This window comes from Salvelinus alpinus, chromosome 19, assembly GCF_045679555.1.
Source record: "Salvelinus alpinus chromosome 19, SLU_Salpinus.1, whole genome shotgun sequence".
In the NCBI taxonomy this organism is placed as follows: Eukaryota; Metazoa; Chordata; class Actinopteri; order Salmoniformes; family Salmonidae; genus Salvelinus; species Salvelinus alpinus.
The window spans coordinates 51,775,992-51,836,057 of NC_092104.1; the positions used below are offsets into that span (position 1 = coordinate 51,775,992).

The following is a 60,066-nucleotide window of genomic DNA, read 5'->3' on the forward strand; positions in this document are numbered from 1 at the left end:
GCACCAGGCTTACAGTGCGCCTCCAGGGTCCAGTACGCCCTGTTCCTGCTCCTCGCACTCGCCCTGAGGTGCGTATCCCCAGCCCGGTACCACCAGTTCCGGCACCACACACCAGGCCTAGTGTGCGCCTCGGCAGTCCAGAGCGTCCGGCGACAGTACCCAGTCCAGAGCGTCCGGCGACAGTACCCAGTCCAGAGCGTCCGACGACAGTACCCAGTCCAGAGCGTCCGGCGACAGTACCCAGTCCAGAGCGTCCAGCGACAGTACCCAGTCCAGAGCGGGCCACAGTCGGGCCACAGTCTGGAACCTCCAACGGCGGGCCACAGTCCGGAATCTCAGGCGACGGTCCCCAGTCCGGAGCCTCCGGCGACGGTCCCCAGTCCGGAGCCTCCGGCGACAGTCCCCAGTCCGGGGTCTCCGGCGACGGTCCCCAGTCCGGGGTCTCCGGCGATATAAGAAATCATAGCTTTCACCTGATCAGTCTGTCATGGAAAGAGAAGGTGTTAATATTTCATATACTCAGTGTGCAGACGCACAGAAACGTCAACGACATCACACCTGCACAGACCCACCTGTTCTCACCCCCATCTCCAGTGCTTGCACTACATTTAACATTTACATTTAAGTCATTTAGCAGACGCTCTTATCCAGAGCGACTTACAAATTGGAAAGTTCATACATATTCATCCTGGTCCCCCCGTGGGGAATGAACCCACAACCCTGGCGTTGCAAGCGCCATGCTCTACCAACTGAGCCACACGGGACACTACTCTCCAACCACGCCCTCAAATTGCACCATTTTGTTCCTCACCGTTGCCCATATTCTTTCAATATTTAGATAATGAAGCACAGGATTTCTCCATTGTCTTAACGATGGAGGATCGGTTGATTTCCAGTTAGGTATACATTTTCTCAAGATAATTGATGAGTATCATCCAACCCATCGGGTTTCTCTGCACACTCATATGACATGTCTTGAAATCTGCAGACAGACGATTAAAAAGTACATTTACATTACATTACATTACATTGTGATACTTCTGACAGCCAACTTCCTAACTCCGCCCATAACTTTGACTTTATAGCATTCCCAGAAGGCATAGATTATTGAGTTATTGTTAGTTTACACTTAAGACAAGACTGTCGTTATGCTGTAAAATGTGTGAACTTTGTCTCTTGTATAATAAATTCTATACATAGTTTTAACTGGATTAAATGTACATTATTTCAATAGTTATGTTCCAACATTCCCCCCATCTTGTGCCAATATCAGTTATTTTTCAAGTCTTGGTTCCAATAGTTTATATTTTTTTTCTAAGAGGTTGTCAGTTGGATAGCCTCTCTGCAAGGTTTTGTATATCTTACCTATCATATGAATATCATTTTCTGACTCAAATAGGATTCCCTCAAGATTGCGCTGATGTCCAAATGATTTCAAAATAAAATTGTGAAATGAAACTTATGAAAATGAAATGAAATGAAACTTTAAAAAAAATCTACATTGATCAGTCCAAAATTGCATTTGAATTCTGTCATGGAAATACATGTATTTACGGTTTCTATGTGGACCAATTTATCGGTGCATTCTGAAAAGCTTTCCAAGGATTGTTCCATAGGGTTGTGTTTTTGGGAGCAACATTAGTTATTGTAGAATCTGTTTCATTCTCTTTCATTTTCTTTAAAACAAATTTTTATTTCACCTTTATTTAAACAGGTTGAGAACACGTTCTCATTTACAACTGCGACCTGTCCAAGATAAAGCAAAGCAGTTACGACACAAACAACAACACAAAGTTACACATGGAATAAACAAACATACAGTCAATAATACAATAGCGAAAGTCTATATACAGTGTGTGCAAATGAGGTAGGATAAGGGGGGTGAGGCAATAAATAGGCCATAGTGGCGAAATTATTACAGTATGTCAAATTAAACACTGGGGTGATAGATGTGCAGAAGATGAGTGTGCAAGTAGCGGTACTGGGGTGCAAAGGAGCAAAATAAATAAAATAAATAACAATTTTGTGATGAGGTAGTTGGATGGGCTATTTACAGATTGGCTATGTACAGGTGCAGTGATCTGTGAGCTGCTCTGACAGCTGGTGCTTAAAGCTAGTGAGGGAGATATGAGTCTCCAGCTTCAGTGATTTTTGCAGTTCGTTCCAGTCATTGGCAGCAGAGAACTGGATGGAAAGGCGGCCGAAGGAGGAATTGGCTTTGGGGATGACCAGTGAGATATACCTGCTGGAGCGCGTGCTGCGGGTGGGTGCTGCTATGGTGACCAGTGAGCTGAGATAAGGCGGGGCTTTACCTAGCAACGACTTATAGATGACCTGGAGCCAGTGGGTTTGGCGACGGATATGAAGCGAGGGCATACAGTTCGCAGTGGTGGGTAGTATATGGGGCTTTGGTGACAAAACAGATGGCACTGTGAAAGACTGCATCCAATTTGCTGAGTAGAGTGTTGGAGGCTATTTTGTAAATGACATCGTCGAAGTCAAGGATCGGTAGGATAGTCAGTTTTACTAGGCTATGTTTGGCAGCATGAGTGAAGGATGCTTTGTTGCGGAATAGGAAGCCGATTCTAGATTTCATTTTGGGTTGGAGATGCTTAATGTGAGTCTGGAAGGAGAGTTTACAGTCTAACCAGACACCTAGGTATTTGAAGTTGTCCACATATTCTAAGTCAGAACCGTCCAGAGTAGTGATGCTGGACGGATGGGTAGGTGTACGATCGGTTGGTGTACCAAGGGAATACCCCAAGGCTCATTCCTAGGCCCCACGCTCTTCAATTTACATAATCAACATAGCTCAGGCTTTAGGAAGCTCTCTCATTCATTTATATGCAGATGTAAGTCTTATACTCAGCTGGCCCCTCCCCGGATTTTGTGTTAAACGCTCGACATCAAAGCTTTCTTAGTGTTCAACAAGCTTTCTCTGCCCTTAACTTGTTCTGAACACCACCAAAATAAAAGTAATGTGGTTTGGTAAGAAGAATGCCTCTCTCCCCACCGGTGTGATTACTACCTCCTGAGGGTTTAGAGCTTGAGGTAGTCACCTAATACAAGTACTTAGGAGTATGGCTAGACGGTACACTGTCCTTCTCTCAGCACATATCAAAGCTGCAGGCTAAAGTTAAATCTAGACTTGGTTTCCTCTATCGTAATCGCTCCTCTTTGACCCCAGCTGCCAAACTAACTCTGATTCAGATGACTTCGTAAGTATACATCTATGGAAGATGGAAACAAGTTCTTATGTGAGCACATGCAGATTTTCACTGACCTTCTTCAGCTCCATGGTTGGGGTATGCTTGGCATAGCAAGCGCACTCAGATATTATATACTGAATTCTATGTTAACATATTGTTTAATGGCTCAATCAGTGGAGGCTGCTCATAATGATGTCCAGAATAGAGTAAATGGAATGGTATCAAACACATGGTTTTCATGCGTTTGATACCATTCCATTCACTCCATTCCAGCCATTACACTCCATTCAAGACAGTATTGTGAGCCGTCCTCCTCTCAGCAGCCTCCACTGATCTCAATAAAAAGGTCAGCCATGCCATAGATGTTTTACACTGTAGCCTAGCCAGTACGCCTTAAATCAGGCGGAACTACCACCAATAGTCTATCCTATTCTGTGCTTTGCAGCACGGGAAGGAGACTCGGCTGCAACATGTATTTGAGGAGGATCTCATTCTGGGCAGTGATCGGACAGATGCTACTCAGGAAGCTCCCGCTACAGACACTGGTAGGATAAGGAAACATACACTACTATAACCTTCACTTTGCTCTTGTGTCCCATCTCATTCAGTGTAATAAACATGTCATTGTGTGTTTGTTTTTCACCTGCATCCTCCTGGCAGCCAGGCTTCTCTGCCTGCTTCTTCCTGGTAGTGGTAGAGTTTACCCAGACTGGCAGGTCCCTCCTGCATATGTGGCATCTGCAACTGGCAGCTCTCCCAATCATTATGGGTGTGTACCAACAACTACACTCAAGGATTAATTTATATCTTAAAGTGTTGTGTGCAAGTCAGCTAGCTTTAACTTGGCTACCAATTTTTGGGTCCCATCTGTTTTTGTGTGTCCTTACAGACGAGACCAGCGGTCCACCTGAGAGGGCAAATGTAACCTCATCAACTCTGAATTGCCCCTTTAACTTTGACATGTTCACTTCCCCTGCGGCCCAGAAGAACAAGCCTTGCACATCCAACTTGCAGTGCCTGCTGCCTCACCCTGACCACTCACAGGCTGTACAGTTAGGAGCTGGCTCTTCCAGACGATGTGAAAGTGATCAACATCACGCCTTCAGCAGGTAAGAGAGAGCACTGAACCACAGTCACACTGCCCTTCACTCCTGTATAACGGGGCAGTCCAGTTTGTTCCTCCATGGGAATGTAATCAACTACCAAGGCATTGGCTAATTCTATTGAACAGAACCAGTTACACTGAAATTGGATTAGTGTGGGGGGTGGTCTTAATTGCAAGGCTGGTGTTTTAACTGTATATTTCCGGGTTCATATAGCCCAAGTCAATTGTATTGAGTTTTTGTACGAGCTTACCCATGAAACGTGGCTAAACTAACTACCTAATTATTGTTCTTGTTTCAGGTCATCTGAGCGCATCCTCCCTGCAGCCGGCCGGTGGCGCTCCGTATCTCCTGGCCACGTTCTGTTCAGACGTGAAGGTGAGGTTCTGGAGATGCAGGGCGGCTGCAGTGGAGCCAGACGCCCAACACCTGGGATGAGTGGCCTCTGCTGGTGGAAGAGGGGCTGGGCAACAGCCGTGCCGTTACTGTGCTGGGCACACCAGTAGAGCTCAGCTGTTGTCACACCAGCCGCATCGCAGTGGCCTACCGACACAACCCTAGCCCTCACCTAACCCTAACCACCTAAGCCATAACCCTCAGCCGGGTGTCAGAGAACCACTGGTCCACGTAGGGATATTCCAGTGTGAGTCTACAGGAAGCTCCCACTGGGTGCTAGAGCAGACCCTCGTCCTGGATGCCACGACTCCCACAGACAACAACATGGAGAGTGGTACCAAGAAGCTGAATCTGCAGAATAATAATCTGGACATCTACCTGCCCAGCGATGACTGCCAGGGGACCGCTGGTAAGAGTCTGGTCCACCTGGACTGGGTCTCCAGGGAAGACGGCTCCCACATTCTCACTGCGGGTATTGGTTCCAAAATCTACATGTACGGCCTGCTCTCCGGTAAACCTCCCGAGCTGGGACTGTCTGAGGGCCACAGGGAGTAGAGCTCCTCCCATCTGGTCCCACTGCGCTCCGCGAACCTTGTCTCCTCCGTGGAGGGCTGCCTGCCCATCCCCGTCTCCCTGTCCTGGGTGAAGGACAGCATCCTGGTGGTGGGCATGGACTGCAAGATGCATGTGTACTCCCAGTGGCAGCCTCCTGCCCTGGCCAAGTCCACGGCTCCCAACACCACCACGACATAAATGGGCAGCGCCCATGACCAGCCTGGCCCAGAAACTGAGTGGTAAGAGGACAGCTTATGACCTGCCTGCAGAGATGGAGGACTAGGGCTGTTTGAGGCAGCGCACCACCTGTTCCCAACGCTGCCCCAATACCACCCGGTACAGCTGCTGGAGCTCATGGACCTGGAGAAGGTCCGGCGGGCCAAGGCCATCCTCTCCCACCTGGCCAAGTGCATCGCTGGAGAGATCGTGGCCCTCGAAGACGATGACACCAACCAGGAGAAGCGTCTCCGCTTCCGCACCATCAGCACCAGCGGCAGCACCACCAGGGACCCCAAGCCAGCAAGGGTGAGAGTTACTCAGAGATTGAGTCCATCACTCCACTGCCCTTGTATGCGCTGCTGGCGGCCGACGAGGACTGCTCTCCCAAGCCCAAAGACAAGGTGGCCAGCTTGAGTGGCCACGGGTCCAGTCAGAGGGACGCCTACGATGAACTTTTCCAGAGCAGCGGGGTGTGTGTGGAGGACCTGGAGCCCATGAACAGTGACCAGGAGGATGGCGGTGCTAAGGTCATAGACCAGTCATAGTACCACCTTCTTTGGGCCCGAGCATGCCCAGGTCCTATCCAGCCACCTGCTCCACTCCAGCCTGCCGGGTCTGACCCGCATGGAGCAGATGTCAAAGGCCTTGCCAACACCACCACAAGCACCGGCATCAGGGCGAGTGCACAAACTGCCCTCCACAGTCCTTCTCCAAATAAATGTTGTTTTATGGACTAATATAAACCATATCTCAAAGGGCTGTATTTGTTTTACTCTGGTAGAAGGCCTGTGAGGAGAAGTACTGTAGATGGTAATGTTCTTTTCATTGACTAGGTGGAGAAACTTTGGATGAGTGCGGTCGGAAGTTCCTGCTGACCACCCTGCTCATCGCGCCCAGCTGCTCCGACAAGGTAGGCAAGGCTGAACTCAACAGTATAGAATACAGCACAGTGGGTTTGATTCCTGCATGGGCCACCTATACTGATTTAGCCAATTTATTGTGGGGTTTCCCCTTGACATGGTCAAATATACTAAAAAGACTTTAAAAAAACCTTTTCATGAACCATGAGTCAGATTGACTCCAGATTTGGTATATAGACTCAATGAATTGGCCTCTAATTAATTTGAGAATGGTTAGATGCGGCATTCAAAGTCTGCCACGCTACACCACTAGATGGCACCGTATCACACCAGGGCTATAAGAACTGACCCGATGGACATGGGGCCATGAAGTTTGGTATGTAAACCTTATGTATAGCTCCTTAGAACATCGTTTCCCAAACTCTGCCCTGGGGAACCCAAGAGGTGCAGGTTTTGTTTTTTGCCCTTGCGCCAGTGGTGGAAAAAGTACCCAATTGTCATGCTTGAGTAAAAGTAAAGATACCTTAATCAAATCAAATTGTATTTGTCACATACACATGGTTAGCAGATGTTAATGCAAGTGTAGTGAAATGCTTGTGCTTCTACTTCCGACAATGCAGTAATAACCAACGAGTAATCTAACCTAACAATTCCACAACTACTACCTTATACACACAAGTGTAAAGGGATAAAGAATATGTACATAAAGATATATGAATGAGTGATGGTACAGAACGGCATAGGCAAGATGCAGTAGATGGTATCGAGTACAGTATATACATATGAGATGAGTAATGTAGGGTATGTAAACATAAAAGTGCATAGTTTAAAGTGGCTAGTGATACATGTATTACATAAAGATGGCAAGATGCAGTGGATGATATAGAGTACAGTATATACATATACATTATATTAAGTGGCATTGTTTAAAGTGGCTAGTGATACATTTTTGATCAATTTCCATTATTAAAGTGAGCTGGAGTTGAGTCAGTATGTTGGCAGCAGCCACTCGATGTTAGTGGTGGCTGTTTAACAGTCTGATGGCCTTGAGATAGAAGCTGTTTTTCAGTCTCTCGGTCCCTGTTTTGATGCACCTGTACTGACCTCGCCTTCTGGATGATAGCGGGGTGAACAGGCAGTGGCTCGGGTGGTTGTTGTCCTTGATGATCTTTATGGCCTTCCTGTGACATCGGGTGGTGTAGGTGTCCTGGAGGGCAGGTAGTTTGCCCCCAGTGATGCGTTGTGAAGACCTCACTACCCTCTGGAGAGCCTTACGGTTGTGGGCGGAGCAGTTGCCGTACCAGGCGGTGATACAGCCCGACAGGATGCTCTCGATTGTGTGTCTGTAGAAGTTTGTGAGTGCTTTTGGTGACAAGCCGAATTTCTTCAGCCTCCTGAGGTTGAAGAGGCACTGCTGCGCCTTCTTCACAACGCTGTCTGTGTGGGTGGACCAATTCAGTTTGTCCATGATGTGTACGCCGAGGAACTTAAAACTTACTACCCTCTGCACTACTGTCCCGTCGATATGGATAGGGGGGTGCTCTCTCTGCTGTTTCCTGAAGTCCACAATCATCTCCTTTGTTTTGTTGACGTTGAGTGTGATGTTATTTTCCTGACACCACACTCCGAGGGCCCTTAATAGAAAATGACTGAAGTGAGTCACCCAATAAAATACTACTTGAGTAAAAGTCTAAAAATATTTGGTTTTAAATATACTGGGTGGGACTTCCAACTTCATTGGAGTCATGTCCAACCGGGTCATCAGGAGGGATCAGCCAGTCAGTCGTGAGGAAGAAAATTGTCTACTTCAAAATGGAGATTGCTTCAAAGGTGCGGCCCATGCGCACGGACGCCACAATGGGATCTGTATAGGGATGCTTATTTTTATTTATTTGTATTAGCTGAAATCACTTTGGATAAATGACCATAATATTAGTATGAAATGTCTAAGAGCATGTTTTCAATTAGTCATTATGGGTGTGTGTGTGTGTGTGTGTGTGTGTGTGTGTGTGTGTGTGTGTGTGTGTGTGTGTGTGTGTGTGTGTGTGTGTGTGTGTGTGTGTGTGTGTGTGTGTGTGTGTGTGTGTGTGTGTGTGTGTGTGTGTGTGTGTGCGTGTGTGTATGTGTGTGTATGTGTGTGTGTGAGAGAAAAAAAATGAAATCCATTTTATTTATATATGTAATTATTGATTGAGTGTCCTACTTTTATATCTCAAAGAATAAGGCAAACTCCGGTTTTGCTGCACTACTGAATTCAGTATTGTAAATGAGCGTGTGTGTGGTATGACCTATATACTAATGTTTTTTTATACCTCTGTTATTCATCAGGTAGCAAAAGCATATTTTTAAAGGCAGAACGATCCTCTGGACGCCGCCATATTCTATCTCGCTATGTAAAAGAAAGCGGTGGTCTGGAGACTGTTCAGGTAATGTCTTTGAGAAGATCTTGAATATCATTCCCCAAAACTCCTGACAAGATTGGAACAATTCTTTCACATTATAGAAAGTCAGTCTAATGACAACTTGTGTTGTTCCGTCAAGGTCTAAGAAGAATGTCAAAATGACAGCTTTCTTCAGCAACAACTCAAGTGAGGACCGGTGGAGGAAGGTTGCTTTAAAGAACGCCTTCTCTCTGCTTTAAAGAACGCCTTCTCTCTGCTTTAAAGAACGCCTTCTCTCTGCTGGGGAAGCAGCGCTTCCAGTACTCTGCATCCTTCCTCCTACTGGCAGGCTCCCTCAAGGGTGCTGTGGAGGTAAACATGTCCTCATATCGCTGTAAGCAGATAGATAGTGTGCCACCTTTTTCATACAAAGATTTTCAGGAGAGAGATTACCTACTTTAATTTTGTACTTTTTTATCTTCTTAAATAATACATTATAAAGGTGTTTTTGAGCATTTTATGCAAATTATGTCTGGCCAGGCCAAGGGTAGAGGTGACCTTGTTGGATATTCCTGATATTCCTGGAGGTATTTTTCTGTTCTGCTACTGCAATTGCTTTCAACACTAATGCTGGGTGGGGGTTGGCTTGCCTTGTTCAGGTTTGCCTGGAAAAGATGCAGGACCTGCAGCTGGCCCTGGTGATCTCCCGGCTATACGAGTCTGAGTTTGAGACGTTCTCCACCTACAAGCACATCCTGCAGAAGCACATGCGAGGAGGCTGTTCTTTACGGCAGCCTACGCTCACATGCAGGCCGGCTGCCCTATGCTGGCCCTGGAGGTCCTCCAAAATGCCCAAAGTCCTCAAAAGATCCATGGGACAGCGACAAGGAGGAGAAGGACGATGATTATGAACCAAAGGGCTTGAACATGAAAAACACCAGCACTAATAACAGCAGCAGTGTCCTCCAGGACGCCGTCTCTCAGTTGACGGAGACACCACTAGAAGAGGACGACATACTCATGCCCTCAGGGGACATCCTGGCCACTCAACTCAAGTTCAGCGCCCGCCTGAAGATCCTGACCACAGAACTACGGACGCTGTCCACGGGGTACGAGCTGGACAGGGGAAAGCTGCGCTACCAGGTGTGCCAGTGGCTGAAGAGGGAGGTGGTTGCCCTGCAGAGGTGCTGCAGCTACAAGCCCTGCCTGCTGGAGCTGGCCCAGGGCATGGCAGGACCAGGGAGAGAGGAGGCCCAGGCCCAGCCTGGAGAGGTCCAACACGCAGATACTGGCTCCAGAGCAACCAGCCTCTCCTGCACATGTTCCTCAGCTACTGCAGCCTGCACGGCTCCCACGGGGAGGCTTGGCTTCTGTGCGCATGGAGCTCATCCTGCTACTGCAGGAGTCCCAACAGGTACAGCACACACAATGTATGTTGTAATTCTTACACATAGGCTACATGTTGTCAATCGTATCATAAATAGAAACAAATTGATGCCATATCTGCGTACTAGTATCTGCATATCTGAAAACCCTTCAAACAAAAAACTATGAACACAACTAAGAAAAAGGCTCTTGCATCTCGGTACTTGACAGCAAGTGTCAGAGGAGGGATTGGGAGGAAGCGTAACTAGACAAACACTAAAGCAAAGAACCATAACAAAACGAAAGTGTGTTGTTTAGTCTGAGGTTGGTGTTTGCCTTAAAGTAGCAAACCGTGGTTTCCAGCGGGTGACTGTGGTTTCATGTAGCTGATAGGTGCCATCAATGACATCTCCAGTGTGTGGCTGTGTGACAGGCGATGCAGATTCTGATTCTCAAATCTCTTCCCTTCTGAGAGGCCTCGTCCTACTTTTAGGGAGATTTGGAGAAATATGATTTGCGTCACAGACACCAGGAACACACACACCGCTCTCCTCTGAAGCCTTCGTAACATCAGATGCATGACAGGAACTCCCTCTGACTCGACTGTCTGAGATGACTTACTTTTTGTTTGACATCAAAGCACCAAGTCTCTGATCTGACGCGTGAACCGCAGTGTGGTAGCCAGCATGGAATTTATGCAATTTTTATTTCCAAGCTTAACTTGAGAGTTGTTTATGATGTTCATTCAGTTTATGTATTTTCTTTGTGTGTGTGTGTGTGTGTGTGTGTGTGTGTGTGTGTGTGTGTGTGTGTGTGTGTGTGTGTGTGTGTGTGTGTGTGTGTGTGTGTGTGTGTGTGTGTGTGTGTGTGTGTGTGTGTGTGTGTGTGTGTGTGTGTGTGCTGATGGTCTTCATTCAGTCACGCCACGCTACTCTATGTCCACAGGATGACCATGTCCAGAAGCCATAGCCTCCTACCTCCACCACTCCTGCTGGCCTGCACTGCCACCGCTAAAATGGTGGTGACCAACCCCATCGTCCATCTGACCAAACTCACCCACGATATCCTGCACACCATCAATGCACTGGACTCCCCACCACACCCAGATGTCATCAACAACGAGGTCAGACACATGCCTATACACCCGCCAAGGCTATCATGCACTTTATTGAACTACACACAAAGATCATGTTAATAAATTGGAGCAGTAATTGTGTCTTGTCCCTTTTGGTAGTAATGTGCTTTAAATATGAGAACAGGGGAGAACATTTTATGATGTGAAGATCAGTGATTGGTTGAGTTGGCTGATTGGAGGGAGTGTTCCACTGATCTTAATGTATCTGTATGAATTCCTCCTGCTCTTTCAGATCTACGTGATGCACACACTTGCAGCCTCACTGTCTACCTGCATATACCAGTGTCTCTGTGATGGCCACAACTACAGGTGAGTCTAGATCCTAACACCCACCTCTTTGCTCTGTGCACTTGATGTCTGTACTAGAACGGCACATAACCATGAGCATGCTGGGAAATGCACACTAGGCAACATTTCAGACATTTGAACTACACAGTGCATCTGATCTTGAGAATCTACCTGTCAGTGTATGTAATAATGATCATAAAAAAATATAGTTCTGTTATCTGATCCTAGAACAGCAGTTCTGCAACAAGGGAAAAAGTGTGTAAAGTTAGTGAAGATGCTTTTTTTCTTACTCGTCTCGTGGTTGGAATGACATTATTAAAATAGGACCCATGTTGTTTATTTATTTAACCTATATTTAGCTCGAGCCCATGTGACCAGGGCTCGAAACTAACTTTTTTCCTCACCGTCCTGAAGTGCGATTTTAACCACCCCAAATTAAAATACTTACTTTTTTTAATGATTTGATATGCCAACATGGGTCTACTTTAGGACCTAGGTTTAAAAGGATAATAAGAGTAGCCTACTACTGAAATAGATAAATGGGGCTGTCAACTGAGCCAGAAATTCGCATAAAAACATTTGCCTCTAAAAAGGCCAACATTGAAATCTATTGTGCATAAATGTACATAAATAAGGATGATTTTCTTATGAGCATGGCCTTGTTTCTATTACAGCATATTGGATGACAGTCATTCATATTCCATTCACCCAGCTCAATGTTACATCGATAGGTTTAGGCTACTACATGATACTCAAATTTTCCCAGTACCCATCATGAGGTTTCTACAACCTAGCCTATGAATGAACGTTTACAACATAGGTGTACAGGTCGAGAGAAATTTTAGTAATCAAGGTGACAGACATTGACACGTTCAATAACGCCTTGAACACTCTTGGCTGCATCTAGCTGATCTAGGGTGTAATCATTAGTCCAACAGTTGCAAACAAGAGTTTCTATTGGACAAATTCCGGTATGTTTCTCTTCGTTACGTTTGCTTCCGTTTAAGAACGTTTTTCATCAGAATCGGTGGAATGAATGAACCCTTGATCATACGCAAACACAGTTCACTTTAATAGCAGCCTCATGATACCTGATACCTTGGATCGTTGTATTCTTTCGCGCATATACACGCTTTCCTCTCACTTTTTCCCTCCACTTGTGGACTTCAGTGCACAACATATCAGCTTCCGGTGACCAGGCGAAAAAAAACGTGCATGCTAAACCATATCATAACCGCTAACCGCTACACACAACCTACATCTTTGTCACCATATTACTGTCATAGTTCTAGTAGCTATGTTGACTAACGTGTTAGTAAACCCCCTACAATCATTTTTATGCAGTACAGTGTAAAGTCAGCAGCAAGCAGTCTAGGAGTTACACTGGTGTGCCCCGGTGGCAATTAATTTATAAAACCAAAAACTTACCTTGACTTGGAAGAGTTCCAGTGTTGTATAGCCAGCTAGCTAACATAGCATCCCTGTCTGTTTGAGCTGGTTGTTTGAGTAGGCTAAACTAGCTAGCTGCATTTGCTAGCTAAGCATGTGAAAGTTTTAAAAGATTCCAGCTCTCTTGCTTCTCCATTTTTCTAATAAATGTATTTGTTCAAAACTTCTGTCTTTCTCTCTTGACTCAACTACTCACCATATTTTATGCACTTCAGTGCTAGCTAGATGTAGCTTATGCTTTCAGTACTAGATTAATTCTCTGATCCTTTGATTGGGTGGACAACATGTCAGTTCATGCTGCAAGAGCTCTGATAGGTTGGAGGTTGTCATAATTACTGTGTAAGTCTATGGAAGAGATGAGAACTATGAGCCTCCTAGGTTATGTAATGAAGTCAATGTACCCAGAGGAGGACAGAAACTAGCTGTCCTCCGGCTACACTATGATGCAACCCTACAGAGTGCTGTTGAGGCTGCTGTAGACCTTCAAAACGGTGTGTTCTAATCAATAATTTGGTGACGTGAATATATTTAGTATAATTTCCACTGCCTAGTTGACTTGCGTATTGGCTACAGCCTCATGTCCACACACACACACACACAAGGGATACGCCAGAAAATGTAGCCAAACTTGAATGAGACTTTTTTATTACATAAATATGTTAAACGCCAGTCATGTTTGACCAATATAATGCAGAATAATTAACATTAACGTCTAAAGGCTTGATTCTGTTCACATACTCACGGCACGTTTCATTCAGATCAAATGGTCACGAGTGGTGAGAAAGACAAGTGCCTATTGCCCACCTTGCAATCTGAGTGGAGGCAGTCAGCATTTTTAAACTACACTGAACAAAATATAAATGCAACATGTAAAGTGTTGGTCCCATGTTTCATAAGCTGAAAAAAAAGATCCCAGAAATGTTCCATATCCACAAAAAGCTTATTTCTCTCAAATTTTGTGCACAAATTTGTGTTACGTCCCTGTTAGTGAACATTTCTCCTTTGGCAAGATAATCAATCCACTTGACAGGTGTGGCATATCAAGAAGCTGTGCAGTTTGGTCACACAACACAATGCCACAGATGTCAAGTTTTGAGGGAGCGTGCAATTGGCATGTTGACTGCAGGTACTGTTTGTCCACCATAGCTGTTGCCAGAGAATGTTTTAGAGAACTTGGCGGTACGTCCAACCGGCCTCACAACTGCAGACCACGTACGTGTATGGCAATAAAATGTTTAAATTACCATCTTACCAATAAAATTACCATGTTTCAGCATGGTAATGCCCGGCCCCATGTCGCAACTCCTGGAGCATGTTTGGGATGCTCAGGATCAAAGTGTACGACAGCGTGTTCCTTTTTTCACCAATATCCAGCAACATCGCATAGCCATTGAAGAGGAGTGGGACAACATTCCACAGGCCACAATCAACAGCCTGATCAACTCAATGTGAAGGAGATGTCGCGCTGCATGAGGCAAATGATGGCCACACCAGATACTGACTGGTTTTCTGATCCACACCCCTATCTTTTTTATGTATCTGTGACCAAAAGATGCATATCTGTATTCTCAGTCATGTGAAATCCATAGACTAGGTGCCTAATACATTTTATTTTATTTGACTGATTTCTCTATATGAACTGTAACTCAGTCAAATCTTAGAAATTGTTGCATGTTGCGTTTATTTTTGTTCAGTGTGTGTGTGTGTATGTATATATATATACAGTGGGGCAAAAAAGTATTTAGTCAGCCACCAATTGTGCAAGTTCTCCCACTTAAAGATGAGAGAGGCCTGTAATTTTCATCATAGGTACACTTCAACTATGACAGACAAAATGAGAAAAAAAATCCAGAAAATCACATTGTAGGATTTTTAATGAATTTATTTGCAAATTATGGTGGAAAATAAGTATTTGGTCACCTACAAACAAGCAAGATTTCTGGCTCTCACAGACCTGTAACTTCTTCTTTAAGAGGCTCCTCTGTCCTCCACTTGTTACCTGTATTAATGGCACCTGTTTGAACTTATCAGTATAAAAGACACCTGTCCACAACCTCAAACAGTCACACTCCAAACTCCACTATGGCCAAGACCAAAGAGCTGTCAAAGGACACCAGAAACAAAATTGTAGACCTACACCAGGCTGGGAAGACTGAATCTGCAACAGGTAAGCAGCTTGGTTTGAAGAAATCAACTGTGGGAGCAATTATTAGGAAATGGAAGACATACAAGACCACTGATAATCTCCCTCGATCTGGGGCTCCACGCAAGATCTCACCCCGTGGGGTCAAAATGATCACAAGAACGGTGAGCAAAAATCACAGAACCACACGGGGGGACCTAGTGAATGACCTGCAGAGAGCTGGGACCAAAGTAACAAAGCCTACCATCAGTAACACACTACGCCGCCAGGGACTCAAATCCTGCAGTGCCAGACATGTCCCCCTGCTTAAGCCAGTACATGTCCAGGCCCGTCTGAAGTTTGCTAGAGAGCAGATGAAACCAAAATATAACTTTTTGGTAAAAACTCAACTCGTCGTGTTTGGAGGACAAAGAATGCTGAGTTGCATCCAAAGAACACCATACCTACTGTGAAGCATGGGGGTGGAAACATCATGCTTTGGGGCTGTTTTTCTGCAAAGGGACCAGGACGACTGATCATTTCATTTCAAGGTCCTGGAGTGGCCTAGCCAGTCTCCAGATCTCAACCCCATAGAAAATCTTTGGAGGGAGTTGAAAGTCCGTGTTGCCCAGCAACAGCCCCAAAATATCACTGCTCTAGAGGAGATCTGCATGGAGGAATGGGCCAAAATATCAGCAACAGTGTGTGAAAACCTTGTGAAGACTTACAGAAAACGTTTGACCTCTGTCATTGCCAACAAAGGGTATACAGTAATCCCTCGTTTATCGCGGGGGTTACGTTCCGAAAATGACCCGCGATAAGTGAAATCCGCGAAATAGAAAACTTTTTTTTTTTTTTACAATTAGCAACTATTACATGTATACAAATACAGTGACTCACGTGTAGGCCGTTTCGTCGACATTATGGGTTTAGGAGATGTTCGAAATTACAAGATAATTTGGCCAACTTAATGTAAATTTGCCAAGCTGTTTTATGTACGTACACATAACTGCACGAGACGACAAAATGATAGCACAATTCGTAGCATGTTTTGATACAAGAAGCGGGAGTGAGTTTTTAGCGAATCAGAATGCAGAGCACAATGCACCAAAAAAAAAAAAAAAATGCATTATGAAAATCCGCGAAATAGCGAATCCGCGATAAGTGAACCGCGAAGTGGCGAGGGATCACTGTATAACAAAGTATTGAGATAAACTTTTGTTATTGACCAAATACTTATTTTCCACCATAATTTGCAAATAAATTTATAAAAAATCCTACAATGTGATTTTCTGGATTTTCTTTCTCATTTTGTCTGTCATAGTTGAAGTGTACCTATGATGAAAATTACAGGCCTCACTCATCTTTTTAAGTGGGAGAACTTGCACAATTGGTGGCTGACTAAATACTTTTTTGCCCCACTGTGTGTATATATACAGTGGGGAGAACAAGTATTTGATCCCCTGCCGATTTTGCAGGTTTTCCTACTTACAAAGCATGTAGAGGTCTGTAATTTTTATCACAGGTACACTTCAACTGTGAGAGACGGAATCTAAAACAAAAATCCAGAAAATCACATTGTATGATTTTTAAGTAATTAATTTGCATTTTATTGCATGACATAAGTATTTGATACATCAGAAAAGCAGAACTTAATATTTGGTACAGAAACCTTTGTTTGCAATTACAGAGATCATACGTTTCCTGTAGTTCTTGACCAGGTTTGCACACACTGCAGCAGGGATTTTGGCCCACTCCTCCATACAGACCTTCTCCAGATCCTTCAGGTTTCGGGGCTGTCGCTGGGCAATACGGACTTTCAGCTCCCTCCAAAGATTTTCTATTGGGTTCAGGTCTGGAGACTGGCTAGGCCACTCCAGGACCTTGAGATGCTTCTTACGGAGCCACTCCTTAGTTGCCCTGGCTGTGTGTTTCGGGTCGTTGTCATGCTGGAAGACCCAGCCACGACCTATCTTCAATGCTCTTACTGAGGGAAGGAGGTTGTTGGCCAAGATCTCGCGATGCATGGCCCCATCCATCCTCCCCTCAATACGGTGCAGTCATCCTGTCCCCTTTGCAGAAAAGCATCCCCAAAGAATGATGTTTCCACCTCCAAGCTTCACGGTTAGGATGGTGTTCTTGGGGTTGTACTAATCCTTCTTCTTCCTCCAAACACGGCGAGTGGAGTTTAGACCAAAAAGCTCTATTTTTGTCTCATCAGACCACATGACCTTCTCCAATTCCTCCTCTGGATCATCCAGATGGTCATTGGCAAACTTCAGACGGGCCTGGACATGCGCTGGCTTGAGCAGGGGGACCTTGCGTGCGCTGCAGGATTTTAATCCATGACGGCGTAGTGTGTTACTAATGGTTTTCTTTGAGACTGTGGTCCCAGCTCTCTTCAGGTCATTAACCAGGTCCTGCCGTGTAGTTCTGGGCTGATCCCTCACCTTCCTCATGATCATTGATGCCCCACGAGGTGAGATCTTGCATGGAGCCCCAGACCGAGGGTGATTGACCGTCATCTTGAACTTCTTCCATTTTCTAATAATTGCGCCAACAGTTGTTGCCTTCTCACCAAGCTGCTTACCTATTGTCCTGTAGCCCATCCCAGCCTTGTGCAGGTCTACAATTTTATCCCTGATGTCCTTACACAGCTCTCTGGTCTTGGCCATTGTGGAGAGGTTGGAGTCTGTTTGATTGAGTGGGTGGACAGGTGTCTTTTATACAGGTAACGAGTTCAAACAGGTGCAGTTAATACAGGTAATGAGTGGAGAACAGGAGGGCTTCTTAAATAAAAACTAACAGGTCTGTGAGAGCCGGAATTCTTACTGGTTGGTAGGTGATCAAATACTTATGTCATGCAATAAAATGCGAATTAATTACTTAAAAATCATACAATGTGATTTTCTGGATTTTTGTTTTAAATTCCGTCTCTCACAGTTGAAGTGTACCTATGATAAAAATTACAGACCTCTACATGCTTTGTAAGTAGGAAAACCTGCAAAATCGGCAGTGTATCAAATACTTGTTCTCCCCACTGTATATATATATATATATATATATATATATATATATATATACACACACACACACACACACACACACACCCACCCCCATTGATTCTTAAAGAATATAACCCAGAAATTCCTCATAAGCTTAGTTCAACAGTCATACACCATCACAACCCAAAATATAAGCTTGTTTTATGCCAATGTTTGTAAATCATGATATAAAATATATCATTTTGATATCATGGATGGTTAGTCCTTGCATCCAAAGCTCTGTCTATGAATTTGAGAGTGGGTACATTTCTCCTACCCCATCCTTCAGCTTTTTAGCTGATTGCTGATTGCTGATTTTAGGAAACTGGGCTCTGATCTGTTGCATCAGCCTCATTCATTTTTTTTAATGTACAGCGGTTGTATGAATTTTGGATCTATCGTCCCTCCACCTGCCCTTGGCATTTCAAGCCCACAGATCTGTAAATGAGTAAGTACTTAGTTTTGAACTGTGCCCAAATCAAATCAAATCAAATCAAATTTTATTAGTCACATACACATGGTTAGCAGATGTTAATGCGAGTGTAGCGAAATGCTTGTGCTTCTAGTTCCGACAATGCAGTAATAACCAACAAGTAATCTAACCTAACAATTCCACAACTACTACCTTATACACACACACAAGTGTAAAGGGATAAAGAATATGTACATAAAGATATATGAATGAGTGGTGGTACAGAACGGCATGGCAAGATGCAGTAGATGGTATAGAGTACGGTATATACATATGAGATGAGTACTGTAGGGTATGTAAACATAAAGTGGCATAGTTTAAAGTGGCTAGTGGTACATGTATTACATAAAGATGGCAAGATGCAGTAGATGATATAGAGTACAGTATATACATATGAGATGGGTAATGTAGGGTATGTAAACATTATATTAAGTGGCATTGTTTAAAGTGTTGTTTTTAGATTAGCCTTGTTAAAATCCCCAGCTACGATGAATGCAGCCTCAGGGTGTGTGGTTTCCAGTTTACAAAGAGTCAGATAAAGTTCGTTCAGGGCCATCGATGTGTCTGCTTGGGGGGGAATATATACGGCTGTGATTATGATTGAAGAGAATTCCCTTGGTAGATAATGCGGTCGACATTTGATTGTGAGGAGTTCTAGATCAGGTGAACAGAATGACTTGAGTTCCTGTGTGTTGTTATGATGATCACACCACGTCTCGTTAATCATAAGGCATACCCCCCCGCCCCTCTTCTTACCAGAAAGATGTTTGTTTCTGTCGGCGCGATGCATGAAGAAACCAGCTGGCTGCACCGACTCCGTTAGCGTCTCTTGAGTTAGCCATGTTTCCGTGAAGCAGAGCACGTTGCAATCCCTGATGTCTCTCTGGAATGCTACCCGTGCTCGGATTTCATCAACCTTATTGTCAAGAGACTGGACATTGGCGAGTAGTATGCTAGGGAGTGGAGCGCGATGTGCCCGTCTCCGAAGCCTGACCACGAGACCGCCTCGTTTGCCCCTTTTACGGCGTCGCACAGGGTCGCCGGCTGGGATCAGATCCATTGTATTTGGGTGGAAGGCAAAACACTGGATCCGTTTCGGGAAAGTCATATTCCTGGTAGGAACGATGATGAGTTGACGTTAATCGTATATTCAGTAGTTCCTCCCGACTGTATGTAATGAAACCTAAGATTACCTGGGGTACCGATGTAAGAAATAACACATAAAAAAACAAAATACTGCATATTTTCCAAGGAACGCGAAGCGAGGCGGCCATCTCTTTTCGGCGCCGGAAGTCTAGCAAGACCAACAGTTCCCCCTCTCGTGTGTACAATGAAGCAATGCAGTCAGACTAAATTAGCTTTTTCTAATTTAACACTTGCTTTGTGCTAATGCTTTCGAATACACCCACCACAGTCGTGTTAGAGGTTTGTCAAAAGGTGCACTCTAAAGTTAACCCATAGTCGATGATTCCGTCTGGCGAACATCTGAAAATCTTTGTTAGAATTACGCTGGGCTTTTTATATTGTCACACTGCAGACATTTTCACAGTTCATTCAATCTGCTCTGTCCACCAAAAAAAAGCACTTTAATTTCTGATATTGCGAACTTAGCTTGTAGACTTGTGAAATCAGTGTAATGTTACAGCAAACGGCTCTTTTCATGCAAGCTTAGAGGATTTAGCAGATACAATGCGCTATTATAGGCCCTTCAGTGTAGCAGTGTTAGCATTTTCCCCCCTGTAAGAAATGGAACTCCTCTGCCTCCCTCTCAGTCCCAACTCATTTAATATCTAGTGAAGGTTCTTTGATGTCAGAATACACTTCTGCGCTTTATCTATACTGTAGCTCCTGAATTCTTTATTGTAACCAGAGTGTGAGCAGCACTGTATTTAATAGTGTTAAATGGATCAACACTTGTCAGTTACCTCCGGCCATCTGCTGTGCAAAACTTCTCCTCATTCAGATAAGATTTAAACATTTACAGTGTGCTCCATATACAGTACCAGTCAAAATTTGGACACACCTACTCATTCAAGGGTTTTTCTTGATTTTTACTATTTTCTTCATTGTATTATAATAGTGAATACATCAACACTATGGAATAACACATATGGAATCATGTAATAACCAAAAAAGTATTAAACAAATCAAAAGATATTTGAGATTCTTCAAAGTAGCCAACCTTTGTCTTAATGACAGCTTTGCACACATTTTAAAACTATAATTTTGATATCATGGATGGTCAGTCCTAGCATCCATAGCTGTTTATGAATTTGAGAGTGGTTACATTTCTCCTACCCCATCCTTCAGCATTTTACTAAAACCAGCTTCATGAGGTAGTGACCTGGAATGCTTTTCCTTCACTCTACGGTCCAACTCATCCTAAACCATCTCAATTGGGTTGAGTTCGGGTGATTGTGGAGGCCAGGTCATCTGATGCAACGCTCCATCACTCTCCTTCTTGGTCAAATAGCCCTTACACAGCCTGGAGGTGTGTTGGGTCATTGTCTTGTTGGAAAACAAATGATAGTCCCACTAAGTGCAAACCAGATGGGATGGCGTATCGCTGCAGAATGCTGTGGTAGCCATGCTGGTTAAATGTGCCTTGAATTCTAAATAAATCAGTGTCACCAGCAAAGCACCATCACACGTCCTCCTCCATGCTTCACGGTGGGACCACACATACGGAGATCATCAGTTCACCTACTCTGCGTCTCACAAAGACACGGCGGTTGGAGCCAAAAATCTCAAATTTGGACTCATCAGACCAAAGGACAAATTTCCACCAGTCTAATGACCATGAGCTCTTGTTTCTTGGCCCAAGCAAGTCTCTTCTTATTATTGGTGTCCTTTATTAGTATATATTCTTTTGCAGAAATTCGACCATGAAGGCCTGATTCACGCAGTCTCCTCTGAACAGTTGATGTTGATGTGTCTGTTACTTGAACTCTGAAGCATTTTTTGGACTGCAATCTGAGGTGCAGTTAATTGCCGATTTCTGAGGCTGGTAACTCTAATGAACTTATCCTCTGCAGCAGCAGTAACTCTGGGTCTTCCTTTCCTGTGGTGGTCCTCAAGAGAGCCAGTTTCAATATATTGAATATATTTTGATTTGTTTAATACTTTTTTTGCTTACTACATGATTCCATACAGTATGTGTTATTTCATAGTTTTGATGTCTTCACTACTAAAGAAAAACCCTTGAATGAGTAGGTGTGTCCAAACTTTGACTGGTACTGTATGCCTCATCACAATTCTTTCGAAGATTTATTCAGTTCCTTGGACTTCATGGTATAGTTTCTGCTCTGACTTGCACTGTCAATTGTCGGTACTTATATGGGCGTGTTTCTTTGTAAATCATTTCCATATATAGACAGGTATGTGCCTTTCCAAATCATGACCAATCAAATAAATTTACCACAGGTGGACTCCAATTAAGTTGTAGAAACACTCATGGATAATCAATAGAAACAAGATGCACCTGAGCTCAATTTCGAGTACATTTTTTTCATATATATATATATATTTTTTTTTTACAAACATTTCTAAAAACCTGTTCATTGTCATTATGGGGTATTCTGTGTAGATTGAGGATTTTTTTATTTAATACATTTTAGAATAAAGCTACCGTAACAAAATGTTGAATAAGTCAAGGGGTCTGAATACTTTCTGAATGCACAGTATTACAATCTATATGGTGAGACAGCGTCGAGTACCAGCCCTTGGCTCCAGTCAGCGTGTTCATACTGTTCTCTGTCTGGCAGTGTCCTCTCAAACTTTGTCTCTCTGTCATTAGTGATGACTTCCATGCCCGGGACGACATCAACACCCTCCACGGCACCACCCCCTACATCCACAGCAGCCCAGGGACGCCCATCAACATGCCCTGGCTCGGGAGTGCAGACGGGGAGAGATGCTGTTGTGGTGAGGCACATAGTGCCTTTGCTCTGGTTCCTTGTTTTTACCACTGATATAGCGTAACACAATGCAGTAAATTCTACAAATTCTACATTACCAAAAGTTTGTGGACACCTGCTCGTTGAACATATCATTCCAAAATCATGGGCATTCATATGGAGTTGGTCCCCCTTTTGCTGGAAGGCTAATCTGAAAACAAGGCTCCCTACATTCTATCAGCATATCGATTGCGCAACCCGGGCTGGCAAAACCCTGGATCATTGTTATTCTAACTTCCGCAGTGCATATAAGGCCCTCCTTTCAGAAAAGCTGACCACGACTCCATTTTGTTGCTCCCAGCCTATAGACAGAGACTAAAACAGGAAGCACCCGCACTCAGGTCTGTTCAACGTTGGTCCGACCAATCGGACTCCACGCTTCAAGATTGCTTCGATCACGTGGACTGGGATATGTTCCGCATAACGTCGAATAACAACATTGATGAATACGCTGATTCGGTGAGCGAGTTTATTACCAAGTGCATTGGTGATGTTGTACCCACAGCATTTATTAAAACATTCCCCAACCAGAAACCGTGGATTGATGGCAGCATTCGCGCAAAACTGAAAGCGCGAACCACTGCTTTTAATCAGGGCAAGGTGACTGGAAACATGACCGAATACAAACAGTGTAGCTATTCCCTCCGCAAGGCAATCAAACAAGCTAAGCGTCAGTATAGAGAAAAAGTGGAGTCGCAATTCAATGGCTCAGACACGAGAGGTATGTGGCAGGGTCTACAGTCAATCACGGACTACAAAAGAAAAACCTGCCATGTCGCGGACCACGATGTCTTGCTCCCAGACAGACTAAACAACTTCTTTGCTCGCTTTGAGGACAATACAGTGCCACTGACACGACCCGCTACCAAAACCTGCGGGCTCTCCTTCACTGCAGCCAACGTGAGTAAAACATTTAAACGTGTTAACCCTCGCAAGGCTGCTGGCCCAGACGGCATCCCCGGCCGCGTCCTCAGAGCATGTGCAGACCAGCTGGCTGGTGTGTTTACGGACATATTCAATCAATCCTTATCCCAGTCTGCTGTTCCCACATGCTTCAAGAGGGCCACCAGGTAACTGAGCTAAATGACTACCGCCCTGTAGCTTCCGTCATCATGAAGTGCTTTGAGAGACTAGTCAAGGACCATATCACCTCCACCCTACCTGACACCCTAGACCCACTCCAATTTGCTTACCGCCCCAATAGGTCCACAGACGACGCAATCGCAATCACACTGCACACTGCCCTAACCCATCTGGACAAGAGGAATACCTATGTAAGAATGCTGTTCATCGATTACAGCTCAGAATTTAACACCATAGTACCCTCCAAACTCGTCATTAAGCTCGAGACCCTGGGTATCGACCTCGCCCTGTGTAACTGGGTCCTGGACTTCCTGACGGGCCCCCCTCAGGTGGTGAGGGTAGGTAACAACATCTCCACCCCGCTGATCCTCAACACTGGGGCCCCACAAGAGTGCGTTCTCAGCCCTCTCCTGTACTCCCTGTTCACCCAGGACTGCGGGGCCATGCACGCCTCCAACTCAATCATCAAGTTTGCAGACGACACTACAGTGGTAGGCTTGATTACCAACAACGACGAGACGGCCTACAGGGAGGAGGTGAGGGCCCTCGGAGTGTGGTGTCAAGAAAATAACCTCACACTCAATGTCAACAAAACAAAGGAGATGATCGTGGACTTCAGGAAACAGCAGAGGGAGCAGCACCCTATCCACATTGACGGGACAGCAGTGGAGAGGGTGGAAAGTTTTAAGTTCCTCGGCGTACACATCACGGACAAACTGAAATGGTCCACCAACACAGACAGCGTGGTAAAGAAGGCGCAGTAGCGCCTCTTCAACCTCAAGAGGCTGAAGAAATTTGGCTAGTCACCAAAAACACTCACAAACTTTTACAGATGCATAATCGAGAGCATCCTGTCGGGCTGTATCACCGCCTGGTACGGCAACTGCTCCGCCCATAACCGTAAGGCTCTCCAAAGGGTAGTGAGGTCTGCACAACGCATCACCGGGGGCAAACTACCTGCCCTCCAGGACACCTACACCACCCGATGTCACAGGAAGGCCAAAAAGATCATCAAGGACAACAACCACCCGAGCCACTGCCTGTTCACCCCGATATCATCCAGAAGGCGAGGTCAGTACAGGTGCATCAAAGCGGGGACCGAGAGACTGAAAAACAGCTTCTATCTCAAGACCATCAGACTTTTAATTGAGTGGCTGCTGCCAACATACTAACTCAACTCTAGCCACTTTAATGATGGAAAAATGTATGTAATAAATGTATCACTTGCCACTTTAAACAATGCCACTTTATATAATGTTTACATACCCTACATTACTCATCTCATATGTATATACTGTACTCTATACCATCTACTGCATCTTGCAATCTTGATGTAATTAAATGTATCACTAGCCACTTTAAACAATGCCACTTTATATAATGTTTTCATACCCTACATTACTCATCTCATATGTATATACTGTACTCTATACCATCTACTGCATCTTGCCTATGCCGTTCGGCCATCACTCATTCATATATTTTTATGTACATATTCTTATTCATTCCTTTACACTGTTGTGAAATTGTTAGGTTAGATTACTTGTTAGATATTACTGCATGGTCCGAACTAGAAGCACAAGCATTTCGCTACACTCGCATTAACCTCTGCTAACCATGTGTATGTGACAAATAAAATTTGATTTGATATTTATGAATTGTTGTAAATATTTTACAATACTGGCTGATTATGATGGAGAATTGGATTTCTGTTTAATTTTCTCCGGGGCAGACAGACCAAGCACTATGTAATTAATTTATTACACAGGAATACATCATGGTATACTCATCATTGCAAAGCAATTGAATAATAAAATTTTTAACAAACACCTAATGTTTATTTATCAGACAAAGATTGATTAGGGGATATGATTTATTAATGTTAATTTAACGATACAAATTGCTTAGTGTAAGGAAACGTATCTAAGTTCAAAGCTATTGCAGATAAATGAGGAATCAACAAGAACCATAATCCGGAATGGGTTTCATGCTGTTTCTTCCTTTAATCTTTGAAATGTGAATATGCTCAAATCTAATTATATGGATCTATTGTAAATCTGACTATATACATGTAATATATAATAAATCACCATAATGTAACATGTACACTTGTTTTGTCTATTTTAAATAGAATAAAAATGTCTCCCCCATAGCAACCACATGATCAAACTGGACAAGATTTATTAGAAATAAAATGTAGCATGGTCACATACACATGGTTAGCAGATGTTAATGCGAGTGTAGCAAAATGCTTGAGATAGAAGCTGTTTTTCAGTCTATCGGTCCCAGCTTTGATGCACCTGTACTGACCTCGCCTTCTGGATGGCGGGGTGAACAGGCAGTGGCTCAGATGGATGTTGTCCTTGATGATCTTTTTGGCCTTCCTGTGACATCGGGTGCTGTAGGTGTCCTGGGGGGCAGGTAGTTTGCTCACGGTGATGCGTTGTGTAGACCGCACCACCTTCTGGAGAAAAAAAAAGTGTGAGTACGTTCTGAGGGTTGAGCTTCTCCTGCACTACCTCCATTAAATCCTCATTGGATACAGTAATTGTCACGTCTGTTTTGCCACTGTATGGGCCTTTTTATGAAAGGCACCAGAATACAGTCTTGTCTGACAACTCAGGAAGGATTTCTGCGGAGTCATCAGCAGCATGTAAGTCCACGTAGGCACCTGACAAGATCACAGCATTGCTGTATTTGACCTGAGGAATAAAGCAGCTGATCAATCAATTCAGCAACATGTATATTCTGTATCGCATGCAAAGAGATTCCTGGACTTCATTTGGGTCATTCTATCATTCTCAATGGATCGCTACTAACTTCTAGCACAACCATAATAAACTGCTTACTTTGCACAATGTGAATTATGTTTCCTTTATTTACACATCTGTCTGTAGGGACTGGCCCGGTAGCACTGGCTTTACAAAGCGAACCTGAGGGATATGGTCGTGACCAGGAAAAAGCAGTAGTTTAAAGACATAGTTAGGACATATAAATGTTTACATTTTAGTCATTAAGCAGAGGCTTAACTTCTTGTTAATCCAGCCGCTGTGTTAGATTTCAAAAAGGCTTTACGGTGAAAGCATACCATGCAATTATCTGAGGACAGCGCCCCGCATACAAAAGCATCAAAAACATATTTCAACCAGGCAGGTGCGCCACGAAAGTCAAAAATAGCGATATAATAAATGCCTTACCTTTGATGATATTCTTCTGTTGGCACTCCAAAAGGTCCCAGATACATCACAAATGGTCCTTTTGTTCGATAATGTTCAGTTTAGCTGGCACGCTTCAGTCAATAATCCACCCAGTTTCCCTCCATCAAAATGCATACAAAATAAATCCCAAACGTTACTAATAAACTTTTCCAAACAAGTCAAACAACGTTTATAATCAAACCTTAGGTACCCTAATACGTAAATAAACTATCAAATTTAAGACAGAGAATCGTTATTGTCTTTACCGGAGCAAAATACCAAAGAATGCGCTCTCTTCCACGCGCTTGGAAACACTACAGCCAAAATGGGAGCCACCTAGAAAAACTACAATTTCTGGCTCATTTTTCCAAAAACCAGCATGAAACTCTTTCAAAGACTGTTGTCATCTAGTGGAACCCCTAGGAACTGCAATCTGGGAGGATTTAGCCTTATAATAAAAGTGACAGCCATTGAAAACAGTGGTAGGCTGAATTTTGGGGGGGGGGTTGGTTTGTCCTCGGGGTTTCACCTGCCATATCAGTTATGTTATACTCACAGACATAATTTTAACCGTTTTAGAAACTTTAGAGTGTTTTCTATCCAAATCTACTGATTATATGCATATCCTAGCTTCTGGGCCTGAGTAACAGGCAGTTTACTTTGGGCACGCTTTTCATCCGGGCGTGAAAATACTGCCCCCTACCCAAGAGAGGTTAAAGAAGATGGTAGGTATCAACCATTTATTTATAGAAAAATAATTGTACTTCTGAAATGTCACAGATTGGAAGAGTTACCATTATCAGATGTTCTCTTTCCTCCAAAGCCATCAGCCCCCACAATAAACAGTGAATACTGGTTGTAGAACACCAACTCTTTCCCACTGTACGTGTGGACTGTGGAGAAAGACAGCTATGTTGTCATAATGTTCAGAGTCACCAATAATGAGAAATTATAAAGACCATCCACACGACACGTAGAGAAAATATTCTTTCAGCTTTTTCTGAAAGAATATCTAGATTGCATGTATTTGATTACCTTCAATTCTTAAATTCCTCCGCTATTTGTTTAATTCATTAATCCCACCGAGTCATTTCTCTGCTCATCTCATGCAACCCTGCTGAACATCAACCAAAAATAGTAATTCTCAATATATACCGCAACAGAAGCTCAACACAATTTTTCCCTCTAATTATCAGAGAAAGGGAAGAGTTACACAACTAACCATCCAGAATGACTGCTCCAGATCCTTTGTCTAACACATCTGCGACTGCAGCCTGAGAGGTCAGATTCCTGCAAATGCAGACAGAACTATTTCAAATCACAGGCTTTTGTCAGCAGAAAATGATGTTGTGCTCAGAGATACTTAGAATCTGTAATGGGACATACCCAAGGTGGGTAATGGAAAAGCTCCAGCTACTGCTCTCTATGCAACAACTGCGAGAGAGTGACAATATCAGAACGAACAAAGGTGAGTTCATAGATAATTACATAGCGGTTTCAGTTAGCATTTCCCATTCCATTTCAAGCAATAGAACATTTTAAGCTATCAAAATGCGTGATTTGCCCACTGAATGAACTGTGCGCAAACAGCAACACTATACGTGCTATTCAGTGTGTTAAACCAATAGATGGTTGCCAATACTGTGTCGGATGACTGTTTCCTGGAGCTTTTACCCTGGTGAGGTCAAAGTTGAGTCCAGGCACGGAAACCCAGCCCTACATCATGGCCGCCTGGGAGGGGATGACACCGAAGGTAGGCAAACAGCTGAAGTCCTCGTGGCCCTCATACAGGAACTTGAGGTATTCGTCGTCCTTGGTGGACAGGCCCACTCCCAGGTCGTACAGGATGCACTGAGCTTGGGAGTGGAAGCTTCTGTCCCACCGCCTCCATCTGTAGAGGAAGCACAGCTAAAATCAGCACAGTATGAAGTGACATGAGCCATGATGTGACTCATCATTGCCTTTAGACAGAACCAGTCCCTGTAGGCCAACTGGGGACACACTGACTGACATCAGCCAGAGAGAGTTTGACTTGGCCACTTGGCTTCAGAAAGACACTCCAAACAGACAAACGTGTGTCTTTGAAGACATTGGTCCACAGTAGGAGATCACAGAGCATCATTATGGGGCCATCTGTTACCAACAGGCACAATGTCACTTCATTCCAGCCCAGTACGGTTGACCTCTCCACTCACAGGACTGATCCCGGATGCAGCAGTGGCGGCAATAGCGCTGGTGGGGTTGGGGACGGTTCCCGACAGCACCTCCACCAACGTGTGGAGAACAAATAAACAAATAAAGAGCACTACAAAGTCATGGTAATGGGAGACTTTGGGAGACTGCCACCCCCATGCTGCTGCTGCACATCCAAGGGCAAGCCGAGGGAGAGAGAAGAGAGAATAATGATGAACACTTGCCATGTTCTCGTCTCTGCCTGACCCCTAAGGCGCACTGCACCGCTAGATACTGTACTGTACTTTTCCCTTTGTTCAAAGATGGGGGGGACTGGTGGTGGTGTAATTTACATTCCGTGTCATAGCAGCACAAGCCAATGTGTTTGTTCACTGAAAAGCTAGCTTGTTGTCTCTTTTCTCTCATCGGTTTGTGCCCTGATGCTCCTCTATCTTTGTTTACACTTCAGCATACTGTTTAGAACTTGGACCTTCTCCCATGAAATCAGTTTCAGTACAGTGCCTCAATGGTTACAACATCAAAAGAGTTCTGGCATTCACTGCCAGTGGAATATTATTCAGATGTTTGATTTAAATCTACCTATTAATTTTCTACATTTTGCACTATTGTTTGAAAAAACGTATGTTGGTTTGAATTCAATATGTCCATGTATTAGTCAATGGCAATTATCAGTAACATATCTGGCAGAGGCTAAATATGGCGTAGGTGTTATGGTCTAAGGGCTGCGTGAGTTTGTTACCACTGATGTTGGCAGGTTTGGTGGCATTGGTGAAGTCACAGATGTTGTGCCACTGGTCTCGCACTGCCTCAGGAGACATGCCCTGGTTCTTGTGCCTCACGATGCGGCCCTGGGAACGCTCGCATCGCACTACACACACACGCACATTTGTGGAAATGTAATATTGTAGAACAATGCAAATACTCCCAAAGAAGAATAATAAATTCTACATACATTTTCCAATCCAGCCAGCCCCAACCTGAACAGGGAGAGAACATCAAAAGAATAATCAGTAAACATTCAGAGTAAGACGAAAGGCATAGTGAACATGTGATACATTTCTCTTACAAACCTCCAACAGGCCGCCATTTTCTTGACACTGCTCATGAGACAGCCATAAAACAAGGGGGAAATGTATTCGGCTTTCAAGGACTCCAAGAGGTCTATGACAGAAAAAGTATAGTAGTTAGTTGCTAATATTATGACATGACAGAGTATACCAATCATGATGATAAGCCAGCCCTTTGTTTTGATATCAAACATGATTTTTTTTGTTGAATCTGTCTCTTAAACTCTAGGGAAATCAAGGTTACTGACATATGGGACAATATCACACTTGACTTTCATACTGGGTATAAAAGGACATCATGTGGCAGATGCCAAGAAGAAAATTACAGATGCCAGTCTGCCAAGCAGAGGCATCAAAACAATCTACGACACCTCAGTAAATGCTCAATCCACAAATCAACAAGGTCATTTTTCAGAGTGTATGATTGATTCATCTCTATTTACTCATTTTGTGCCTGCATTTGTTTGACAATAGCAGGTGACTTCAAGTATCACATTTACATGTCGATATTAATTGTAACACATGTAATATTGCATAATTATGCAACAGATCAACTCAAATCATTGAGCCTTATTAATAAGATGACAGTAATGTGTGCTACTCAGCCTATGTTTAGAGCCGTTTCTCAGCGACTCCTCTGACCTGGGGGCATAACAGTCTCTGTGAGGCGCGAGCCCGCGGTCGGGGTGATGGTGTTGTAGTGGATATTGTGCTTTTGACCCTCAATGGCCAGGGTGTTGGCCAGTCCCAGCTTCGCCGCGCTGTAGTTCGCCTGCCCAAAAATTGCCATAGATGCCAGCAGCCAATGATGTCATAATGATCCTGGGCACAGACAGGGCACCGTGAAATGTCAGTTTAATTCAGTGCGACAGTGTTGAATCAATGTGCCACGGCTGGTGCAGTCGCGTAGCAATAACAAGAAAACACAATATGACACAGCAACTGCAAAGAAATCAGACCGCTTCACTGCCTGCAAAATGTCAACAACGACCACAAACAAAACATTTTTAGGGCCGTTTTGTCACTCATTCTTGGTGCCATTGCTGCAAATCAAAGGGGATCATAAGGATGGATTTTGCTATATGAATCCGTAAAGGAAGGGCCCACCTGTGCTAAAACCTGCAACAGATGTAGAAAGTTATGCTCTATAGGCAACCTTATTCCTGGAGTGCCGCAGGTACTAAGCACCACACCAGGGGTGCGTTCAGTTGTCTTTAACAATTGCTACTCTACGGTACGGTTTGTACTGAACGACACGTTTTCCCAAATCGTTGTTGTACGTTTTTGAAAAAAAAACTGCGATACGTTTGCGCTGTTCGCTGGGTGTGCCGAGTTGTGGCTTGAAGCAATGAGTGACGTTTTTAAAGGGCAGCAGGGCATTTTGAACCCACAACCCAACCCCGTTATTCAACTGGTCCTTCAGTACAGCACCGTTTCCGATCAATTGAACGTTCTATTACGTGTTTATGTACTGAACGCAGCCCTGACCAACTGAGCTAATTTATCAATTCAGTGATTAGCCTAAATTCAACACACCTGGTCTTCCAGGTCGGTTAAATCAAAAACATGAAGTGTCTGCAGCACTCCAGGACCAGGGTTGCCTAGCCCTGCTCTGTACTCTGCACCTGTCATTGCCTAATTGCTTTCTGAAAAGCAATATTTATTTATTTTTTAAATTTTTATTAGGATCCCAATTAGCTAATGCCGTAACGCTAGCTAATCTTCCTGGGGTTCAACACCAATTAACAAGACATTACAAACAACCATAAATCAAGACTTCACAAACATTCAACAAGTAGACAATACAGACAATTAAAATACCTGACAGGAAACACATTTAACATTCAGTTGATGCTTTCTATTTCCTGTCCAGTCATATGGTCTATTGCTTTAGATGTTCTTTTATTTTTTTCTTGAAGGTGGATTTACTTTTCCCCTGAGAAATATGGATTGGTAAAGAGATCCATTCAGCTATGGTTTATATAAAACTGTAGATTTAAGGCAATTTGTCCTTGGCTTGGGTTGTCTTAGCTGCCCTGAATTTGCCTGTCTGGTTTGGTTGTAATGCGTGTTGCTAGTATGTACTAACTGGCTTATCAACCCATAGGCACTCGCAATTTGGTGAGAATTCAAACCAAGCTATCAGAAGGCAAGATTAAGCAATTGCTTTGTTGCTTATCCCTATCCCTACAGGAGTGCCTAGGGGGTAATTTGGATTTCAGCAGAGGAGTCTGCTCTATTTCCTTTTACATAGGCAACATGGTGCTGGGTCTGACCCTTGACCTTTACTGTACAGTACATTACCTCCCAAACGTCTGGTTCTTCATGTGGTTCCAGGCAGCTCTAGTGACCAAGGAGCCTCTCAGGTGAACTCTATGGATGAGGTCTGAAATACAGGGAACGAATGTTGCATTAAATCAAATCAAATGTTATTAGTCACATGCGCCGAATACAACAGGTCCTTCAGTACAGCACCTCACAGTGAAATGCGTACTTACGAGCCCCTAACCAACAATGCTGTTTAAAAAAATACGGATAAGAATAAGAAATAAAAGTAACGATCGGTGGTTATGCTGATCTAGGATCAGTTTTGCCTTTCAGATCCTAATGAATAAGGTGATATGGACAGGGGGGACCTAAACATAGATCAGCACTCCTACTCTGAGACACTTTATGGATACAGACCCTGGTCAATCTCATTACTACTTAGACCGCAACTATAATTGTCATTCAATTCTCTATTCTATTTGAAGCTACACTGTTGGTTAGGGGCTCGTAAGTAAGCATTTCACTGTGAGGTCTACACCTGTTGTATTCGGCGCATGTGACTAATAACATTTGATTTGATTTTGAATTATTTATAACTTGTCAGAAATGTCCAGATCAACTAGCCCATGTCAGCTAAAGTTTTTTTTATTTCGTTTTTTTAGCCCATAGATATTGTTGTAATTTTTTTGTCACTCAAATATCACACGAATACACATTAGACATGGAAAAATGTATAGAATTGCAAGAAAATTTGCTTTAAAACTGCAACATTTTCTTTGCACCATGACAAAATGTGTAGAAATGCAAGAAATAAGCTTTAAACCTGCAAAATTCTCTCCCCCAACAAGAAGGGAGTGAACAGTTTGTCTCATGAACTGTACTTGTGCTCATAGAAATAGATGGGCGAGGCGTGGGATGTTCCCCAATGCTGGAAGGGGGACCCAGAGTTTGGGAACCCCTGGTCTACAGTACAATTCCCTGGTAGTTTCAATGAGGGCTAAAAAAAAAACATAAAGAGGTGAAATTGGACACTGGAAGGATGGAATTTGAGACTGCATCAAGGCTCTGTAATACTGCCCTTAAACGTGCAAACTGCCTACATAGCCATGAACTTAGCCTCAGATTCCAGGCCTCCAAACAGGATTCAGAAGGATGGCCACACGAGTCTACCTTGAACCATGTGTAAAATATCGAATGAAGGAAGATAACTAGGTCCAAACTACCCACCATAGTTAGCCACTGCTTTGCCTCCGTTGGCTTTTATCTCTTTGTCCACTTAATCAGCAGCAGCGGAGCTCTTCCCTCCCCCTTTAATATCTCTTCCAAGGTGTGTGGAGAAGAAATTTTGAAGTTGCGCCTGGTGTAATATTCTTACACTCAATAGTAAATTGAGACCTGATTCAGTTCGGGGAAAAAATATAAGCGACCGCTAATGTTGCTTATGCCTGGAACCGGCACTGACTTTAATACAGTACCTACCTACAACCCTTTACTTTTTCCACATTTTGTGTTACAGTCTGAATTTAAAATGTATTAAATAGACATTTTGTATCACTGATCTTCACACAGTACCCCATAATGTCAAAGTGAAATTTGGTTTGTAGAACATCTTAGAAATGAATAACAAATTAAAAGCTTTAATGTCTTGATTCAATAAGTAACGGCATTGAGTTTCCTAAAAATCTAAACAAAACCGTAGAGACCCATCCGGCTTAGGTACTAAAATACAGGGAGAACTCCACGTACTGTTGCCATGTTGTGCAATGCCGTGTTCAAGCATGAACTCCACCTCACTGTAGAGCTTCGCTCTCTTTTTAGGATTCACTCGATTGGCATGTTGTTTGATTAGGGCAGAGTCCGAAACGTCAATGTCATGCTTTAGTACATTTGTCTGAGTTGGCACATCTGAGAATAAACCCTGATATTCTAAAAGCAGGACAACAATGTCGCCTTTTTCCAACAGCAGATACAGTTGACCGGGGCAGCTCTAGCAGGGCAGACATCTGACAAACTGACTTGTTGGAAAGGTGGCATCCTATGGCAGTGCTACATTGAAAGTCACTGAGCTCTTTAGTAAGCCCATTCTACTGCCAATGTTTGTCTATGGAGATTGCATTGCTGTGTGCTCGATTTTATACACCTGTCAGAAAAACAGCTTTTTCTCTTTCTCATTTTTCTGTTTCAACTTAGGCCACTGAGAGACGATGTGTCCTTTCTCACGGTGGTAACGACAAACTGGAAGATATAAAAAAATAAAAAAAACAGTTCTCTGACGGTCTTTATCTTTGGGCAGTGTAGAAAAAGACTGAATCCTCGTAGTAGGAGGTGACTTTTCTGGATTGCTTTGCCGTAAGGATGCAGCTAGCAACTGGAACGGGCTGCAACAAACACTCAAACTGGACAGTTTTATCTCAATCTCTTCATTCAAAGACTCAGTCATGGACGCTCTTACTGACAGTTGTGGCTGCTTTGCTTGATGTATTGTTGTCTGTACATTCTTGCCCTTTGTGCTGTTGTCTGTGCCCAACAATGTTTGTACCCTGTTTTTGTGCTGCTGCCATGTTGTGTTGCTACCATGTTGTTGTCATGTTGTGTTGCTGCCATGCTATGTTGTCATCTTAGGTCTCTCTTTATGTAGTGTTGTCTCTCTTGTCGTGATGTGTGTTTTGTCCTATATTTCTATTTCATTTATTTTTTATTTTGAATCCCAGCCCCTGTCCCTCCAGGAGGCCTTTTGCCTTTTGGTAGGCCGTCATTGTAAATAAGAATTTGTTCTCAACTGACTTGCCTAGTTAAATAAAGGTTAAAAAAAAGGATAACTATTGGGTGTTTTGTTTGTGAAGGTAGTTTTATGTGTCAACACAAACCCATTTGCAAGAACTGCAGCTTTCTCAAGAGTGAGATCCTTTTGCTCATAAACGTATCTAGCAACCCGTTCGTGAAGGCAATTCTTGAACTGCTCGAGAAGTATGAGTGACTTTAAATCCTCAATGTCCTTGACCTCTTGAGAACCACACCACCGATCAAAAAGACATGCTTGTTCCCTTGCGAACTCAACATGGCTTTGTGATTTTGTTTTTTCGTAATTTACGGGAACTGTTGTCTGTATGCTTCTGGGACTAACTTGTAATCCCGAAGGATAGCAGCTTTAACAGTCATAATTTGAATTCTGGTCAAGAGATAAAGCAGTGTACACTTTCCGAACCTTTCGCACAAGAACACTTTGGAGGAGCAGTGACGTGGCAATTCACTCAAACAGAGTAAAATATACATCCTCTTTTTCATTGAAAGCAGTACAAGTCGGCTATTCCGACCAAGGTCAAACTCTGTTGAGGGTGCAGGATGGCCTGACTGGATTCAGTGTTTCCGGATCTATCTCTCTTAGTCGAATGGGATGCTCATGTTCCTGTTCTTGTGGTCTGGCTGCATGTTCACATTCTTGTTGTCTTAGCCTGTGCTCCAACTCTAAAGTATGTTGCCCCAATCTCTCCTCACGTTCTCTTTCCTTGTGCTCAAGCTCTAATTTCTGTTGCTCCAATTTTGCCTTTAGTTCTAACTCCCTCAGCTGGACATCTACAGGTTTATGCACAACATTTGCACAAAAAAACTATTCCATATAGCTTAGTAGAAGCCCCCCCCCCCCCCCCCCGGGCTTAGACAGGGCTTAGACTGTAATGGGTTAACCTAACTCCCAAACTTAACTTTAACCCTAGCCTAGCTAACATTAGCATGCTAGCTAACATTAGCCAACTAGCCACCGAGCTAGAATTCGTAGCATATCATATGTTTTGGAAAGTTTTTAACATATTTTACATTTGTAAATTCTTCAAATATAATACGAACTGTAATTCGTAACATAATATGAAATGGATGATGGACATCCACAAATGAATACATACCATACGAAACGTAACATATCATACTAAATGTGGTGTCCCGGATTTACGTACAGAATAATACGAAATGCTCTGAGACCAGGTTGTGGACACAGTAGTATAGTTTTCTTCTAACTCTCCATCAACTCCTAGCTGAACCCTACATCACAGCCACTGACCACGCACATGCTTGCAATCCTTACATTGTAGCACAGCAGGGGGGAGTGATTTCATCACTGTAGCACATTCAGAGATCAATTTATAGCCATTATTCTAAAATAATTAATAGATTTATTTACATCATAGTCGGACAAGGTTAATATGAGATGAAAATCTAGTGCCTAATGAGTTCAGGAAGCCAAGCTAGTAGAGCTCTGTGAGAAAGAAGTCCACAGCTATGGGGGCAGACGTTTTGATCGAGAGACCTTTACAACATATGCACATTTTCTCTAACACTAAAGGACTGTATATTTTTTATAATCAGTGGTGTAAAAAGTACCCAAAAGTCATACTTGAGTAAAAGTAAAGATACCTTAATAGAAAAGTACTCAAGTAAAAGTGAAAGTCACCCAGTAAAATACTACTTGAGTAAAAGTCTAAAAGTATTTTGTTTTAAATATACTTAAGTATCAAAATTAAATGGAATTGCTAAAATGTATTTAAGTATCAAAAGTAAAAGTAAAAGTATTAATTTCAAATTCCGTATTTTATGCAAACCAGACAGAACAATTATCTTGTTTTTTATTTTATTTACGGATAGCCAGGGGTACACTACAACATTAATTTACAAACAAAGCATGTGTTTAGTGAGTCCGCCAGATCAGAGGCAGTAGAAATGACCAAGGGATGTTCTCTTGATAAGTGTGTGAATTGGACCATTTTCCTGTCAAAATGTAACAAGTACTTTTGGGTGTCAAGGAAAATGTATGAAGTAAAAATTTAATTATTTTCTTTAGGAATGCAGTGAAGTAAAAGTTGTCAAAAATATAAATAGTAAAGTACAGATACCGTAAAAAACGAATTAAGTATTACTTTTAAGTATTTTTACTTAAGAACTTTACACCACTGTTTATAATGAGGGATACCTGGAGAAAATCTGACCTCTCTGAAATGAAAATGTATGGCCCTCCCTTCAGTGAAATGTATTGATATGGATTTTCTTACACAGGGACACTCGACGTCAATCTTCAATCAATCATTGTTTATTGTTAGCACGCAGGAGACGTTCCAACAAACTTGATGCACTGTCAGGAGCTCTAATGGGGCAGTCCTATTAGTTATCTTATACACTTACACAGAAAGTGATATTTGCATGATTTAGCTTATTCATTATTCATAATAATTTATCATTAACGTTTGGTTCATTCATGTGACCGACCAATACTTTGTGAGGCTTCTTCTCTAAGCTGAGATCTTGAAACTTGAGATATCTTTCATTCTCAAAACAAGGGTCTGGGCGTACTGCCAAATTGCAGATACTGATAGTGAGGATTCACTCAGTCAGTCACTTGCATGAACATAGAAAACGGTTATTAGAAAAGCACAAACATAGAACACAGAAATTGGTAAATAGAAAAGCAACAACATAAAATGTTCCATCACAATATTGTCGTGGAAATTCAACACAGGTCAATATTAAATTAATCGTTCTTTATTATCAGCAAGCTGGGGAGGTCTTAGGCAAACTTAGATGCATAAAATACCAGTCTAAAGTGAGCTCTCCCGAGGCAGTCCCGTTAGTTATCTTATATACTGCGTACACAGACACGCTACATAGGAATGGTTCCTAGGGTTGCTTCCAGCATGTCTCTAGCACGTCTCCTGTCTTAATTTATACAACATATTCTGGGCGTTCTGCCAAAGGGTCTGAGGAGGGAGTCATGACCGTCTCCCCCTCATATCGCGTCTCAGCACCTGCAGGAACACATGATTGTATGAAACAATATGTACAATTCAAGGCGGTCTCCAGACTATACATTTTTCCTCCACAATATTTTTACCCTCCCGCAACGCTTGCAAAAGAAAGGTGACTCTCCCCTATACCCAAAATAATAATTTTAACATAAAGTGGATAGCAGAGAACATGCCTACCATTTACACTCACTCCTAGGACGGGCCAGCCTTACCTGCCCAACCTTACCTGGTTGAATGCTCCCCGTAGCCAGGCCAGTGCGGGGTGGTGGAATAACCCGCACTGGGCTGTGCTGGCGAACCGGGGACACCATGCGTAAGGCTGGTGCCATGTACACCGGCCCGAGGAGACGCACTGGAGACCAGATGCGTTGAGCCGGCTTCATGGCACCTGGCTCGATGCCCACTCTAGCCCGGCCGATGCGAGGAGCTGGGATGTACCGCACCGGGCTATACACACGTACAGGAGACACCGTGCGCTCTTCCGCATAACACGGTGTCTGCCCGTATTCTCGCTCTCCACGGTAAGCCCGGGAAGTTGGCGCAGGTCTCCTACTTGACTTCGCCACACTCCCCTTTAGCCCCCCCCCCCCAAGAAATGTTTGGGGCTGCCTCTCTGGCTTCCAGCCACGCTTCCGTGCTGCCTCATACCACCGCCTCTCGGCTTTAGCTGCCTCCAGCTCTTCACGAGAGCGGCGATATTCTCCAGCTTTAGCCCAGGGTCCCTTACCGTCCAGAATCTCTTCCCATGTCCAGGAGTCCTGTGTAATTGGCCGCTGCTGCTGCTGCCCGTTACTACGCTGCTTGGTCCGAGTTTGGTGGGTGGTTCTGTAACGGCAGCCTTCCTCCTCTTCGTCTGAAGAGGAGGTGTAGCAGGGATCGGACCAAGACGCAGCATAGTTCGTGCTCAACATATTTAATTAAGACGATAAACGTGAACACTTACAAAAATAACAAATGTGGCAAAACCGATACAGTCCTATCTGGTGTAGAGAACACAAAGACAGAAGACAACCACCCACAAATCCCAACACAAAACAGGCTGCCTTAATATGGTTCCCAATCAGAGACAATGACAAACACCTGCCTCTGATTGAGAACCATATTAGGCCAAACAACAAACCCAACATAGAAACACAAAACATAGAATGCCCACCCAGCTCACGTCCTGACCAACACTAAAACAAGAAAAAACACAAAAGAACTATGGTCAGAATGTGATATTTATTTCGATATGAAGGCTATTATATCAATATTTGCGCATAAAAGCGTTTCCATTGACATTTCTCATATAATTAATTTTACCTATTCAAAAAGATGCCACCTTGTCTAGAGTACTTAGTTTTGTACACATTTGGAAAGTTTACCAAAAAATGTTTGTTTCATCACGCCTGTCTACATTTTTTTCCCGACCTTTACTCGCGTAAAAAGGTTGGATGGACACCTGGTTATTGTCATACTGAGATCAATCTGGTCTTGAATTCAAACAAACAATAGCCCAGGCCAATGAAGGAACACACATACTGTACAATATTAGGAGGCAATATACCGTATATATATCATAGGCTACAATAGGCTACTAAATACAATTTCCAGTGGCACACTGACGCACCTAAGAGGAAGATGAATCCATAGGTTACTCACGGTGATGGCCGATGCGCTCTTAGTGGCAATAGATGAGCTTCAGTACTTTGAAAAACAGTGCTGCTGTGAGCTACAATTTGGAGTTGTTGAGAAAAATATATATATTGGTTCTACCGACAGATAGTCTTCTCGTTTCAGCAGTAGGCATTTGCTTTCCAAACTGTACGTTTTTCCTTCATTGTATTTTGCAATCTGCAAAAAACAAACCAACCATAGAAATAAATATAGGTCTAATCCATAGATGGCAGTTCCTAACCAAATCAGGACTGGCATCAATTTTTTGTGTACCTATAAGTTTAACAGTCAAACTGCAAGGGTAAGAGGTTACAAAACCATTCTATGGATTACAAGGCAACAAGCTGTAGCCTATATTTAGCGAGCATGCTTCCCAAACTGCAGCCTTCCCGACTGTAGGCATACTGGTAACTGCCAAAATAAAGGAAAACACTTGAGTAAACATACTGTATACAAAGCATATGTTATGTATTTTCCTGGCATGGTTTAGGTCCACTTGTAGAATCTAAGCCAAGGTGCATTGAAGCTGTTCCAGCAGCTTATGTTGGAGCAACACCCTTTAAGACACGTCATGATGGTGTTACCTTAATTTTAGCAGATTTTTTTATTTAACTAGGCAAGTCAGTTAAAAACAAATTCTTATTTACAATGACAGCCTAGGAACAGTGGGTTAACTGCCTTGTTCAGGGGCAGAACAACAGAGTTTTACCTTGTCAGCTCGGGGATTTCATCTAGCAACCTTTCAGTTACTGGCCCAACACTCTAACCACTAGGCTACCTGCCACCCCAGGTCAGTCAATCTGGAAAATGTGCTTGTCATAATACTTAATACGCAGTTCTTTTTATAAACTATTGATCCTCTGTAGCTAAATTGTGCTCTCTGGTGTATTTTGAACATTAAGAGCGGGCTCCTGTGGCTGGATGAACAATTATAACACTGTAATTTTATTTATATATTTTTTGCCTCTTGGGCCCCAGCCCCTGTCACATTTATTTATAATGAGGTTAATTTTTTATTTTGTATTAATTAGTTACCCAATCAAGGCAGGGCCCCCAGTTACCCACGTGGGCCCCCAGTTACCCACGTGGGCCCCCCTACCTCCTCTCCTCCCCCATCTGATGATTAGCAGAGTGGCAGCAGAATGCTGTCTACACTCATTGAGAGCAGGATCTTGAGTCTTCCTGTGGTTGGCAGTTGCAGTAAAAAAATATAAAATATATGCTCTAAGGCACTGCATCTTAGTGCAAGAGGTGTCACTACAGTCCCTGGTTTGAATCCAGGATGTATCACATCCAGCCGTGGTTGGGAGTCTCATAGGACGGCGCACAATCGGCCCAGCGTCGTCCAGGGTAGGCTGTCATTGCAAATAAGAATTTGTTCTTAACTGACGTGCCTAGTTCAAAAAAGTCCCAGTCAAAAGTTTGGACACACCTACTCATTCAAGGGATTTTCTTTTTTTTTCTATATTGTAGAAGAATAGTGAAGACATCAAAACTATGAAATAACACATATGGAATCATGTAGTAATCAAAAAAAGTGTTAAAAAAATCAAAATATATTTAACATTTTAGATTCTTCAAAGTAGCCACCATTTGCCTTGATGACAGCTTTGCACACACTTGGCATTCTCTCAACCAGCTTCACCTGGAATGCTTTTCCAACAGTCTTAAATGAGTTCCCACATATGCTGAGCACTTGTTGGCTGCTTTCCCTTCACTCTGCAATCCAACTCATCCCAAACCATCTCAATTGGGTTGAGGTCGGGTGATTGTGGAGGCCAGGTCATCTGATGCAGCACTCCATCACACTCCTTCTTGGTCAAATAGCCTGGAGGTGTGTTGGGTCATTGTCCTGTTGAAAAACAAATGATAGTCCCACTAAGCACAAATCAGATGGGATGGCGTATCGCTGCATTATGCTGTGGTAGCCGTGCTGGTTAAGTGTGCCTTGAATTCGAAATAAATCACAGACAGTGTCACCAGCAAAGCACCCCCACACCATCAAACCTCATCCTCCATGCTTCACAGTGAGAAGCACACATGCGGAGATCATCCGTTCACTTACTCTGCGTCTCACAAAGACACAGCAGTTGTGAAACTCTGTGAAACATTTATTTGGGCTGCTATTTCTGAGGCTGGTAACTAATGAATTTATCCACTGCAGCAGAGGTAAGTCTGCGTCTTCTGTCAGTTTCATCATAGCGCTTGATGGTTTTTGCGACTGCACTTGAAGAAACTTTCAAAGTTCTTGACATTTTCCAGATTGACTGACCTTCATGTCTTAAAGTAATGATGGACTGTCGTTTCTCTTTGCTTATTTGAGCTGTTTTTGCTATAATTTTGACTTGGTCTTTTACCAAATAGGGCTATTTTCTGTATAACACCCCTACCTTGTCACAAAACAACTGATTGGCTCAAACGCATTAAGAAGGAAAGAAATTCCACAAATTCACTTTTAACAAGGCACACCTGTTCATTGAAATGCATTCCAGGTGACCACCTCATGAAGCTGCTTGAGAGAATGCCAAGAGTGTGCAAAGCTGTCATCAAGGCAAAGGGTGGCTATTTGAAGAATTTCAAATATAACATATATTTTTCATTTGTTTAACACTTTTGTGGTTAATACATGATTCCATAAGTATTATTTCATAGTTTTGATGTCTTCATTATTATTCTACAATGTAGAAAATAGTAAAAATAAAGAAAAACTCTTGAATGAGTAAGTGTTTCCAAACTTTTGACTGGTACTGTATGTAATATATAATGTATATATAATATACAATATATATTTCCTTAATTATTATTATTAATAATTTTTCTGCCTCTTGGTTCCCTCACAAGCCTGGGCACAGGGGCTTCGGCCCCGGTAAACACCTGCATTAATCCGGCCCTGAGGCTATAGATCATTTGATTGAGACCACAATAGGCACACTTGATATTAGCGCCCAGCAGAGAGTTAGGGATGAGGGGCAGCATCGGACACACATCAAGATATAATAAGCAACTAATTATCAAACACTGAGCAATAGGACATTTCATCAATTATAAGTGACATGACCCTCCCCTGGACTAAATAAAAAAATACTAAACCCTCCCCCTGACTGAAATTGAAAAAGCATGACCCTCCCCCATTTTTTTCCTGGTAACAATTGGATATATTTCGACCTCTCACTTATTGGTTAAAGCAGTTTTCACTATTGTTGAATCAGGTGTGCTAGTGTTCGAATGCCTAGATCAAATATGAGGGTCATGAGGACCATTTGGGATACACTGGGTTAATTCAAGGTAACTAAATGTAATCAAAAATGTAATCTACGTAATCCCTAAAAGTAATTATTTATCATGAGAGGGCCATAAACAATAACTAGTAATTCTTTATACTTCAAGAAAGGCTCAAGTGCACAGTACAAATACTGTATGGTAAATAGGATGTATTTCCTATAAAAAAAACTATGAAAATGGCTTGAAATGACTTATATGCTTTCTAAATATAGTATAATACAATTATAAAACGACTAACTATAAGATTTCACCTTCGTTATAACTGTAAAATACATAATTGTATGTTCAACGATGGATCGAAATTTACAGAATGTTTACTTGGAGGAAAATGGGGAAGGGTCATACTTTTTAAATTTCAGTCAAGGGTAGGGTTTAATATATATATATTTTATCTAGACCAGAGGAGGGTCATGTAATCTGTAATTGATACAATTTTGATATTTCTCAGTGTTTTAGAATTAGTTGTGCCCGATGCCGCCCCTCATCTCTGATTTTCAGCAGGCTATTTAGTGTGGTCTCAATCAAATGATCCATAGCCTACAGGCTATGAAGTGCATGCTCGGAGAAGCACGGAGCAAAGTTATATTTCTAAGATAGCTGCTGGAATGGTGTAAATTAAACTATGCTGCATTACACACTGCAGTGGATATTGCGGCCTGCTCTGCTCTTGCTGATCAAAACTTTTTTTTGTGCCGCATACCCAATGTTGTGCTGAGTAGCCCTACCGTGGCAGTTCAGGAGTAGAGTCAAATAATTCTTCCACACATTTTTGTGGATTATGCCTATTCCAAAAAAAACTATATCTTGCCTTGGACTAGCCTATATCCTATGTTTTATTCCATTTGAGAAGGAGAGCGCAAAGATGAAAACGAGCCAACTTTGATAGCTTGCTACTACTATAATGTATTTGAATAAAAACAATATGTTTCTTGCTCATTATATATTCATCACAGAGTTATTGACTTCACAATAAGCCAGATTCGAGTAACTTACTTTGTGGTGCTGATATTTGAAGCATCAGCCGCGGAACAATCAATCAGAAATGGAAAGCTCATGGTGCTGAAAGTAGGCAAATTGGAGTAGCCTAGGCATAATTCATTTAAACCTTCTTCATTTAAATTAGACTTTACTAACAACGAACAAGAGGGCTTTGTGTTGAGGCGTATTTATTCCTAATAAGAGATAGGCCTACCTGTTTGACAGACGGAATTAGGATATAGGCTGCTATATCCATAGATTTTCCGGCCAATTCCTCCACCCACCATGCACTCTTTAAAATAGCCTGCCTCTGTGTCAGTAAAGGGCTGTGAAGTTAAAATCAGGACTCGAATTGAGGAGGTTTGAGAGAGTATGCCATAGGCCTACCTTTTATAAAAGAAAATGTCAAAACAGATCCGATTATTTACAGCGCTTTGGTCCGTGATGCTTTATGCTAGAAACAAGCTGTAAAATACCCGGGGAAGACGTGACAATGATTCATATGGGGATATCATTGTTTCATTTATTTGACACTGAGGCTGAGCTACAACCTTCTATAGCCGAGGAAACCAACAATTGACTTTAATTGAGAAGTAATTTAATTCTGACACTATCAATTAATTAAGACATGAACTTTCTGTTTAAATGCAGACAGCTTTTAGGGAATCACTTGTGACTTTTTCTGGTTGGGTTAAGCCACGGAAGAAGAGTAGCCAGCAGTTAACTCTTAGCGCACGGATCCCGTCAACTGGATCAAAATCGACAACATCCGGTGAAGCTGGAGCGCGCCAAATTCAAATGACAAGATTGTAATATTAAACTTTCATGAACAAACAAGTGTTCTACATCATTTAAAAGCTTAACTTCTTGTTAATCTAACCGCGTTGTCAGATTTCAAAAAGGCTTTACGGCGAAAGCATACCATGCAATTATCTGAGGACAGCGCCCCACATACAAAATTTACATTTACATTTTACATTTACATCCCAGGACAAATTAGCTAGCATGTGCAAGCTAGCTAGCTAAATTGCCATACATGTTTAATGCTTTTTGACCTGTCCCCAAATTAATGTAATTGGTTCAGAGTTTGTTTTGATATTTTAACCTGCGTGTCGTGATCGCATTTGGTGTGGGGGGACAACATAAATGTATGCACGATGGCGCACGATGGCGCATGCGCACAGCCGGTTTGGGTTCCGTGTAACTATAGGTGAATAACTGCTTATTGTGAAGTCTACACAATGTCTCCCCCTTGTGGGAGTAAGAATACTTTTGTAACTGTATGACCAATATTTTTTTTATTTTTTTTGGAGGTTAATAATGGGATGGAAATCCTTTTGAGTTACATTTCCTCAGGAAAAGCTTATATTGGCATAACAAGGTTGTTGGTTGAAGTTTATGTCTTTATCTCTTTGTTCAATTAATGTCAGGGGTATTTGTAATTTACTCAAGCGTAAGGCTATTTTCCTGTATTGCAAACGGTTAAATGCAGACTTTTGCAAGGAACTTTTAACAAGGTACACCTGCTAATAAAATGACGGTAGGCCTTCATTGTAAATAAGAATGTTCTTAACTGACTTGCCTTGTTCAATAAAGGTTAGATTAAAAAAAACTTTAAATATTGAAACGCATTTCAGGTGACTACCTCATGAAGCTGGTTGAGAGAATACCAGGAGTGTGCAAAGGTGTCATCAAGCCAAAGGGTGGCTACTTTGAAGAATCTCAAATATAAAATATATTTTGATTTGTTAAACACCTTTTTTGGTTACTACATGATTCCATACGTATTATGTCATAGTTTTGATGTCTTCACTATTATTCAACAATGTTGAAAATATTATAATTAAAGATAAACCCTTCAATGAGTAGGTGTGTCCAAACTTTTGACTGGTACTGTATATATATTTTATTTATTTATTATTATATATATTTTTGCTAGAAAGGTAAGGTAGAGCTCAAAACAGGTGTGGCTCTGCTCCTCTTGCCCTGAATGACCGGTTGCCACTGCATGTATCCGTTATTATATTAAATGGTATTCACTCCCTAATGGCAAATGGCTGCATTCTTGTTAATATTTTTTCCCAGTTGTTTATGAATAAGCTTTCATCATATCCCCCATTTGCACAAAATACTTACTTGCCAGCTTGCAATACAGTAGGCTATTTTTGCCAATAGTAGATGTGTGTACGCATGATCTAAAGTTTGCTGGGATGTGAGCACATTCTCATGTCAAGTACATTTTTTATAAATGCCAACTTTGCGTGAAAACTGGGGCACGCACATTTTGGGGTATATTTTGTACATACTGTACACATGGTTTATAAATGAGGCCCCAGGTGATCTGCTTCTGCGGCGCGTGCGCGTGTGTTATGCGACTACAGCTCTAAGCGCAGCCGTATAGAGACCGTTCTCTCCCCCGACGTCGGCTATCAAACACCATGGAGGCTTCGATGAAGAGGCAATGTGAAAATGGAATGATTTTCACTTGTCATTTATTCAGTAATGTAACTGCAGTTTATGAATTTAACCTATACTATATCGGACTGTCGTTGTGTAGAATATAAATATATTTTTGAGAGAGAATCAACGGGGATGCCTGGCGCAGCCAACGGACCGTTATGATTAGAATATTGGGCATGGATTGGATTGCTGTGTTCTATCCTATTTGCCTTGTTCCTTATCATTCAGTTATCATGCTGGACCTGACTAGGCATCGTCAAAATTGTGAATTTGCAGTGCTTGCCACAAGGAAATGTGACTATCAGCATTTTAGTTTTTGAGAAAATGTGAAAGGTAACAGTGGAATGATCATGAGCGACTGTCGACAAACACCTCTTCAGCAACATTATATTGTATATGTTTCTTAAGATAATAGTATTTTTGCTATGCTCTATTGCGCAGGCGTGCTCGCCGGGACGCTGTTACTGCACTTCACTACATTCTTGCGTGATGTAGCCAATAGGAATGTGAAGAAAACTGAGCAATAAAATGCATCGACAAAATGGTCTTGCTTCGCCGAAAGGATTTATTAGTGATCCTTAAAATACATTGTGCCAACGAAGAATGTCAGGGACATCAAATGCAGAATCTTCCGAAGGAGTAGTCTCCAAAGTGAAAGTAAAAAAGCAGATCAAGACAATCATGAAGGATTTGGAGACCATCCTGGGAGACTTGAGGGATGTGGCCAAGGAACTCAAAGAGGTTAGTGGAATAGGTTTCCTTATGTCTGGCTTAAGTGGCTTTTAGACTGTTTGAGATGAACATACATGTTTTTTTAATTTCATGCTGGTATGGTTTGGCTATTGTTTTTCTGTTGGTGGGGAGCAAAACAAGCTTATTCTATAATAAACATCTGAAGGCTCAGATATAAATAATTAAGTCCAGGGCCTACAAACATTGCATTGGCCTATCATATGTGACAATATATCTTATCAGTGAACATGAAATATATTTAGGACAGGTTGTCTATACAGAGGATGACAACGCCTTGGTGCGCATGCTTTGATTTAAGCACACAAATTATTCATGATTAATTGTTCATCTTGAAGTTCCCCGGAATGGTTTTGCATTTCATGTCATCATCTTAATACTGTCTAGCCTAGGCCTGCTGTTTCCATGAGATTTGTCTCCTGTCAAAATATACAGCAGCTCTCTCCAGGCACCTTTTTACAATATCAGGATTTTGACAGTGCTGTCATTGGGTCCAAGTTATTTAAGCTGAATAACAATTGCAATTTTACTGCATTTATTCATTCATCTCATGCTTTCTTTGTTTTATTTTAATTTCACACATTGATCATAATAATCCTTGTTGTCTACCATCTTCCATAACCCGCAGTCTAACGTGCTTTGACATGTGGATGTCGCCAACCTATATGCTTTTGTAAGAATAGAGCTGTCCAGCTTGCTGGGGCTGAATAACTCGCCCCTATCTGACATGTTGTCACTTGGATAAGACCTACTTGCAAGATTTTTCTTACATCCTGAATTAAAATGGATATACGGCACACGTGTCCTCTGAAATAATGTATTTGAATGGAATAGTAGCAGGGTCAGTGTGTTCTATTCAGGGAAGCATACACAGTCTGTTAGTCTAACAACACTGCTAAAACAACCAACCTAGAGGACATATTACAAGATTTCAGTCAATCCCATTCAAATGCAGTTATCTACTGCAACTCACACACTATACTGGCTGGATTCAAGCCTATGTTTAAGGGGAGCTGAACCCAGATGCTTGGCACGGAGAGAGAATCAACATGCCCTACAGCATGTGGCACTGGATACTGTGACTCTTTTTTTTGTGGCCCACTAAATGATCGATTTATGACTGTGCATGGAGATTTCACTCTACAGGAGCTTTTCGCCCAGCCACAGTTTAATATTCCATGAAATGTAGATATGCGGATATTGCTTCAATATTACATCAATGTCTTTAATTACTTCAAAATGTAATGATTTTTAAAAAGGTATACTGTATGGATACTGTTCACAGACATGGTTTGGCAAAGTATTGACTACCCTTGTATTGTGAGTAGTGAAATGTTTTCATGATATGTAAATGATCTCCATAGGTCTTAATAGGTATTGTGTCAGTTATGGGTTACAAAGTCATTTCAGACTATCCATAATAGTTCTGAACATTGTGTCTTTTGATGCATGCATTTCAGTAATAAGGGTTTATTTCTAGTCAAAATTAGTAAAGATACCTCAGGGCAGATGTAGTCATTCACTACGACACTGACTATGTAGTATATTATTATCACCTCAACCATGAATGTATGGGAGGCAGAGTATGTGCTTTCAACAATTTTAAATTGAATATGTCCACTATGTGTAAGTGCATACACACAGAATGAATTCTTATCTAAACAAGTTAGTACTGCTAATTCATAGCCAGAGGGTCCCACTTTTGAGTCTGAATACAATTTGGTGGGTTGTGTGGTAGTTTCCCCTTACCTTACAAATACATAATGAATCAGATAATATTGTTGTGTTGCAAGTGAATCCGGCTTGAGAATACCAAATGTTAAACGTTATTATAATAATGCATTATTTTAATAGCCAGGTTGCACATCAACAAGTGCTTCATACGGTAACATTTTGGCTGCTGCTGTATTTTGTACTCTAATAGTCTGTTATTTTGATGTCTGTCAAGCTAAATATAAGTACTGTCCATGATAGCTCTTTTTCCTTTCTACTGGTGCAGGTTGTGCATGAGATCGACTCCCTCACGTGTGACCTACAGCTGGAGGAGGCGATGACGGACAGTTCCAAGACAGACACCCTGAACAGCAGCTGTAGCAGCAGCACCACCACCACCACAGCCTCCAGCACTGACAAGATCAAGATCTACCCTGACGACGCTATCTTTAGGCCCCCGTCTGTCAGCCCTGCTGTCCTGACTGTGCTGAAGAAGCCCCACCCTCCTCTGCCGCCTCCCAGGCTGACATCTATCAAAGCGGAGGAGAACAACAAGAATCCTCCATCAGGGAACCTACTAGCCAAGGCTAACGGGACTCTTATGCGCAATGAAGTTTTCACAGGGAAGCCAAACAGAGACTTATTGTACTGCATCTCAAATAGTATTCCAGAGAAAGGACGTACGCGCATGCCTTTGCTACGGCACGAAGAGAGCAAATGCCACCAGGCCACCAGGGAGCGGGTCCGATTCAGTGAAAAGGTCCAGTATCACGGGTACTGCCCTGACTGTGACCTGCAATATGACGTCAATAACACAGATATACACTTACAGACAGAATTGACTGATGAAATGAGCCCTGTCCATCAGTGCTCCTCCTCCTCACCACCACCCCAGCTCCTGTTGGAAAATGGCAGCCTCAGCGTCAGCCATAGTTTCCCTCCTGCAAACTCGCCTTGTGTGCCTCATCCTAACCCTACCTTGAAACCACAGAAAACCATCCTCCGAAAATCAACCACCACAACGGTTTGAAAATCAACCACCACAACGGTTTGATGTTAATTACCCTTAATTAAACATTTCAAAATTATTTATAGTGTTCTATTTCTATTTTACCAGATTTCTACTCCAGTCAAACGTGGATTATCTAAACAATGAGAAAAAAGAGAGACAGATAATGCACAAGGAGAGAATGAATGGTGAGTGAGTGCCAACCGACAACTGTCCTTGGAGTGTAAGGGGGTTTGGCAGGGTTGGGTTGAGAGAAGTAAAGTTAAATTGACTCATATTTTTGAAGGGATTCAAGAAACAGGAAGCTGTGTTAGAACATGTTATTAATTTATGCTCTAGGTTAAACAAGAAACCTAGCTTCCCTCAAATCCGTCCGCTGCACAACACACTCTGTCTGACAGTATGGCAATAAGGTCATACCTTTTCTCACTCAATATCGCTCCACTCTCACACTTCACTTGAAGGATACAAATACTGAGCTATATTGTATGCTCAAAAAAATTGTTAATTGGCCACAAAATCAACATTTTGCAATGGTCTTCTCAGTCTCCGGACTTAAACCCCATCGTAAACCTGTGGTTTGAATTGAATAGGGCAGTCCATATGAGCCGATGAAGGATATCAAGGATCTGGAAAGATTCTCTATGGAGGAATGGTCTAGGAAGCTTTCCAACGTGTTCTCCAATCTCATAAAACATTTTAGAAAACGGCTGTGTCGTTATCCTTGTAAGGGGAGGGTGCCTAGAGAATTATAAACAGGAGTGCCAATACATTATCACCCCTATCTTTTTGAGATTTGCTTTTATTTCTTGTTGAACAAAATGTCTTTCTCTGAGCAATTGTATTAGTATAAATACATACAATGCCTTCAGAAAGTATTCATACCCCTCAACTTATTCCACATTTTATTGTGTTACAGCCTGAATTCAAAATGGTTAAACGAAACAAATACATGTCCACCCAGCTACACACAATAGCCCATACTGACAAAGTGAAAACATGGTCTTAGAAATCTTCGGACATTTATTGAAAATAAAATACAGAAAGATCTCATTTACATAATAAGTATTCACACCCCTGAGTCAATACATGTTAGAATCCCCTTTGGCAGCGATTACAGCTGTGAGTCTTTCTGGGTTAGTCTCTAGGGGCTTTGCACACCTGGATTGTACAATATTTGCCCATTTATTATTTTCAAAATTCTTCAAGCTCTGTCAAGTTGGTTGTTGATCATTGCTAGACAACCATTTTCAAGTCTTGCTATAGATTATCAAGCAGATTTAAGTCAAAACTGTAACGCGACCACTGTCTTCTTGGTAAGCAACTCCAATGTAGATTTGGCCTCTCCTGCTGAAAGGTGAATTCACCTCCCAGTGTCTGGTGGAAAGCAGACTGAACCAGGTTTTCCTCTGGGATTTTGCCAGTGCTTAGCTCCATTCTATAAATTTTTGTTTATTGTGAAAAACTCCCCAGTCCTTAACAATTACAAGCATGACACAGCCACCACTATGCTTGACAATATGGAGAGTGGTACTCAGTAATGTGTTGTATTGGATTTGCCCCAAACATAACGCTTTGTATTCAGGACAAAAAGTTAATTGATTTGCCACAATTTTTGCAGTACTATTTTAGTGCCTTGTTGCAAACAGGATGCATGTTTTGGAATATTTTTATTCGATACAGGCTTCCTTCTTTTCACTCTGTCAATTAGGTGAGCATTGTGGAGTAACTACAATGGTGTCGATCTATCCTCAGTTTTCTCCTATCACCATTAATCTCTGTAACTGTTTTAAAGTCACCATTGGCCTCATTGTGAAATGCAATAAGTGGTTTGCAACTGAGTTAGGAAGGACGTCTGTATATTTGTAGTGACTGGGTGTATTGATACACTCTCCAAAGTGTAATGAATAACTTCACCGTGCTCAAAGGGATATTCAATGTCTTTCTTTTTTTTTACCCATCTACCAATAGATGCCCTTCTTTGCGAGGCATTGGATAACCTACTTGGTCTTTGTGGTTGAATCTGTATATGTGTTGAATACTTGACTCAAGACATTTCAGTTTTTCATTTTTAATGAATTTGTAAAAATGTGTAAAAATGTCATTTCACTTTGACATTATGGAGTATTGTAGGCCAGTGACAAAAATCTCAATTAAATCTATTTCAAGTTCAACACAAAAAAATAGGAAAAAAGTCAAGGGGTGTGAATACTTTCTGAAGGCACTGTAGCTCCGTTTTTGTAATTATTTATTTTATACAGTCTTTTTTGCTCATCTTTATTAAGGCTGCCAATAATTATGGACCTGACTGTATATAACCATTCATCAGATGTTGGTATTTTGGTCTTAATTGACCCCATAAATGAATAGAACTGTAGTCAACCAGTCATACCCATGTGTGTATGTGGTAGGGCTTTACTATGTTATTATGCCATTCAAAACGTATGAAAACAAAGACATTTAGAACCTAAAATGGTTATTTTGCTGTCCCCATAGGAGAACCCTTTGAAGAACCCTTTTTGGTTCCAGGTCAAACCCTTTGGGTTCATGAATTACCTTTTCCACAGAGGGTTCTACATGGAACCCGAAAGGGTTCAACCTGAAACCAAAAATGGTTCTCCTATGGGGACAGCCAAAGAACCCTTTTGGAATGAATTAAATTAGGCATACCCTGGAGGTGGATGGAAATAGGGGCACCTCCTACTAACAAGGCTTCTAATGAGCAGGACTAGGCTATTACTATGCTGATAGCAATCTTTCATACTGCCTTTGTACCAACACAAATGTTGACAATGCTCTAAAACGGACATGGAAAAGCAGCGTGTGTTTGAAATGTGTGTGAGTGTGAACAAAGAAAAAAAGCGGGGCGTGAAATTTTATGTTGATGTGACTCAATGCATGATCTCTTTACTCTACTGGACAAGCTTACTAACTGCGTTCACCATTTAGATAAGGATTTGTGCTTATTCAAGCATTTAAAAAATTATGCCATGAAGGATGTAGCAATGTCAGGCTTGTGTGCCCGGTCACATTGTTGATGAGATTAGTAGAAACATTTTATTCTAGAGAAATCAATGTATTTACCTTCATCAAGAAGTACAGTGCTATTGAAAACTAACAAATTAAGAACAATTTCCAGGAAATACATAAATACATAATATAGCCTACTGAAAGGAAATGCTGAGAGATCCGTGTTGTGAGAACCTTAAAAGAGCTTCCACAAGAGTGTGCCCACACGAGCCATATAAAGAGATATCTATCGCAATGATGAGAGAGAGAGAGAGAGAGAGGGCATGAGTTTCAGAAATGTTGTTGTGAAGCCAACTTAATCAGAGATTATTATGCCCCTTTGGAGACTATTAAAAGCAGAGACATCAGCTGCATCTCCTTTTTTTAAGGGAAAACAATATTACAATTTGGACTTGTTTATCACAGCTATGGTGACACAGCTGTCCAGATATACACTCAAGAATTTGTCAAGTGTAAGAATTGACCAAGAGGCTATGAGGAATGTATGAAACCACACACATTTAGGAAATACAGTTAGGCCTTTTATGTCACCCCAAAACTTTACAGAAACTGTAAAAAAAGGGACACTATCAACATTATACTGTTATGTGTAATCACCGTTGATGTAAGCCATTTGACTCTGACAATTAGATAAAGACAGCCCAATCTTCAGTCCAAGTACAAAGCATTCAAGTTGACCAACATCTGTGAGTTACAAACTGTTAGGTTCCAACAACATACAGGATTATTGATGTTGGCTATTATTCTGTTGCTGCATGCGCATGTTTTATAAGAGAATGTTCTATTTTGTTCACTCTTTTGTGATTAGATGAAAAAAAGGTGTACAATGCAGCCTTGAATGCTCTGAAAGGAATTGTGCAACAATGTCTGACAAAAAAACGTTTATTTGAATTGTGGTCGTGTTCTTTTTTTAATCTGTTCATTCCCATAGCTGCAGCTGTTTATGCAATTCAATTGCATTTCCCTCTTATTGTCAGAATGCTCATATGCATGTGTTTTCCTTGTTTCCCCTGCAGGTCCTTCTGGGTAAGAGTGGAAACAGCCTTCACTGACATTAAGCTGATCAACTACAGTTCATCATACAGTCACTGAGAACGATGCCCCCTACCTCTGACAGAACATCCCCCAGAACCCCCGAGCCATGGCCAAATAATTCATCCTCACAGAGAGAGAACATTGGAAGTCCTCAAGTCATAGTCTTACTCACGGAGAAGTATGGCAGAAGTTCAAATGTAATGGAAAAATAAGATGAAAACGTGTCCAAGTGGGACTGGTTCATTTACAACTGAAATTAAGATTTTCTGTTTAGTCATAGGTTAAACTGATGTCCCCAGCATTCGGAGAACTCTTCCAGGTGGAAGTCTACTCATAACAGTCTCAACTCCTGTTGAGAGGGCAAGAGAGAGAGCGTGCGTGAGAGAGAAAAAACCATGGCCAATATTTTAAAGCCATAATTTGAACAAGAAAAGACCCACTCAGTTACAGTTTTTAGCTCTGTGAATTGTGCTATATTTGCCTTGAAGATAACATATTTGACATAAACATCCAGTGAAATCTGGTAATCTGCAGTGACTGCTCTGAAGATAGAAGCCGCAACATGGTCCTCTAACGTCTATACTGTAGTAGGGTGTGAAAAACATAAATGTGTCCTTTTGCAAATCCAACATACAATATGAGGCAAGTTGAATGGCTCAGAAATTGTAATGGAGGCTGGTCACTCATTTGTGTTCAGAATATGTTGTGCATATTGAAATCTATGTATGTTCAATGTCATGCAAGTTACTTGCAAAGATATGGCATACAGCTTTAAACAACTCTCAAAGACAGAATCATTTGCATCAAATTGTATTTGTATATATTTAGAGTAATTTTCTACAGAGATTTTAACATAAAAAAATCTAATATTTTTGATATTCCATGGGATGAGAGTAGTATTTTGAAGAAGACTGTCACACTTTTGAAATACATTTATCTCTGCAGGGCATATGTGGATATTCTATTTCTATAGTGAGAGAGTATTTATATAGATTTAAAAAAAACATGTAATCGTTATGTTACAGGGGTGTAAAAAAATGCGTAGCACATGAAAGCAAACTAGATTAAACCAAATACAGTACATTGTTGTGCTCATCAGAGGAGGCATGATGCTGAATGAATGCACGACTGATTCTTCTTCCACCTCATCCTGTCATCACTGTGGTCTCCTATGCATTTACTGGAGAGGCTGTTGAGACATGCTGCCCCTTCCACAAACTGGAGTGCACCTCACTTTTGCCCACCCTTAGCTGATGTGGACTTTGTGACTGTGTGTCCTTGTCTCTCTGGACCACTAATGACTGCTTTGAAGAGGATGGAACGTAACAAAACAAACTTTGTCAATGACGTGTCGGGAAAACAATGTACATGTCCACATCTTTATAAATAATTTGCACTTTGCACTTATGTTAGTCTTTATACTTTGTGGACTTTTCCCTTTAATATGTGAATTACAGGATAATTTCAAGTATGTGTGTTTATTGTGTTGATTGTACATGTCAAAGCTTTTTGAAAGGTCAATGACCTACAGTATATCACCCTCTGTAGGTCAAATGAAAAAGTAACTATTACAGCAAGCTACTACAATGTCATTATCTCAATCTCAAACATAAGAGGCAAAAGGAAGAAAAACAGAATAGATATTTTAATAATTGTATTGCATGAACCATGAGCTTGTGTGATCCATCCATTGTCTCAAGTAGACCTTCAATGTAACTTCCACCGACTTCACTCCTCGTCTTTTGTCTAAAGTCAGTTGCTTTCGCCTTACCACTCAAACGAGTCCAATGACTGTGTATATATGAATGGACAAAGCCATCGATCAGGTGACACCATTCGTTCCTATGGGAAGACTCAATAGCGCATTGAAGCCAAATGAAGTCGGTTAAGACGGCGTCTCACGGAGACATAACATGCGCAGTTTGAGCTACTCCAGGAAGTCAAGTTGCAGGCTAGCTCAGTGCTGCCTCCTCTCATTGAGTAACTCAAGTTGAAGGCCGACCGGGGCACTGCAGGCTGCCATTAGCAACAAAGATATCCTTATAACTACTTCTGTGTGCGATTTTTAAAATCATCAGTTCAAGGACTTATAACTGGTGTATTATAAGCAATTATTGGTACCGTGATTGTATTCCAATTTTTGTTTTTATTTACATGAAGATTGACCACGAAGACTGCGATTTTTCTATTCACTATAATAAGGGATCCTGTTTTCTGCTAACAATGTCATCTTGAAATGTTTGCCCCCTCTCATTGAAGGTACGTAATTTTCCCCACGCAGTTACCCATACTTGACCAAAGATGGTGGATACATTAAGATAGTTCACGCAGAACAGTTGAAACTGTAGCAGCAGCACGACCAGGTGGACTGGGGACAGGCAGGAGTCATCAGGCCAGGTAGTCCTGAGGCATGATCCTAGGGCTCAGGTCGTCCGGTAGGGGAGGGAGAGAGGGAGAGAGATAGAATTATAGGGAGCATACTTAAATTCACACAGGACACCAGATAAGACAGGAGAATTACACCTGATATAACAGACTGACCCTAGCCCCACGGCACAAGGACTATTGCAGCATAGATACTGGAGACTAAGATGGGTGGGTCGGAGGACACTATGGCCACATCCGACGATACCCCCAGACAGGGCCAACCAGGCAGGATATAACCCCACCCACTTTGCCAAAGCACAGCCTCCACACCACCTGACGGATATTAACAGACCTTCAACTTACAACTCTGAGACCAGGCTGAGTATAGCCCCTGAATTCCTCCTCCACCTCACCTCACGAGCCCGAGGGGGCACAAAACCGAACAGGAAGATCACGTCTGTGACTCAACCCACTCAAGTAACGCACCCCTCCTAGGGACTGCATGGAAGAGCACTAGTAAGCCAGTGACTCAGACTCCGTAATAAGGTCAGAGGCAGAGAGTCCCAGTGGAAGCCGGCCAGGCAGAGACAGCAAGGGCAGTTCGTCGCTCCAGTGCCTTGCCGTTCACCTTCGCACCCCTGGGCCAGACTACATTCAATCATAGGACCTACTGAAGAGATGAGTCTTCAGTAAGGACTTAAAGGTCGAGACTGAGTCTGCATCTCTCACACGGATAGGCAGATCATTCCATAAAAATGGAGCTCTATAGGAGAAAGCCCTGCCTCCAGCTGTTTGCTTAGAAAGTCTAGGGACAATAAGGAGGCCTGCGTCTTGTGACCGTAGCGTACGTGTCGGTATGTACGGCAGGACCAAATTGGAGAGATGGGTAGGAGCGAGCCTATGTAATGCTTTGTAGGTTAGCAGTTAAACTTTGAAATCAGCCCTATCCTTAACAGGAAGCCAGTGCGGTGAGGCTAGCACTGGAGTAATATGACCAAATTTTGGGGTTCTAGTCAGGATTCTAGCTACAAAGTAGCCTATGCTTACCTGGCAGAATATCATGATTCTTTGCATCAATCCAGTGGCCATTTGTTTTGCAAACTCCATCTCATGTGCGCTACAGAAACACCGCTAACCAAACAACAGTGCAACGTGCCTGCACACTTGAATTAAATGGTCACAACTAAAAAAATCTACATTTCTTGTCTTTTTCTGCAGACCTCAAAAGTGGTCTTGTGATGTGATTTAAGCATTGTTGTGAACTTAGAACATCCAATTTAGTTGTTTTTCTATAAAAAAGTGTTGATTTGAGAGATAAAGTTTGGAACCACCAAGACTCTTCCTAGAGCTGGCCGCCCGGCCAAACTCAGAAATCGAGGTGCGAAGGGCCTTGGTCAGGGAGGTGACCAAGAACCCAATGGTCACTTTGACAGAGCTCCAGAGTTCCTTTGTGGAGATGGGAGAGCCTTCCAGAAGGACAACCATCTCTGCAGCACTCCACCAATCAGGCCTTTATGCTAGAGAGCCAGATGGAAGCCCCTCCTCAGTAAAAGGCACATGACAGCCCACTTGGAGTTTGCCAAAAGGCACCTAAAGGACTCTCAGACCATGAGAAACAAGATTCTCTGGTCTGATGAAATCAATATTTAACTCTTTGGCCTGAATGCCAAGCTTCAAGTCTGGAGGAAAGCTGGCACCATCACTACGGTGAAGCATGGTGGTGGTAACATCATGCTGTGGGGATGTTTTTCAGCGGCAGGGACTGGGAGACTAGGCAGGATTGAGGGAAAGATGAACAGAGCAAAGTACAGAAGGATTCTTGACAAAAACCTACTCCAGAGCGATCAGGATGTGGTGGATTAAGATTAATCCAATACAAAAAAACGTATCTCTATCTTTTAACTGACAGATTTTATGTTTTTACATTTTATTGTGCTAATTACAATTCCACGGGGGTGTGGACATCGACTTTAGTCTTTTTTCAAACCAACTTGCATAAACCTAAAACGGACCCTTACCCTAACCTTAACCAAACCCTTAACTCTGACCCTAACCCTTACCCTAACCACATTTTTTAAATAAATTCTGTCCTTATAGCCTTTTCCAATTGACACACTCCTCGAGCACTTATCCAGGTATTGGTCTTCGGATTAAGGAAGGAGAGGAGAGGCCATTGACCCCCAGAGGTCTGATGTCTCGTTCCCTCTTCCGTCTCTGGCTTCAACAACACTGCAAGGTATGAGAAAAAACCGTGATGGACATGGGACAACTGTCATACCCAATTTAAAAAATATATATATAAATATTACCAACGTAGCATAAAGTAGGCTACCCTGTTTTACGGTGAGCAAACTGCACTTGCTGAAGTTTACTGTCTGGACCAAAAACATTTAGCTAGGCAGATAGTAGGGGCAGCAAACTAAAGTTTTTGTTGTGACCGTTGTCTTTTTTCTACTTTCCCTGGTTGGATTGACTAGCTAACACTGGGGTGTATTTATTACGCTGATTATGTGCCTAGCATACTCCCTTAACTATCTACTACTAACCGTAGCTCTAACCATAACCATAACCCTTATTCTAACCCTAAATTTAACCATTACCCTAGCCTTAGCCCTGTCCCTTACCCTAACCTTTATTCTAATTCAGCGTAATCCCAAATGCGGTCCTGGGGACCCCAAGGTGTGCATGTTTTGGTTTTTGCCGTAGCACTACACAGCTGATTCAGTGTAATATTTTGCAGTATACTATTTTCTGTTTCAACTCCAGCAGAAGGCGAGAGGAGGGATGTTGAATTCTGAGTTCCAAGGCTGTTGTGAGGTTAAACTGGACTGTGAAGGATTCACTTACTGGATATGAGATAGACCTATGAGGATACCCCTCGTCTACATCCAGTCTTTGACGCACCAATTGACTGAAAATGCTGTTAAATGTAAAAGCACATTTTTGTACCCTAACCCTGTAGTAGCCTAATACTTAAAAAATGCATCACTGAAAAGACTTGTCTGGACATGTGAAAGCTACTGTATGTGGCAGAGCACTCGCCTTCACCTGTCCAATCATATTACGTCAATGCCATTAGGCTAAGTGGATCTAGCTAGCAGAGACCGTTACAGTGACCTCTTGCATGACCCCAGGCATCTCGTAAACAAATCCAAATAATTCAAGACGTTGCACTACACTACTTGTAACCTACAATTGGGTAGACAGGACGTTTGTTTACAGTAGTCTAATCCTAGACGCTTCTAAACCGTATTGTGAAAGATGATTACCTAAATAATTCATACATCATCTTATTGATGAGTTTGACTAGTAACCAGATGCTGTATTGTACTTTTTCTATTATTAAGGACTCCCCTGTGGAGGGAGAGTAATGAAGCTGAACAAATGTAGTGTGGCTCACTATGCCACCTGCGGCTCGCCCCCAGACATGATGGGTTTTCTGTTCAAGAAGGGGGAGTGGAACACAGCCTACCACAGGCGCTGGTTCATCCTGAAGGGCAACATGCTATTCTACTTTGAGGAGTGTGAGAGCCAGGAACCCAACGGCATCATCGTGTTGGAGGGCTGCACCGTGATGCTCTGCAAGAGCTCGCCTTTACCATCAAGTTTGACTGCGCCAAGGTGTGTGTCTACAA

The 60,066-nt window shown here is 42.3% G+C and overlaps 1 protein-coding gene and 3 pseudogenes across 2 annotated transcripts; 3 read left to right on the top strand and 1 right to left on the bottom strand.

Annotated features, from left to right (window-relative positions):
• The first annotated feature begins 3,296 nt into the window (after positions 1–3,296).
• LOC139545893 (dmX-like protein 1) lies at positions 3,297–26,549 on the top strand (annotated as a pseudogene).
• Positions 26,550–27,608: 1,059 nt separating this feature from the next.
• On the bottom strand, positions 27,609–33,542 carry LOC139545894 (peroxisomal multifunctional enzyme type 2-like; annotated as a pseudogene).
• Positions 33,543–46,486: 12,944 nt separating this feature from the next.
• On the top strand, positions 46,487–55,535 carry LOC139545799 (protein Largen-like). Of its 2 annotated transcripts, XM_071353983.1 has the most exons (4): positions 46,487–47,268; positions 49,277–50,014; positions 50,108–50,187; positions 54,046–55,535. In XM_071353983.1, exons 1-3 carry the CDS (start codon positions 47,131–47,133, stop codon positions 50,144–50,146), a joined length of 915 nt encoding a protein of 304 aa, XP_071210084.1. In that variant the 5' UTR covers positions 46,487–47,130; the 3' UTR covers positions 50,147–50,187; positions 54,046–55,535. The 2 variants fall into 2 exon arrangements, with proteins under 2 accessions (XP_071210084.1, XP_071210085.1); XM_071353984.1 differs by lacking the exon at positions 50,108–50,187 and having other exon boundaries at positions 49,277–50,038.
• A 4,266-nt stretch (positions 55,536–59,801) lies between these two features.
• The window catches only part of LOC139545978 (sesquipedalian-1-like), a 791-nt pseudogene continuing 526 nt past the window's right edge, over positions 59,802–60,066 (top strand).

Excerpts from the sequence above, each read along its gene's own strand:
- LOC139545799 (XM_071353983.1), top strand. The coding sequence starts at position 47,131 with ATGTCAGGGACATCAAATGCAGAATCTTCCGAAGGAGTAGTCTCCAAA. Across the intron at positions 47,269-49,276 it reads TGGCCAAGGAACTCAAAGAG|GTTGTGCATGAGATCGACTC; the intron begins GTTAGTGGAATA and ends CTACTGGTGCAG. Across the intron at positions 50,015-50,107 it reads GAAAATCAACCACCACAACG|ATTTCTACTCCAGTCAAACG; the intron begins GTTTGAAAATCA and ends CTATTTTACCAG.